General features: G+C 47.3%; 1 protein-coding gene across 4 annotated transcripts; it reads left to right on the top strand.

Annotated features, from left to right (window-relative positions):
• The first annotated feature begins 5,359 nt into the window (after positions 1-5,359).
• SLC47A1 (solute carrier family 47 member 1) lies at positions 5,360-47,236 on the top strand. 4 transcript variants are annotated; one of them, XM_012472101.3, is made up of 17 exons: positions 5,360-5,553; positions 13,538-13,639; positions 16,566-16,634; positions 18,584-18,732; positions 19,819-19,861; positions 22,299-22,343; positions 26,657-26,754; positions 27,040-27,137; positions 27,239-27,352; positions 27,438-27,505; positions 31,453-31,561; positions 31,682-31,757; positions 36,430-36,499; positions 36,756-36,888; positions 41,139-41,233; positions 42,746-42,824; positions 45,530-47,236. In XM_012472101.3, the coding sequence occupies exons 1-17, from the start codon at positions 5,419-5,421 to the stop codon at positions 45,754-45,756; spliced, it is 1,710 nt and encodes a 569-aa protein (XP_012327524.2). In that variant the 5' UTR covers positions 5,360-5,418; the 3' UTR covers positions 45,757-47,236. The 4 variants fall into 4 exon arrangements, with proteins under 4 accessions (XP_012327524.2, XP_012327526.2, XP_012327527.2 ...); XM_012472102.3 differs by lacking the exon at positions 5,360-5,553 and adding an exon at positions 6,042-6,177; XM_012472103.2 differs by lacking the exon at positions 41,139-41,233 and having other exon boundaries at positions 5,419-5,553; positions 45,530-45,620.
• The last annotated feature ends 23,498 nt before the right edge of the window (positions 47,237-70,734 follow it).

Below are 70,734 nucleotides of genomic sequence, written 5' to 3' on the forward strand. Positions count from 1 at the left end.
ACACCTCACTATCTCTCTATGCACTTATCAGAAAGATCAAAGGCTTTTAGGATTCCTCTATTCCTACTTCTCACGACTTTTAAGAACTTAAACAGAGCATCGGGTGGGAAAGTGGAAAATGAAAGTGGACAAGGCTGGTGACCATTGGAGCACAGCACCACGAAGAGACGTTTAAGCCCCTAGGTGTCTGTGGGCCGGCCTGGCTGATATCAGCTCTTCCTCAAGAACATGTCAGAGCAGAGTGTTCTCTGAACTCCCCCAGTGAAAGGAACAGTCCCCTTCACAGCCTGCTAAGTAACGGGCGCCTTACCAGGCACTGGTGCTACCGCAAGGCTCCTAGTCTCGCCTCCTGATCACTTCTCACAATGTCCCTTCAGTTCCTAGTTATATTTCACCCGATTGTCTATACTATAAGACTAAGATGTTTCTATGCTATAATACTAAAGCAAAGATTAATAATAGAGAATAATGATGTACTAAGATTGATTATATAATTGATTATGTGATTCTAAATATATTTGATATCATTTCCATAACTAAGTAATCAGTAAATATATCATTGCTATAGCTAAATAATCAGTAAATATATTTGGTATCATTGCTGTATCTAAGTAATCAGTTATTTATCATGCTGGGACAGGTTGTGCCTTCAGTCTCTTGCTTTGGCACCTGGGCAACTTTCTTTCCACACTGTGGGTTTTTGTTTGTTTTTTGACTGCTGGTTTTGTTTCTGTTTTACTTTCTAGTTTCTGTCTGATTCTCGGCCAGGTCTGTTTCTGGCTTGGGTTCTGATTTGCATACATGCCCTCTTCCATGAGGTTTTCATGATCTGACCACTAGGTGAGCTCCGCCAGCCAACAGACCGAACAGGAATTTGGATTATTGGGGGTGGATTTTTGTCGTGGTGGTTGTTTCGCTTTGTGTGTTTTCCTTGGAGAGCCCAATGTCTCCCGGCTCCTCAGTTTTGTCTTTATTGTTTATAGACAGTGTGAGCGCAAGTTACTCAATTAGAAAAGGGCTTCTTCTCTCCCTGGAGTGGAAAGCAGCCTTTGATACCTGTAGCTTAACCAACTGGTTAGTTTTGAGTTCTGTGTTTTCCTTTATGATTTGTGGGCAAAGTTAATAAAACTGAAAAAGTTGGCTCTCTTTCTGTGTGTCTAAGTTTATTTATTTTTTTTGAGACAGGGCCTCACTCTGTCACCTAGGGTGGAGTGCAGTGGCACGATCATGGCTCACTGCAGCTTCAACCCCCACCCCCCACGCTCAAATGATCCTCCCACCTCAGCCTCCCAAGTAGCTGGGACTACAGGCACATGCCACCATGTCTGGCTAATTTTTGTATTTTTTTTGCAGAGACGGGGTTTCACCATGTTGCCCATGCTGATATTGAACTCCTGAGCTCAAACAACCCTCCTGTCTCAGCCTCCCAAAGTGCTGGGATTACAGGTGTGAGCCACCACGCCAGCTTGTGTGTCTAAATTTAAAACGCCTTCCCCTTTCTTGCCAATAACAGATATTTGCCTTTTATAATCGTCTGTTTACACTCTCTCTGCCCCCCTCTCTCCCTCTCTGAGTCTTCATTTAATATCTGTGATTCTCTTGGCTTTGCCCTTTGCTAATATTGCCTTTATCCTGGGTGTCGCACTTTCAGGTAGAACATTCAGATACCGCTGGATGTGGTGGCTCACCTGTAATTCCAGCACTTTGGGAGGCCGAGGAGCGTGGATTGCTTGAACTCAGGAGTTCAAGACCAGCTTGGGCAACATGGTGAAAACCCACGTCTACAAAAAGTATAAAAATTAGCCAGTCGTAGTGATATGCTACTGTGGTCCCAGCTATTTGGGAGACTGAGGTGGGAGGATTGCTTGAGCCCAGGAAGCAGAGGTTTCAGTGAGCCAAGATCACACACTGCACTCCAGCCTGGGAGACAGAGTGAGACTCTATCTCAAAAAAATAAAAAATTCGGATATCACATCTGAAGGAGAAAATAGGGGCCTTTTTTCTTGCCTGAATGTTAGAAATAGGAAATCTTTTCCAGAAATGCCATCAGATTTTCACTCAGGTTTCATGGCTAGAATTGAATCATGAGCTTGGGTAACCTAGTGAGACTCTGTCTCTAATATATATATAAATATACTAAATAGAATTGGGTCATGCCTGTCCATGCCTACGTAGGCCCCTGACGAGGAAAATGAGATTCTCATGACTGGCTAAAATGAGCCATTTGGGATGAAAGGAATGTTGGGGAGCTAGCCACAATGACCACCATTAATCCTACAATAAAAAGAGAATTGGGACCGGGCATGGTGGCTCAGGCCTGTAATCTTGGCACTTTGGAAGGCTGAGGCAGGTGGATCATTTGAAGTTAGGAGTTCAAGACCAGCCTGACCAACATGGAGAAACTCCCTTCTCTACTAAAAATATAAAATTAGCTGGGCGTGGTGGCGCATGCCTGTAGTCCTAGCTCCTCAGGAAGCTATGGTAGGAGGATTGCTTGGCCAGGGAGGTTGAAGCTGCTGTGAGCAGAGATCACACCATTGCACTCTAGCCTAGGTGACAGAGAGAGATGCTGTCTCAAAAATTAAAAAAAATATATGATAAAATTTAACTTTAATACATTCTTTTAATAGTATCTTTCGGCAAATTAAGAGCCACATATGAACATAATTATGACTATATATCAAGCGTCAATAACAAATTCACCATATCCCTAGTCCAAACAGTCTCCCATTCCCCTAGATGAGTACTGATTAGACTAGGGATATGATTAAACTGGAAGACAGTGTTTTATTTTATTTTATTTCATTTATGTTTTTGAGACCGAGTTTCGCTCTTGTTGCCCAGGCTGGAGTTCAATGGTACAATCTTGGCTCACCGTAACCTCTGCCTCCCGGGTTCAAGTGATTCTCCTGCCTCAGCCTCCCAAGTAGCTGGGATTACAGGCATGTGCCACCATGCCTGGCTAATTTTTATCTTTTTAGCAGACACGGGGTTTCACCATGTTGGTCAGGCTGGTCTTGAACTCCCGACCTCTGATGATTCACCTGCCTTGGCTTCCCTAGAAGACAGCATTTTAATGAGGTGCATTCTTTCTGAATAAATTTGCAGATATAATGCAATGTCAATCAAAATCCCAACACTTTCCAAGTAACAAGAGTTCTCTTTTTAAAAAATTGTTTTTTGTTTGTTATTGAGATAGGGTCTCACTCTGCTGCCCAGACTGGAGTGCGGTAGTGCAGTCACAGCTCACTGCAACCTCAAACTCCGAGGCTCAGTCAATCCTGTCAACTCAGCCTCCCAAAGTGCTGGGGCCGCAGGTGTGGGCTACCATGCTCAGCCAACCACACATTGTTTTAAAAACTATTTATCAGCTAATAGAACGACTTCTCTTCTCCTTAGTTTCCTTTTTCAGAATTTTTGTTATGTCTTTTCCTGTTTACACTATCAATTACTTTTAGCATCATTCTATTAAATTTTAAAAGAATAGAATAAACAAAAGTGAACTAAAACCTAATATGTTAATTGAAAATTAATTTTCCTGTTCTACTCTTTGGGAGGAAGTCACTGTGTACAATCCACCTTTAAGGAGTGAGGTGTTACGCTTTGCATCACAAGGAGTTTTTTGACTGCTATGACTTGTTGAAGAACTTCTATGTGCAACTTTATTAAACCCCTCTATCAATTCTATTAGCTTTTGTTCACATTTTATTTCTTGGAATTGTCTGGATTTTTTTTTTTTTTTTTTTTTTTAGGAGATGGAATCTCACTATGTTGCCTAGGCTGTTCTCAAAATTCTGGGTTCAAGTGATCCTCCCATCTTGGCCTTCCAAAGTGTTGGGATTACAGGCATGAGCCACTGTGCCTGGCGCAGTCTGGCAATTTCTACTGTGAGTAATCCCTTTGCCTTTTCTTTCCTAATATACATTACATTTCTGTTTCCTGTCTTATTACATCAGTCAGGACTTCCAGAGGACTATCAAAGAACAGCAGTGATCAGAGATCTAGTGAATATCCTCGGATATTTGTTGAGACTCTCAGTTCTTTTGAGAAACTTCTCTACTCCGTACGTGCAGTTCTGGGGGACGAGACTGGTCACAGATAGCACCCAACCCCATAGGTACAAAGCTGGGTGCATGGTCCAGAGCCAGGCAAGCATAAGACCCCATTTTCCCACCCAGGGCGATTGTTTCAGAGGTGGGCAAGAAACCTAAGCAGAGCCAATCAGATATTCTCCCAGTTTTTTGTTTGTTAGTTTGGAGCCAGAAGAGAAGAGGGGAGGGCCTTACTTTCTGGTTTACCAGATGAAAGATAGGAATGAGGGTATCGGAGGCCACTGTCACCTGCACAGGAAGAGAAAGGCTGCCTGCAGAGGAGGAAGAGAAACCATATAAAGAACCCCAAGGGGCTAGGCGAACGGAAGAGAGGGACAGAGATGGGGAGAGGGACACCATGAATAATCTTGTTTTTAAATCCCCGAATCCAAACTTCCTGATTATGTGAGCCAAAAAATTTGTTTTCCGTTTTCTCTACTTACATTGGATCACTTAAAACAGAAGGAATTTGGATTATTACAAAAATCATTCAAGTCCTGGTAACTGACACTTACTAGGCAATGGCCGGTGCCAAGCTGAGGGCAGGTGGCACTGACTCAGGTCCTCTACCCAGGCAACCCCAATCTTCACAGCTGGCGACGAGATGTTATTTCACCTTTGCAGATGAGGAAACTGAGGCTCTGGGAGGCAAGCGTGCTGCCCATGCCCTTCTGAGCCCCAGGCTGTCGTCCTCCCATAGCAGACTGATGGATAAACTTCCAACACGACCAATGGGCGCCAACTGTGCTGCTTGGTAAATGGGAGCATGTTGCTCTATCCTGGTAGGTTCTAAGTTCTCTAATGGAACAACCGATGAGAGGAGAGGAGTATGCAACATCCGAACCAGTATCAAAGAGTGTACTCAACTCAATCTGCACAACAAATGCGCCCAACCCGTATACCCCGCGGGCTGCTACCGAGTCATGGCTGGGGGCCTCTGGGTCCTTCCATGCCAAGGCATTCAGAACCTGAAACTCCCAGGAGAGGCGCAGAGCGGGGGTGAGCCCTGGCGTCCGAGGCTTGGAGGACCCAGCTGCCGGAGCGCCTTCCGTTAGTTTCCAACAGAGCTTTTTCAAACTTTGCCTTCCAAGTACAGGAGTTCCTTGGTCTTTGCAAGACCCGCAGGCGTCCGCAGTGGTGCAGAGAGAGCTGCAAGGGGCGCCCAAGGTAGCAGACTGCCGCCCTGGGGCGCACTCAGTCGGGCCCCAGGGCTCCAGGCGCGGGGCGGGCTCTGGGCGGGCGGCAGGGGCGGGGACTGCAGAGCAGGAGGCGCTACGCGGTCCCCACAGCAGGCCTCCGCGCTCCCCGGCAGCAGCGCGCCTGGCACATGGAGGCTCCCGAGGAGCCCGCGCCCGCGCGCGGAGGCCCGGAGACCACCCTTGAGCTCCGCGGGCCGCGCCGCCTGCGGCTGTCCGACTTCCGAGAGGAGCTGCGGGCGCTCTTGGTCCTAGCGGGCCCAGCGGTGAGTAGGATGGCCTCAGTGGGAGGCCGATCCCGGTGGGCTGGGGGCCTGGTGACTCCTGCTGCCGCGGGTGGCTTGGTAGGTTTGGGGACAGAGTGAGCTGGCAGCGGGCGGGCACCGGGGAGCATCCTGCCGGGAGCCAGTCGGGCACCCCCGCTCCTCCTCCTGCGTCCCGGCCGCCCTCCATTCCGCACCGCACGACTGGGGGCCCCGTGCGGCACTGCGGGCACGGCTGGCACGCGCCCGAGCGCACGTTGGCTCGGAGAGGCCGGCGACTCCCGCCTCCTGCACCTGGAGCCACCGGGGAGCCGGGATATTTGTACCCAACGGGGCTCAGTCAGGTCCAGGCTGCAGTTGCACCCGCGGGTGCCTTCTCTAGGAGCTGATTCCAGCCAACGAAGCGCAATTTGCCTGAACCTCAAAACACGAGGGAACTTGCTTCTTTGAAAAGTAGCGGTAAAAACTTCGGGAGCTCAGCGATCTCAATAATCCCGAGGCACGGAGGAGGGGGTGCGTGGTCTGTCGTGGACTTAGAGCTGCGAAACGATTTCTTCGGAATCCAGTTAACCTCTACGGAGGAGACCAGAGGCGTCCTGTTCCATCCGCTCCCGCCAATTATTATATGTGAGAGAAAAACGAGGTTTTAATGTGGTTCTTTGTGGGGCCGAGGTGTTCTTATCTGTGGGATTCTTTTCTTTTTAATCATTAGGTTAGGGCTGTTTCTGCCTTGTCTCCTAAAAGTAATGTGGTTTTAAAAACCACAAAAATGTAATCTTATCCACGTTCCCCTGCCAGCTTAGGTGGTTTAGAAACCGAAGGGTAGGACAAGCAGCAGCCGATGCGCACTTAAGGTGTGAATAAGCTTTTGGCTTTGAGGCTGAGATTCTGCACCTGTGCGGGCTGAGGCGCTGCTGCGCCCCTGGAGTGGGCTCAGTGGTGTGTGGGATATTGTGACACCCGCTGTGGTGCGCAGGACAGCAAGAGAAATGCGGAGGTCAAAGCCATAGAATGAAGATCCATCAGCGATGCTTTCTCACAGACCGCAAAGAACTCGATGTGGGACCAGGTGCAGTGGCTAAGCCTGTAATCCCAGCACTTTGGGAGGCACAGGCGAGTGGATCACATGAAGTCAGGAGTTCAAGACCATCCTGGCCAACATGGTGAAACCCCATCTCTACTAAAAATACGAAAATCAGCTGAATGTGGTGGCAGGCACCTGTAATCCCAGCTACTCCAGAGGCTGAGGCTTGAAAATCGCTTGTACCTGGGAGGTGGAGGTTGCAGTGAACTGAGATCATGCCACTGCACTCCAGCCTGGATGACAGAGGAAGACTTGGTCGTAAACCAAAACAAAACAACCTCGTGATTTGGAATCTCAAGACCTGGGGCTGCATGCCCCGCTTTGACCTCGAAGGTTAAGTCAGGAAGCAGCTGTGCGGATTGGAACAGCCTCTTAACCTCTTCTGGTCTCTGCATATTCATCTGTAAAATGGGGTTAATAATCGTGTCTTCTCCCAACACTCCCTCACAGAGCTGCTGTGAGAAGTGGCTTTCTAAGGCTATTATTGCTTTATTATTATTATTATTATTATTGAGACAGGGTCTTGCTCTGTCGGCCAGGCTGGAGTGCAGTAGTGCAATCACAGCTCACTGCAGCCTCAACTTTCCAAGTAGCGGAGACTACAGGCACACGCCATCATGCCTGGCTAATTTTTGTATTTGGTGTTAGAGATAGGGGCTGCCTATGTCGCCCAGGCTGATCTTGAATTCCTGGGCTCAAGCGATCCTCCTGCCTCTGCCTCCCAAGAGTTGGGATTATAAGCATAAGCCACCTTGCCCAGCCTGTTATTGCTTTAATAGTACAGCAATAATAATAATAATAATAAATAATAGGGCGGCTTTCTGAAACCCCTTCCAGTAGCCTGATTTCCTTGATGTGGGGGACCTCTCCAGGTCTCCAGGGATGACAAGACTGACCTGCCAGGGACCTCGCCTTTTCTGTTTGTGTGTACACATACGTATATATGATTGTGTTGATTACAAATGTCATGCCTATTCGCTGTAGAAAAAATATAGAAAACCAAGACCAACAAAAGAAAAAAAACCCTCTGAAATCTCACCACTGAGAGGTAATTTCGGAACTTTCCTTCCAGTCCTTTGTGTGTGTGTCTCTGCTTTGTGAAAACGTGGAGAGCTTTGCCACTTGTTTAGTCTCTCATGAAGTGTATGTGGACTCCCCTGGGTCTGTCTCCCATCTCCAATCCCATCTGCAGTAAAGTTTTGTTTCCCAAGGGACACGGGATAAGGAGAGACCACCTCCTTCTTTTCCCATGCTCATTGTCCAATACTTTCTTCTCCAAGTCTCCAACATAACATAAGGAACATGCCCTGTCTGGCTCTCCCCGCTGTAATTTTCTCTCTCATTCGCCCTCTCCCTTCCAGATCTCTCAAGTTAACCCTGACCCTTGAGGTCTCCCACTGGGCTTTAAAAGAGGCCTTTGTTGTTGTTTTTGAGATGGAGTCTCACTCTGTTGTCCAGGCTGCAGTGCAGTGGTGCAATCTCCACTCACTGCAACCTCTGCCTCCCGGGTTCAAGCAATTCTCCTGCCTCAGCCTCTGGAGTAGCTGGGATTACAGGTGCTCACCACCACGCCCGGCTAATTTTTGTAGTTTTAGTAGAGACGGGGTTTCACCATGTTGGTCAGGCTGGTTTCAAACTCCTGACCTCGTGATCTGCCCGCCTAGGGCTCCCAAAGTGCTGGAATTACAGGTGTGAGCCACCCTGCCCCACCCTAAATGAGGCCTTTGTAAAGAGAATAACCCATAGCACAAAGGAAAGTGTGAGCTGAATGGTGCTTACTTCTCAAAAGCTGCATCGGTTTTATCCTGGAGAAAGCTTGAGGAAGACTGGATTGGCAAGGAGAGAATGTGCAGATACCTGGCCTCAGGCACTCCAGCTGTGCCTCCTCTTTGTCAACAGCCTCTCATCACCTGGCGGAAACTGGCCACAGTTCTGAAAAATAACCCCAAAGACGGACCCCTAGGCATTGCCCAGGATGTAACAGACGTGGAATAGCCTAGGCTCCAACTCAAAAGATATGTTTCCACTTGTGTGGGAAGGAGCTGGCAGGCTTTCTATGGCTGCGGGGCAGAAATATGAGAGCAGGCAGGCAGGTTGAGGGAGTGAGGTGAGGGATCTGGAGAGACCCGCTTTACCCAGGACGCACGAAGGAGAAAATGCAGGCTGACCTTTTGGATTGTATCCTGCAGGCAATGGGGAAGATATGGATCAGGAAGTAGTTACTAACACCAGATTCAGCAGGAGAAGCCTGGTTGGAGACAGACAGGCCTAGGCCTAAGGAGGGGAAGACCTTCAGGGAAGGTGGCTCCTCCCATTCTTTCAATGGTTGTGAGGAAGTAGTCAAAGATGGCAGGAGCTGGAAAGAGGAAAGCCAGGTGGGTCCAGCCCCCACTGCCTCTACTCCCCATTTCCTCCTCCAATCCGTCCTCGCCAAGGCCTTTGGCTTTAGCTCCTTAAATACCTCTCAGAGGGATCCACTTCTTTATATCTCTGCTGTCATGCACCACATGGAGCCACGAGTTCTTTTCAAATGGTCATCTGAGCTTGTGCCTCCTGCTCAGAACCCTTGGTCCTGTAAGGCCCTCTATGGCCTGGCCCCGGCCAGCCCTCTAGCCTTGTCTCTGGTCCCCATCTCCTGGCCACATCCTCCACCCAGCCTCCTTTTAGTGCCTCCACCTGGGAAGTCCTCCCTGGCAGACAAGTCTCCTGCCCCTGCCTATCTGACATTAACCTGTTCATCATGCAGGTTTCGGCTCCACTTCATTTCCCCCATTTCTCTGACTCCCCTGCCGCACCCCACAGCTCATTACGCACATGTCTTGAGCTGTGTTATTTATTGCATTTTGAATGTCTTTCCCTACTCTACAGATGCTCCTTGGCTTATGATGGGGTTTCGTGCACCGAAAGGATGAGATCATGGATTGTGAAAGTCCTGACTTGCGTGGATGGCCGTGACGGGCTTGCCACCCCCATGCTGGCCAATTATCTTGAGTTCCATCACAAGAGTCATAGTTGCCTTCTTTTCCCCAGAAGCAGGAGACACAAGATGGCCATTTTGTAGTCATGACGGGATGTGTGAAAACACAAAACAAAATACCCCAAAAATACTGGCAACACATTCCACTGCAGAGTGTCAGCTGCCTGCCCTCATGATGGCAGGGCTGATGGGGAGCTGTGGCCCACTGCCCTGACCGGTACTGCAAGTCTGAGACTACATGTCACTAGTCCGGGAAAAGATCAATATTCCAAATTCCAAGTATGGTTTCTAAGGAACGTACATTGCTTTTGCACCATTGCAAAGTGGAAAAATCGTTAAGTCGGGACTGTCTGTACTGTGGGTCCCATGGCACAGGAGTGGAGCAGTGGTGTCTAACTCACACCTGTCCTTCCAGTGCTTGGATGTACTTTGTGTTCCAAAGACAGTGGCCGTAAGTAACCATCTGAGTTGAGATTGAGAGTCACATGGCTGGGCTCGTTGCGAAAACTCCTGGGCTGTGCTTCCTCACATGTAAACAAAAGGTTGGGGGGCTACCCCAGGTGACCTCTCAGCTTCCTTCCGGTGAGTGAACTTTCAGCAGTCATGGGAGGGGGTAGGAGAAGCTGTCTGGAGGTGCCTTGCCCTGGAGAGAACCCTCTAAAGCTACCAGGTGCTGAAGGTTTTTTCTGGCTGCCAAGTTTGCTTATTGTTGTCTGGCCAAAATCTGAGCAGGGTCGCAGTGACGAGAAGGGATGGAAGCACAGTCAGTCTGGCAGGGTCTCACTGCGTCACCCAGGCTGGAATGCAGTGGTGTGGACTGCTCACTGCAGCCTCAGACTCCTGAGCTCAAGTGATCCTTCCTGCCTCAGCCTCCTGAGTGGCTGGGATGGCAGGTGCGTGCCACCACACATGCTATTTTTGGTATTTTTTTGTAGAGATGGGGTCACTACAAAATGTTGCCTGGGCTGGTCTCGAACTCCGGGGCTCAAGCAGTCCTCCCCCCTCAGCCTCCCAAAGTGCTGCGATTGCAGGCATGAGCCACCGTGCCTGGCCCGCTCTGGCAATTTCTGTCATCCATTCGGCTCTGTCCGAGCCACTGCCAGTTCAGGCTGTTCTTCAGACAGCAGCTGCTGAGACAGCTAGTGGAACAGGCCTTTGTCAGAATTGGTTCATTCCCTGGGCGCAGAAATGCACTCTATGACAGCACAGTCCCAGAGGGTCTGGAGCATGCTCAAGATGTGACCCAGGTCGCCATGCACCTAGCCTGGGTGTGTGTGAGGGAGCATGCGGACATGTTGAAATGAAGATTCCTCAGCCCCACCAAACTCCTGGGTCGTTTGTTTTTTGTTATTTGTTTTCTGTTTTTTTTGACAGAGAGTATCTCTCGGTCACCCAGGCTGGAGTGTAGCGGTGCAATCTCAGCTCACTGCAACTTCTGCCTCCAGGGTTCAAACGATTCTCCTGCCTCAGCCTCCCAAGTAGCTGGGATTATAGCCACGCACTACAGCACCCAGCTAATTTTTTGTATTTTTGGTAGAGGTGGGGCTTTGCCATGTTGGCCAGGCTGGTCTTGAACTTTTGACCTCAGGTGATCCACCTGCCTCTACCTCCCAAAGTGCTGGGATTACACCTGTGAGCCACTGAGCCCGGCCTAGCCTCCTGGGTCTTGTGATGGGCCAGGGCACAGGCTCCCAGATGACCCTTATGTTACGTGATTCACAGTCTGTGGCCAAGCATTTACCCAAAGGGCTTGAAACCAGGATCTGAGAAGAGCTTAGCAAATCTGGACTCAAGCCGAGATCCCAGGCACGGACGTTCAGGATGGGCTGGCTGCATGAGGCTGCCTGACTCAGGCAGTCGGAGCACACAGTTGTTGCCGCAACCCTGGCAGAGCCACAGCGGCTCTCAAAAAAACGTTTTTGCTGGCATTGACATTGAAGGTGCATCTCACCTGGATTAGTTTAGCTCAGCTCGACTTCCTGGTCTTTTGTATCCAAGACATCTAATGATTCTCACCCTTGGACCGGCCCCCACCCAAGTGAGAAAGATGTTCAGGGCAATGCAGTTTGTGATGGCAAAATCTGGGTGGGACTCCAAAGGCTGGGAAGTAGGGGAAACTGAGGACGTTTCCATACGAAGCCATGAGAAACAGCTCACAGGTGGCCCGCAGGGAGGCAGGGAACCATGGAGTGGAAACGCGATGTTCCATGGGGAAGGAGAAGACAGATTCTGTGAACACAACCGCTTGTGACAGATGATGTGCAAAGGCTTAAAGTGCAGTAAGCTGAAAAGATTTGGAAGTGATGCCGAGTTCACACATAGAAAGGACCCTGTGGCCTTTAAAGGTATATGAATTCACAATTGAAACAGACACCAACCTCCACCTAATGAAACCACAGGGGACATCTGTAAGGGTGGTGACAACGCCTAAATCATGTGTCACTGTTGCTGGTACAGGCCTACGGGACGTCCACTGGCTCTAGCTTTAGATTCTACAGCATCTGGTTCTTCATGTCAGCCTTTTTGATTGACACCTCCACCCCACCCCCTTTTTATTCCCATCTTCAGTCTTATTTTGGATTACTCACGCAAGACATTGCAAAAGTGCTCCTCCTGCTCAGTAGCCGGGGGACTGTTGGAGATTACATTCACACTTGGCTTCTGTGGTAGTGAGAGAGGTGCCTGGGTCATGTAGAAGTTGATAAAAGAAAGATACATCCGCTACCACACACACATACACGGTTAAGAACAGGCTTTGCATGCTTTGAAGGTCTGGGCCCATCACAGGAGTTGAAAATGGACTCTCCCTAGGTGTGGATTCTGGGGAAGAAAAGAGAGAGATGATCGGAACCATCATGGCTCAGGGGCCTGAATTCGGGGGTGGTTGCAGAGCTGGCAGATGGGCTGTATGTGAGCCTGGTGGAGGTCAGCTCTAGAAGCTAAGTCACTGGAGCCCTAGGAAGAGGGACTTTTCTGTGGGCTCAGCACAGCAGAGTCTGTACTCCTTGAGGGTGGTGAGAGGCGGCCTTGCAGCTGGACCAGCAGCAAGCGTCGGCAACTCTGGGGCATCAGCTTCAGTGAGGGCCCCGTAGGGTAGATGTCGTCAGCAGTGGCAGCAAGTGCTTAGGCACCCATTCTCTCCTCCTAGGGAGCAGGGGTCATGTGAACCCCCCGTTTTGGGCCATGTAGCCTGCCAGGGGAGAGGGGCTTCCCCAAGAGAGATACTGGACTGCCTGTGTCTGGTGGGTGGGGGGCAGGAGGTGATTTTAAGTTAATTTCCAGAAATAAGCTCGTTATCCAATTGTGCCCTGAAAGCGCTGTGGAGCAATTCATAGAATTGCCTGCTGGAATTTCGAGGAAGAAATGGCTCAATATTCCAGAACTTGCCTTCACATCTGAGGCTTCCTAGAATGCAAAGTGCTCAGTGGGCCTCTTCTGTTTCCCCCTGAGAATCCCGACTCCACTGGCACCCCAGACGGACGATCTCATCGCTACCTCCAGCTCCTCCTGTCTGCGGACTTCCTGGCTGCAGTGGGTTCTTGTGTTGGAGCCTGTGTTCTCTCCAGTCTACACTAGGAATCTTGGACAACAAGGGGGTTATCCCAGAAGGCAGCCTCTGCAGATTTCAGAGGAAACTTAATGTGCTCTGTGGCTTGAGAAACTGAAGTGAAAAACCGAAAAGGCTGGGAGGTTCTCAAAAAAGTGATTCTGACCCCGTGGTTGCAAATAAATGTTTTGAGATTTCAAGAGGCCCCCACCCCCAGCCCCAGAAATTGTACATTTGCCTATGAAAGGCGGCAGAGGCTCACTGAAGCTGGGTTTCTTTACTTCTGACTGGAGTTGTTGGGTCAGGGTCACCCCTGGGGCCCCAGGCTTTCCCGCGATGGTGGGCACTCACCTCCCTTCCCATTCCCCTCTCTTCCCAGTTCTTGGTTCAGCTGATGGTGTTCCTGATCAGCTTCATAAGCTCCGTGTTCTGCGGCCACCTGGGCAAGCTGGAGCTGGACGCGGTCACGCTGGCGATCGCGGTACGTGGTGGGCTTTCTGGCAGGTTTACCAACGCTGTCTGTGTTGGTCTCCTGCTGCTGCTATAACAAATCACCAAAACGTCGTGGCTGAAACCTTTACAGACTTATTCTCTTACGGCGCTGGAGGGCAGAAGTCTGGAGTGGGTTTCATGGGCTAAAATCAAGGTGCTGCAGCCTTAATTCCCCTTTGCCGTGTAACCTCGCAGATTCCTAGGTTCTGGGGATTAGGATGGGAACATCTTAGGGGGCATTATTCTGTCTACCACATCATCTCATTTCTGTTTTTTATTTTACTTTGTTTTTTTTGAGATGAACTCTTGCTCTGTCATCAGGCTGGAGTGCAGTGGCGTGATAGCTCACTGCAACCTCTGTCTCCCGGTTCAAACGATTCTCTTGCCTCAGCCTCCCAAGTAGCTGGGGTTACAGGTGTGCACCACCACACTTGGCTAATTTTTGTATTTTTAGTAGAGTTGGGGTTTCACCATGTCGCCCAGGCTGGTCTTAAATGCCTGAGTTCAAACAATCCACCTGCCTTGGCCTCCCAAAGTGCTAGGATTACAGGCGTGAGCCACCGTGCCCAGCCATCATCTTATTTCTGATTCATGGTGCTCTGATTCCCACTCTTGGTCCCACAGTTCAGGGAAGGGAACAGTAAAAGGGGAGTTCAAGTCTGACTTCCTCAGGAGGAAGTGACTCCCCCCATGCCCCCCCTCAGTTGTCTGTCTCACTGAGAGTCGTAATCCAGAAATAGGTCTGGAAGGCGAAAGTCTAGATCTTTGTGTCCAAATTTAAAATTGAGAGGAACTCCAAATCCTCTCCGTATTGTAGATGCAAACCCCCAAAACCAGAGACATATCATCCATCTCAGCCAGGAATTGTCAACCGGCCATGCGAGGCCGAAGGGTTTGGTTTGTCTAGTTTGGGTGTTTCTACAAAAGTGGATTCAGTGACTCTTTGGTGGATGCGTGTTCCCCTTTGCTCCGGCTCTGATGGAGACACACTTTCACTTATCTGCCTGGTCTCACCAGGCATTTACATTTGCTACCTGTGAACTATGCAAGACTGCTGGGAATTAGTCACCAAATGTGTGTAGAACTAGCTATGAGTACATATGGCTTATTTTATTTTGGCTTTAGGGGGAGACACGGACAACCCCAGGCTTAATTATCCATTGTTGTTTTTTCAAGACAGGGTCTTGCTCTGTCACCCAGGCTGGAGCACAGTGGCATGATCTCAGCTCACTGCAACCTCCGCCTCTTGGGGTCAAGCAATTCTCCCTGCCTCAGCCTCCTGAGTAGCTGGGATTACGGGTGACTGCCACCTCGCCCGGGTAATTTTTGTGTCTATATATATATATGATTTCACCTTGTGGCCAGGCTGTTCTAGAACTCCTGACCTCAAGTGATTTTTGGAAGACCTCGGCCTTCCAAAGTGCTGGGATTACAAGGGTGAGCCACCGCACCCAGCGCCCCATTTTGTTTTTAAGTATTGTATTTGCAATAGAAGGGAAGACAGAAGTGCACTTAGCAAGCCTCAGCAGGTTCTCTTTGGCCAAGGAATTGCAGGATGTGGCCAAAGACTTATCAAAGTCAGTGCTTCCAGGCTGGGTGCAGTTTGGACTGTTGCCCATGGGTTCCCTGCTGTAGAATCAGGTGGAGGTACCAGGTTCCAGATGGGGTATGCATCAGACATCCTGTGATACCACTCCCTGGTTTGGGGGCACTGCCCTGGGCTCCCCGAAGCTTCAGGGTTTGCTGCTGACCCTGGTGAAGGTGAGCACATCTGGAAAGGCTCTGGCACTAACCTGGACTTCAGATTGCCTCTGCACTCCCAGTGCCTCCACGGTGCGGACGCAGGCCATGCTAGGTCTCCAGTAGGTGGACTCTTCTGGGCTACTGTGTCATTGCATTCTGGTAAGAAGTGTCCCTGATCCCTGAAATTGGAGAGCAAAATGACTTTTAAAAGAGAAAGTCTGGGTAATCACCTCTGGCCTAGACTTTTCTTCCCCTTCCAAGCTTGTGCGTGTCCTTTAACCTAGCCAAATCTTATAGCCATAATAGGTTTGTTGCCTTGCTCATGGCAAGTCAATACGCCAAGATGCCAGGTTGCAACAGTGAAAGAGGTTTAATTGTAAGGACACTGAATGAGGAAGCCTCAAATCTGTCTGTCTCCCTCGAAGAGTTTGGGGCTAGGGTTTTTAAGGGTTTTCGAAGGGGCTGAAGTGTGATTGTTGATTGGTTGAAGAGTGCAGCGTGAAGTCATGCGACAGGGAGATGAAGAAACTGTTCTCATGCTGATTCAGTTCCTTTATGGGGTCTTGAAACTGGTTGGTGTACAGTGGTGTAATCTCGGTTCACTGTAACCTCTGCTTCTTGGGTTCAAGTGATCCTCCTACCTCAGCCTCCAAAAATAGCTGGGACTACAGGAGCGTGCCACCATGCCTGCTAGTTTTTGTACTTTTTGTAGAGATGAGGTTTCATCATGCTGCCTAGGCTGGTCTTGAACTCCTGGGCTCAAGCGATCCTTCCACCTTGGCCTCCCAAAGTGCAGGGATTACAGGCATGAACCACCACCCTGGGCCAACAATTCTTAAACAATAGCCTTATGATTGTAATATCAGAAATCCCATCTGTAGGAACAACGGGGATGTACATGGTCAGTGTCTGATGCCACGTGACTTTCAGTTATATAAGGAAGTGGGTCAAAGTGCAGCCTGAGGAATACTCTAGTTCCGTCCAGAATTTTTGCTAAACCTGTGAGAATGGCTTCAGTCTGACTGCGGGGCCCAGGCAGCTAACAGAGTTGATAAAATTGCCTTGTGAATGCTAAAGGAGGAGCTTTGCAGACTCTGATCAACACGCGCAGGGATGTAGTCTTCCCTTCCTCCTCTAACTCTGCAGGTACTCATCTCTGGGTTTGTTTACAGGTTATCAATGTCACTGGTGTCTCGGTGGGATTTGGCTTATCTTCTGCTTGTGATACTCTCATCTCCCAGGTAAATGGAAGTGGCCACATGCTCACAGTGACCTCAGGCACCTTTTCTCCAGTGTAGATGGCAGAGCCGAGCCCCACTGGCAACAAGAGCCCAGCAGCAGCAGCTGGGGTGTCTGTCGACCGGCAACTCCGCTTCTCCTGGCCTGCTTTCTTTGAAATATCACTGGGTTTCTTTCAGCCTTGTGAACTAGTGTTTGTCTGCACGACTGTCTTACACTACATTTTTAACAAATAGGGGGCATTTTGTAAAATTCCCCTCTATCGCTCCCCACGTGTTTGGTTTGAATTTGGTATAGTTCTGTGGTTCTCTAAATTGAGTGTGCATCAGAATCACTTGGAGGACTTGTTAAAAGCCAGCTTGCCTGTCCCCACCCAGTGGCAGGCTGGTAAATGTTCGGCAACCAAGTCTTGGGGGAAAGGGGGAGGAGGGAAACACGTGACTGGCAGTGTTTGCCAATTCCAGGTGTGTAAGTATTTCCTCGGGTTAATTTCAACCTACCAGAGATGTCACTGACCATGGAACTGGGGGAGATGCGCACCTGAAAAGATGTGCAAAATTTGGCTTGTTTTGTTTGGAGACAGTCTTGCTCTGTCACCCAGGCTAGGCTGCAGTGGCACACCCACAGCTCACTGCAGCCTCGAACTCCTGAGCTCTAGCCGTCCTCTTGCCTCAGCCTCTCAAGTAGCTGGGACTACAGGCATGCAACACTACACCCAACTAATTTTTTGTTGAGATGAGGTTTTACCATGTTGCATAGGCTGGTCTCAAACTCCCGGGCTCAAGCAATCCTCCTGCCTCGGCCTCCCAAAATGCTGGGATTACAGGCATGACACAATGCTCAGCTTGGCTTCTGTTCTTAATTTGAAAAAAAATTTTTTTAGTCTCTGAAAACAAATGAAGTGTGAATTTCAGATTGTTTACCTCTGAAAAAAGAAAAATTGTTTTAAATAGAATTTTTTTTTTTTAAAAGGTACACATCTCTGAATCGTCCTGGATGAATTAAGTCCAGAATGTCATTAGGGAGACCCTGGCGTCAGGGTTTTGAAAATGTTCCCCCGGCGATGCTACTGGAAGCTGAGTTTGAGAAGAATATTTCACATCATCTTTCTCTGACCTAAACACTGGGGCAAAGCCTCTAGGGGCATGGCTCATTCTCAGTTCACTGCAACCTCTGCCTCCCAGGGTTCAAACGATTCTCTTTCCTCAGACTCCCAAGTAGCTGGGATTACAGGTGTGCGCCACCATGCCCAGTTAGTTTTTGTGTTTTTAGTGGAGACAGGGTTTCGCCATGTTGGCCAGGCTTGTCTTAAACTCCTGGCCTCAAGTGATCCTCTCGCCTCAGTCTCCCAAAGTGCTGGGATTACAGGCCTGAGCCACTTGCCCTGCCAACCTGCTGCTTCTTTTCTTTTCTTTTTCTCTTTTTATGTTTTTTTTTGAGTCTTGCTGGAGTGCAGTGGCTCACTGCAGCCTCTGACTCCTGGGTACAAGCGATTCCCCTGCCTCAGCCTCCTGAGTAGCTGTAATTACAGGCGCTCGCCACCGCGCCCAGCTAATTTTTTTTTTTTCGAGATAAGAGTCTCACTCCGTCACCAGACGCCAGGCTGGAGTGCAGTGGCCACCTCGGCTCACTGCAACCTCCGCCTCCCGGGTTCAAGCAATTCTCCTGCCTCAGCTTCCTGAGTAGCTGGGACTACAGGCGCGCGCCACCACGCCCAGCTAATTTTTTTGTATTTTTAGTAGAGACCGGGTTTCACCATATTGTCCAAGATGGGCTCCATCTCCTGACCTCATGATCTGCCCGCCTTGCCTCCCAGAGTGCTGGGATTTCAGGCATGAGCCACTGTGCTCAGCCCAAGTTGCTTCTTTATGAGGCACGACTGAAGGCTTCTGGGGGACGGCTGGGTGCTGGGTCTGTGCTAATGGGCTCATTTTGGCTGTGCGCACCCCAGACATACGGGAGCCAGAACCTGAAGCACGTGGGCGTGATCCTGCAGCGAAGCGCGCTCATCCTGCTCCTCTGCTGCTTCCCCTGCTGGGCGCTCTTTCTCAACACCCAACACATCCTGCTGCTCTTCAGGCAGGACCCAGGCGTGTCCAGGTAAGATGGGACCTGTCGTGGCGGGACTGGGCGTCTGTCCCACAGAAAGTTCATCCCGTCTGGGTGCAGCCAAGGCCAGGGACAAGGCTGCACACCAGAGTGGTGCTAATCTCTCCTTGGCTGACGTCTCCTAGGTCTTAGTACTTTTCACACCTGGCACCCGAGATGTACCCACTCCCCTCCTGGGTGACCTGCATGCTGAGAGTTTTGAATGAAAATAGATTCGTAAGCACCCTCCATGTGGGATGGTAGTTTGTGGCATTTGATCAAAGTTACTATATCTTGACCTTGGTTGATATTAAAATCAGCTGAGTGCTTTCAAACCCACCTGTGCCCTGGTCCCCACCTCCCAGGATTCTTTTTTTTTTTTTTTTTTTAAATGGAGTCTCACTCTGTCTCCTAGGCTGGAGTGCAGTGGTGTGATCTCGGCTCACTGCAACCTCCGCCTCCCGGGTTCAAGCAATTCTCCTGCCTTAGCTTCCCGTGTAGCCGGGGCTACAGGCGCCGGCCACCATGCCCAGCTCATTTTTGTATTTTTAGTAGAGACGGGGTTTCACCATGTTGACCAGGCTGGTCCCGAACTCCTGATCTTGTGATCCATCCACCTTGGCCTCCCAAAGTGCTTGGATTACAGGTGTGAGCCACCGTGCCTGGCCAGGTAAGAGCTTTCAAAGCTCTTATCTAGATCAGCGGCTCTGAACCGAGGAGACATTTGGCAATGTCTGTAGATGTTTCTGGTTATCATAGCTGGCAGTAGGGGGTGCTCCTGGTAGAATCCAGGAGGCTGTGGGACATCTTGCCGAGCTCGGGACAGCACCCCGCAACAGGTGGAAAATTACCTGGTGATGGTGCTGAAATTGAAAAACCCTTCCTAAACATAAAGACACAAAAGAACCAAGAAAGGTTATCTGGGTTTTAAGATGACAAGCTTTATATGTAAATTTTCACATTTACTCCAGCAATTTAATCCCATTAATTTCGAAAGAGCCAAGAATGCAAATGGCGGTTTTAATTATTTTCTTCTGCCTACTTTTCCCTTGAAACCGAGGCCTCCGTCACAGTTTTTGTTTTCTTTTCGTTACTTAGGCTTACTCAGACCTATGTCACGATCTTCATTCCAGCTCTTCCTGTAAGTGCTCAAGGGCTAAGAGGTTCCCTTCTTGGGGTCTGTGGGTGCAAGGCAGCTGCCGTATCTGTGAGCCCAATGTATTGGCTCAGTCTTAGATGATTCTCTTCTGTGGCGTTGGTGCCTTCAAGGAAGCCTGTTTTTGTTTATGCCTGTTAAGGGCAAAACAGATGTTTGTCTCGAAGAACACCAGGATTGAGGCTACTCCAGGAGGCCTGGAGTAGAGCTGGAGAGACTTCCAGAATCATCCATGGAGAAAAATGCAGTTTTATTTTAAACAAGAGCAAAGTTTCACCCATTTCACAACCCCTGAGGGTGTCACTTAGAACCTTTAGACTTTTTCTGGTCTGCTGAGTTTGACCACACAGAACCATAAGCATGGGTTAATGTTTGACACAGCAGTGTATGGTCAATGAACAATGATAGCTAAGTGTTTTTTTCTTTTCTTTTCTTTCTTTCTTTTCTTTTCTTTTTTTTTTTTTTTTGAGACAAAGACTTGCTTTTTCACCAGGCCAGAGTGCAGTGATGTGATCTTGGCTCACTGCAACCTCCACCTCCCAGGTTCAGACGATTCTCCTGCCTCAGCCTCCCGATTCTCCTGCCTCAGCCTCCCGAGTAGCTGGAACTACAGGTGTGTGCCACCACAGCCAGCTAATTTTTTTTTTGTATTTTTAGTAGAGACGGGGTTTCACCATGTTGGCCAGGATGGTCTTGATCTCTTGACCTCATGATCTGCCTGCCTTGGCCTCCCAAAGTACTGGGATTACAGGTGTGAGCCACCATGCCTGGCCTTTTATTTTTTATTTTTTATTTTTTTGGTGTTTTTAAGACAGGATCTCATTCTGTCACCCAGGATGGAGTGTAGTGGTATCATCATAGCTCACTGCAGCCTTGACCTCCTGGGCTGAAGCCATCATCCTGCCTCAGCCCCCTGAGTAGCTGAAACTACAGGCATATGCCACCACACTTGGCTAAGTTTTTAGTTTTTGTAGAGACAAAGTCTTGCTATTTTTTTTTTTCTCAGCCATGTAAGGTTTTGTGTATATATATATATATATTTAAAGATAGGATGTCACTCTGTCACCCAGACTGAAGTGCAGTGGCACAGTCTTCACTCACTACAACCTCTGCCTCCCGGGCTCAAGTGATCCTCCCACCTCAACCTCCTCATTAGCTGGTACTACAGGTGCACACCACCACGCCCAGCTAATTTTTGTATTTTTTTGTAGAGACAGCATTTTACTATGTTTCCCAGGCTGGTCTCTAACTCCTGGGCTTAAGGAATCCGTCTGCCTTGGCCTCCTGAAGTGTTGGGTTGCAGGTGTGAGCCACCACACCTGGCCTAAGAGCCAAGTGTTTGTCATTTAGTTGGAGACTGTAGCTGCATGAGTCTTTGGGGGCTTCCATCATATAATACCACACACTAGGGGGCTTAAACAACAGAACTTTGTTTTCTTTCTTTTCTTTCTTTTTTTTTTTTTGAGACAGAGTCTTGCTCTGTCTCCCAGGCTGGAGTGCAGTGGCATGATCTCAGCTCACTACAATCTCTGCCTCCTGGGTTCAAATGATTCTCCTGCCTCAGCCTCCCGAGTAGCTGGGACTACAGGTGGCGCCACCACGCCCAGCTAAATTTTGTATTTTTAGTAGAGAGGAGATTTCACTATGTAAGCCAGGAGGGTCTTGATCTCTTGACCAGGTGATCCGCCCACCTCGGCCTCCCAAAGTGCTGGGATTACAGGCGTGAGCCACCGTGCCCAGCCAGAACTTTATTTTCTTACAGTTCCGGAAGCTGGAAGTCCAAGGTCAAGGTGCAGCAGGGTTGGTGTCCTCTGTGGCCTCTCTCCTTGGCTGCAGCAGCCCCGCTCTGCAGGCTGTCCCCATGCATTCATCCCCCAGTCCTACTGGATTAGGGCCCCGCCCTAAAACCTAATTTTAATTTAATCTCCCTTTGAAGACCTCCAAATACTCGCATTGGAGACTGTAGGGCTTCAACGTATGGATCTAGGGACACCATTTGCCCTCAGAATTGGCATTGTGCTCGCTCATTTATCCTGAAACCTTGTCAGTGTGACAGTCTTTCATGATTCCACCACATAAGACCAGACTCTATGGAGGTGCCCACCTGGAGTCTGCCCAGGGGCCCCTTTCCATGCCAATGTCCCCAGAAGAGTCCTGGCCATGTACCCAGGGAAACTGCACCCCCTTTTGCCAGATGGAGGGACTATGCTTGGGGCATATTCACCCATAAAGGAGAAGTGGGAAGTCCCCGGGCCATAATCCCCTGGCCTTAGCCCCATCCTGAAATGCCAGTCTCTGTGGCTCCGTGCAGGAGCAGAGGGCAGCCAAGCCTTGGCTGTGGCTCCCAGCTCCCTGCCATGTGACCTCACTGCTGTGTGGCAAGGCCGAAACACTAACATTCATCTCTCTCATTCTCTTGTAGGCAACCTTTCTTTATTTGTTACAAGTTAAATATTTGCTCAACCAGGTAATGCTGAGTGTTCTCTTCCTTTGGGTGGTTAATGGGAGTTTGTACCTTTCTGGGAATGGGGGCCCTGAAGATACTCCGGGACCAGGGGCTCCAGGGTGGAGGGAGTTCACTGTGGGAGCCACTGAAAGGTATTTTCTCAGTGTTGTGCACACAGGACTTGGATGTCGAGAGATTTGTTAAGTGATATCAAGGAAAGAACACGTTATATTTGGCTCTGGAAAACTCATATCCAATTCCCACTTGGAAATATTGTCATTGGCAGGGTGGGATCAGAGCCGCAGTGTTCTTTGGCTCTGCATTTAACCAGTGTCCTGGAAAGAAGGGTGCATGCCTGTTTGCTCCTGGGACAGAGTGCAGGCTGGGGACGCCTCATCGGGCAGTGAGGGAACCCGCTTGTCTACTCTGTTCTGTCTGAATGGCCCCACTCTTCTCAGCGAGGATCTGACAGCTCAAACTCCAGTGACACCTAACGTCAGCCACAACTCTTCCTATGTGACGAAACAGTCGTGGCCAAGGGCCCCAGCGTGTTGCCCTGGCTTGGTAGCAGTAGATTGATGAAGCCAGTATATGTGGGACTCTCCACATTCTTCCAGATAAGTCCAGGTAAACAGGGGTACCTGGCAATAGATCCCGGCCACACTGGTAGGCTCCCCAGGCACATGAAACAGAGGCCAGTGGGGAGGAGGAAGGGAGGAGGTTTCCCACCGTTGCAGCGTTCTTAAAGTTAAGATATTACCCTAGTAAAAAAAACATTTTTAGGCCGGGTGCGGTGTCTCACGCCTGTAATCCCAGCACTTTGGGAGGCTGAGGTAGGCAGATCACGAGGTCAGGAGATCGATACCATCTTGGCCAACATGGTGAAACACTGTCTTTACTAAAAATACAAAAATTAGCTGGGCTTGGTGGTGTGTGCCTGTAGTCTCAGCTATTCGGGGGAGGCTGAGGCAGGAGAATCACTTGAACCCAGGAGGCGAGGTTGCATTGAGCCAAGATCACGCCACTGCACTCCAGCCTGGTGACAGAGCGAGACTCTGTCTCAAAAAAAAATAATAATGGTTTTAAAGTAGATATGGGGTAGTATGTTGTAGATATAAAGTAGCTATGTTGTCCACGCTGGTTTCAAACTCCTGAACTCAAGCAATCTTCCTGCCTCAGTCTCCCAAATTGCTGGGATTATAGGTATGAGCCACTGCACCCAGGCAGGATATTACTCTATCAACAAAACAAGAACATTTGGAATCCCTATTAGTGTTAGAATGACATATCAGAAACAGGTGCAGACTAGAAAGAAGGAAACCTGCGCATCTCCTCCGGCTCTGGGCGGTCTCCTTTTCTTCTAGATGCTTGTCGAAGGCAGGGGATGCCTTCGCAAGGCAGGGCCTCCTCCCAGACTCAGTCCTCCAACAACTGCAATGGCCCTAACCTCAGGGTCTGATGTGGCCTACTGAGGGCAGTGCGTGTGAAAGTCTTCTCTCCGGTTCTCCGAGGCACAGGGAAAGGCCCGAAAGTAGGAGCCACAAGCTGAGCGGGGTTGGGAGCTTGGTTACAGAGGACACGTGGGGTTTCCAAGGTCAGGAAGGAAGGCAGGGCATCCCAGACAGAGGGGCAGCGAGCTTGTTCCTAGGGGCTGGGATGGCAGAGTCTCATTAGGCCACGGCGGTGGTAGGGGACACAGTGAGACGATGGCATCGAGAGGTAGGCTGGCCCTGGGTCAGCATGCGCCGGGCCTTGTGTCCTCTGCTGGGCATTTAGTTCTGGGAAATTAACTAATATTGGCAGAGGAAGAGGTGAGCGTTACAGACATGATCCAAACAAATGGTGGTGAGGGTCTATGATGAAGAAGGACTTTGCCCTGTGGGAGCAGTGGGAGATAGGATGGTGGCTGGGTTCTGTAGAAATGGCAGGGGCTGTCCGGCCCCAGGGTGGAAGGATTTTCTGCCCCAGGCCCTTCCCTAGGAAGACAGGTTGACCATTAGCTGAGCGTAGAACCAAAGAGAAGCAGCTGGGAGTCTGGAGAAAGTGAATGCCCCTGGGAAAGGCAGAGGGTGGGAAGAGAGCCAGATGGTAGCTGCGGGAGGAGGAGAAGGTCACTCCACTGGGCATGGAGACACATGCATGTTGCAGGCTTGACCTCCTCCTCTTGTCCTCCCACAGGCCTGCTCCTCTGCCTTCTCGCATTCCGTGGCAATGGGTGGAATTGTGTGGCCTCGGCCATTTTCACTCCCAGTAACCTGTCCTCCCTGTCACCCTCAACTCCATCTTTCCCTCCCACACCTGGTCAGTCACCTGGTCCTATAGCTTCTGCCTGCTCTTCCCAATCCTCCATGCCACCACCTGAATTCTTTCCTTCCTTCCTTTTTTCCTTCCTTCCTTCCTTCCTTCTTTCCTTCCCTTCTTTCAAGATGGAATCTCACTCGTCACCCAGGCTGGTGTGCAGTGACACGATCTCAGCTCACTGCAACCTCCGCCTCCTGGGTTCAAGCGATTCTCCTGCCTCAGCCCTCCCGAGTATCTGGGACTACAGGTGTGTGCCACCATGCCTGGCTAGTTTTTGTATTTTTAGTAGAGATGGGTTTTCACCACATTGGCCAGGCTGATCTCAACCTCCTGACCTCAGGTGATCCACCTGCTTTGTCCTCCCAAAGTCCTGGGATTACAGGTGTGAGCCACCACGCTCGGCCCTGAATTCATTTCTTGTCGTTTGTCCTCTGTGTCATTTCAGAGGACTTTAACCCGTCTCCATCCACTGCCATCTGCCTGAAGAGTAAATATGATCACTAATTCCCTTGCTAAAAACTAACCAGGGTCTCCCCATAAATATGTGGCCCACACAAGTCCAGGCCCCATCAGCTTGAGACCACCAGAGACAGACCTGCGGGCCAGTGGGTTTGCAGTTGGGTTTACCAACCTGTCACACTGAGAGAGACCAGAGGGGCCGTGGGATGCCTCACCAAAGGAAGAAGAGTTATTTTCAAGGGCTGAAGAAGGGTGAGGTTCAAGTGACATTTAAACGAAACCATGGTTTCATAGGTGCTGAGCAGATCTGTGAGGGAGGGGCCCAGCATAGGTCTGGGCTATGACATGGACCTGGTGCTCCTCCTTCAGAAACCCAAGGTTAGAAGGATCTCGAAGGTGGACAGATGTAGAATACCACATCCAGGAACTCCCATGAAGCTCTGGGCCTGGGTTGGAAATTGAGGCTACTTTTTATATTAAAGTGATACTGAGCCTCCAGGCAAGAGTGGGATGTTTTCTTTTTCCTGATATGATTTCAAACAGCAATGTTTTCTGAACAGTCTTGATTTCAGGGATTTTATTTTATTTTATTTTGAGGTGGAGTGTTGCTCTGTCACCCAGGCTGGAGTGCTGTGGCACAATCTCAGCTCACTGTAAACTCCGCCTCCTGAGTTCAAGCGATTCTCCTGCCTCAGCCTCCCGAGTAGCTGAGATCAGAGCGCCACCACGCCTGGCTAATTTTTTGTATTTTTAGTAGAGATGGGGTTTCACCATGTTATCGAGGATGGTCTCGATTTCCTGGTCTCATGATCCACCTGCCTTGGCCTCCCAAAGTGCTGGGATTACAGGCGTGAGCCACCAGGCCCGGCTGATCTCAGCGATTTTAGAGAACAAAGTTTCTCCATGAGTCAGAAAGCACTTGTCATTCCAATAGGGGAGTAATGTCACTTTGTGGGGATAGCGTGGCCTTGGGAGAAAGGATGCTTCCTCTTCCCTTTGCACTGACTTTGTCCGTCTCTGTTATTCTATCCTGATGCGTGGCAGGACAGAGTTTTACTTCCTTGGTCTGATGTAATTTTATTTTCACGCCTCACCTTACTCTGAGACACCAAATAGTCTGGATGCTTCTCCTGTCGCTGTACTTTTGAGAATTAGATATGTTGGAATCCCTTCCATACTCTAGAGTGAAACTCTGGTTTCTTCAAGATCTTAGGTCAACTTTCTGAATTTCTATTTTGGTCAAGAAAATTTTTGTTTTCTCCTATAGTCCAGTGTCAAAGATGGCTTGTTGACCCTTGGAGGCCCTGCCTGTCCTTGCCCTGTTGGAAACAAGCCATTTCTCCGCTTCCATCCCTGTTATTATACATAGCTTGCCTGTGTCTCTCTGTGGCCAGAACTCCACACTTTATGCCTCAAAGAGACGAGGAAGAGAAAGGGCCTTCCCAGTCCAGCCCCCCTGCTATGCCTGTGACACCTGCTGAGCAGGCCGGCTGGGGCCTGGTGTGTGCTTGGCTGGCAGAAAGGCAGTCCTGTTCTGTGGATCTCAAGGGTGGCATGCGGTGTCCTTGTTCCAGGAAATTGTACTGCCCCAGATCGTAACTGGAGTTGCAGCCAACCTTGTCAATGCCCTCGCCAACTATCTGTTTCTCCATCAGCTGCATCTTGGGGTGATGTGAGTCCAACACACTCTTGGGACAGGGAGAAGGGATGGCTTGCATGTGGTTTTTCCAGGAGGGAGAAGAGTGGGCCCTTCAGCTGGTTCTTGTGTCCATGCGTGGCTTTTTCTTGCGCCACTGTGGAAAGCGCTGTCAGGGATGGAGGGTGATGCTGCTCTGGGAGGAAGACCTCAGGGCCTGCTGAGGACAGCACAGCAAGGGCTGAATCTCCCCACCTCACTGAGTGGGGCAGAGAGAGGCGCAGGAGGGTACCTCCCTCTCACTGGGACTGCTCTTTCCAGAGGCTCCGCACTGGCGAATTTGATTTCCCAGTACACCCTGGCTCTACTCCTCTTTCTCTACATCCTTGGGAAAAAACTGCATCAAGCGACATGGGGAGGTAACGCCTGCCTTTTGTCTTCCAACTGGGACGTGGGTTTTGCCTCGGGTTGAGTTCCGGCTGATGGCCAGATCTACTGGAAATGTGTGTCCCGCCCACAGGCTGGTCGCTCGAGTGCCTGCAGGACTGGGCCTCCTTCCTCCGCCTGGCCGTCCCCAGCATGCTGATGCTGTGCATGGAGTGGTGGGCCTATGAGGTCGGGAGCTTCCTCAGCGGTCCGTATGAGGATGGATGGCGGTGACTGGTGGGAACCCGGGGGCCCTGTCTGAGTGCAAGGCGACAGCTGTCTCTCTTCACCAGGCATCCTCGGCATGGTGGAGCTGGGCGCTCAGTCCATCGTGTATGAACTGGCCATCATTGTGTACATGGTAAGCAGCGGGGGCCAATCGTGGGGAGGTGCCAGGCGTTTCCTTGCTCGGTGTCTGAAAGAGTCGATGGGTGAGCACAGGCATTCGTATGTGAATCATGGGTAAAATGATGGACAAAAGTCCAGTCCCATCCTTGAACATTGGAGGGTACCTCTGCTTTGGCTGGATCTTCCCTGGGAACTGAAGGGGGCTGGACAGAAACTGCACGTGATCTGCTGCTTCTCCCTGTCCTAACGCAGCTCCCAGCCGAATCTTCCCTTAGTTTCCACACTTTTAGAATCTTTTTCAGTTGCCACAACACAAATACCTTGAGGGGCCAGGTGGGTGGCTTAGCAGAGGGATGAGACTGGGTATACGACCATAAATACCACTCTGCCTGTGCCACTGTGTCTGCTCCTGCCTGGTTCTGAAGCCTCTGAAAACACAGTGTGGCCACTCCTAGGTAGATCCCCAAAAGAACTGAAAGCAGGGTCTTAAAGGGACTTTTTTTTTTTTTTTGAGATGGAGTCTTACTCTTGTTGCTCAGGCTGAAGTAAAATGCCATGATCTCAGCTCACTGCAACCTCCGCCTCCCGAGTTCAAGTGTTTCTCCTGCCTCAGCCTCCCGAGTAGCTGGGATTATAGGCGCACGCCACTACATCCTGCTAATTTTGTATTTTTAGTAGAGACAGAGTTTCACCATGTTGGTCAGGCTGGTCTCGAACTCCTGACCTCAGGTGATCTGCCCCCTTGGCCTCCCAAAGTGTTGGGATTGCAGGCATGAGACACCGCACCTGGCTTAAAAGGATGTTTGTTAACTATGTTCACAGGAGCATAACAGGAGACAAAAGGTGGAAGCAACGTATGTGTCCATGGGTGGATGGAGAGAGAAAGAGAGAGAAACAAAATGGGTTCTGTGCATACAGTGGAGTGTGAGTCAGACTTTTTTGATCATAGGGAACACCAGTCATTAGGAAGCTTTCCTTTGACTTTGTTTTCCTGAAAACATCAACTGGAGATTCTGAAGGAATAGTACCATTTTCGAAACATAAAATTAAAAACAGAAAAGGGAGATTGTAATGTGGGGAGAAACTCAACCCAGAAAATGCGCTTGGCATTTTTTGCAGTAGTAACGCTTAGGGTTTTTCCCTCTGATACTGGTTGTGTTTTAAAAGTACAGAGAGTACACATTTCCTGGTTTTTTTTAAAGAATTATTCTCTTGCAGACCTATGGTTGTTTCTGTTTTCCTATCCTTGGCGGAGTTTTTTAACATGGATGTTTTACTTCACTTTTAATATTTTATTGACATTTTATATTTGAGTAAATTCATTAACTGTATCTAAGTCAAAATGCTTAATGGTATATAGAATTCCACTATATGTGGTATACTTTTAAAATCAATTTCCTATGGTTGAAGAGTTTATTTCCGATGTTTCAATATTAACAGCTCTTCAAGGAACATCCTAGGACAAATATCTTTCTTTATAAACTTATCTGATTATTTCTTTAAGATTCATAAAAGTGAAACAAAGGTATGACTTTGTGTCTTTTGCATATGTTTCCATACACTTTCCAATAGGCTTGTAAGAATTTACACTTATATTTCTTCTTAATCAATGGAAAGATGCTGATTTCCTCAGATTCACCAGTTGTTCACGTTTTGCCCCGTTCATTCTGTCTGGTCTATCTACACAATCCATGTCCAGATACAATACCAATACAGTCAGTACAAAGCAATACCAGTTGCTCTGGTGATGTCCTTTATCACTAAGTTTCCCTAATGTCAGGTCTCTTTAGTGTCCTTTAATCTGGAACAGATCTTCATTATTCCTTCATCTTTCCTGACCTTGGCATTTTTGAAGAACATAGGCCATTATCTGTAGAAGTTCACTCTATGTGGTACAGCCAATGTTACCTTATAAATAGATTTAGATTGTCCGTTTTGGGCAAGAAAGCTACAGAAGTGATGCTGTGACCTTCTTAGTGCACCGTATCAGGAGGCACGTGATGTTGATCTGTCTCAGCGTTGGTGATAGGACCTGTTTAGTTGTTGGTGGTGGTGGTTTTGTTTTTGTTTTCTTTGAGACAGCATCTTGCTCTGTCACTCAGGCTGTTAACAGTGGCATGATCTTGGCTTACTATAGTCTCGACCTCCTGGGCTCAAGCAGTCCTCCCACCTTAGCCTTCCAACGTGCTGGGATTGCAGGCACAAGCCACTGCACCCTGCCAGCATTAACTTTGATTTCTTGGTTAAGGTGGTGCCTGCCAGGTGTCTCCTGTTAAGTTACTGCCTTTCCCTTTGTAATAAATAAATAATCTGTCAGGTGATCTCTATGTTTGTCCCTACTTGTGAATTTCTAGGCAGAGACTCAGTCTTTTATTACTTTTTTATTCCCCAACCTATGTCAGATTTTCTTTAAGCTGGTCCTTAGTCGTACTGATCCTAAGGCAATGTTCGTGTTTCAACAAGTGAGGACTCATTTTTCCTTGTTAATATTAATTTTTCAAGTGGTAACTATAAATAATAATGGTAAATCCTTTTTTTTTTTTTTTGAGACGGAGTTTCACTCTTGTTACCCAGGCTGGAGTGCAATGCGCGATCTCTGCTCACCGCAACCTCCGTCTCCTGGGTTCAGGCAATTCTCCTGCCTCAGCCTCCTGAGTAGCTGGGATTACAGGCACGCACCACCATGCCCAGCTAATTTTTTGTATTTTTAGTAGAGACGGGGTTTCACTATGTTGACCAGGATGGTCTCGATCTCTTGACCTCATGATCCACCCGCCTCAGCCTCCCAAAGTGCTGGGATTACAGGCGTGAGCCACCGCGCCTGGCCAGTAAATCTTTATTGAGCAATTCTTACATGCTTCATCTAAGCAGTTAGCATGTACAGACTTATTAAATTTCCACAATAACCCAATGATATAGGTTCTATGATTCAATCCCTTTTATAGATAAAACAAAACTCTGGAGGTTTAGAGAGGGTAAGTAAGTTGCTCAGGGTGATATAGCTGGTAAGTGGCGTGCTGGGATTTGAACCTAAGCAATCTGGCTTCACAATCCTGATCCCTAACCACAAGGCAGGGTTGCTTCCCCGCAGTTCCTTTAGTACCACTCCTGTCTTCTAAACTGAATCCCTGGATGGTCTTTCAGGACAGACACTATGCCACATGTGGTGGCGCATGCCTGTGATCCCAGCTACTTGAGAGGCTGAGGTTGCAGGATCGTTTGAGCTCTGGAGGTTGAGGTGGTAGTGAGCTATGATTGTGCCACTGCACTCCAGCCTGAGGGACAGAGACCCTGTCCCTACTTATTTTATTTTATTTATTTCATTTATTTTGAGATGGAGTTTCACTCTGTTGCCCGGGCTGCAGTGTAGTGGTACTATCCCGGCTCATTGCAACCTCCGCCTCCCAGGTTCAAGCAATTCTCCTGCCTCAGCCTGCTGAGTAGCTGGGATTACAGGTGTGTGCCACCGTGCCCAGCTGATTCTTGCATTTTTTAGTAGAGATGGGGTTTCACCATGTTAGCCAGCCTTGTCTCAAACTCCTGACCTCAAGTGATTTGCCTGCCTCAGCCCCCGAAAGTTCTGGGATTATAGGAGTGAGCCACCGCACCTGGAGTCTGTCCCTATTTAAAACAAACAAACAAACAAACCAGACACAAGCCTGGGCTCCTGGTGAGTCAGTGCATCCATCCCCCTACTCCCAGAGGAAGAATGTGCAGCATCCCCATGTAGCAGAGGACGGAAGCTCTGCAGAAAAGCCCCATCTGTGCTAAGCATCATCACCTGGGTTGAGTTTCCACAGTAGCCTGGGGGCTTCCAGCTAGACAAAGGGGATGTTGCAGATTGGTCTTTTCAAAACTTTGAGGACCAAGCGTTCCCAGCAGGTGTGAGGCGCGAGGCCGCTGCTCCGCATGTGTTCTCACACTGCAGTTGCGTCGTTGCAGGTTTCCTTTTCGTTTTAGGTTCCTGCAGGCTTCAGCGTGGCTGCCAGTGTCCGCGTGGGAACTGCTCTGGGGGCTGGAAACATGGAGCAGGCACGGAAGTCCTCCACGGTTTCCCTGCTCATCACAGGTGCGGAGACCCCTTCACCTGAGGCTCCCGGTGCAGTCTCTGCATGCAAACCCCAGGCTCCCCCACTTCCCGTGGATCTCTCTCTCACCGTGTTGTTTCTTCTGCCGTTTTCACCTTCAGTGCTCTTTGCTGTAGGCTTCAGTGTCCTGCTGTTAAGCTGTAAGGATCACGTGGGGTACATTTTCACTACCGACCGGTGAGTGCTGGGGTTTTCTTGAAAAATGAAATCTGGGGTAAAGAAATGGTTCCAGCGGGGCACAGTGGCTCTTGCCTGTAATCCCGGCATTTTGGGAGGCCGAGAAGGGCAGATCGCCTGAGGTCAGGAGTTCAAGACCAGCCTGGCCAACATGGCAAAATCCCATCTCTACTAAAAATACAGAACTTAGCCGGGTGTGGTGGCGGGTGCCTGTAATCCCAGCTACTCAGGAGGCTGAGGCTGGAGAATCGCTTGAACCCAGGAGGCAGAGGTTGCAGTGAGGTGAGATCATGCCACTGCACTCCAGCCTGGGTGATGAGAGTGAGACTCTGTCTCAAAAAAAGAAAAAGAAAATGGTTAAGTTAGATAGATGCTATCACAGGGGTCTGCCTGTGGTTGTTGCAGCAGGGGTGTCTGATCATTTGCAAGATCAGCGGCTCCACTGATGTTACTTGGGAAAAGCATATTCGATGTAGGAACTGGTTTACATAGTCTACCATGGCAGCTAATGGGCATTGGTGATGACTTTATGCTTCTGGTGGTCATGTATTTTCAAGGTGAAAACTCCTTTTCAGTCCAGTTAATTACATTTTCAGTTAATTATTTTGTTTCCAATGATAAGAATCCTCTTAGTTTCTTAGTATCTGCCAAACTGCCTGGTTTGTAGTAGTTGCATAATATGTTTGGCAAACTGAATCGAAGCTAAAATCTCACCAATGAGCTGTCTCAAAAGTCACATTCTCAGATTGGTGACTGAGGAATTGGATAAGTCCCCTCTGCTCTGCAGAATTTTTTTCCTTCATCAGTGATGCTAGTGTGTACATTCTGACTATAGAGAAACTTTGTGGGGATACTTCTTATTTGGGACACCTTTATCAGCAGTTACAAAATGCAAATTGACTTTGCCTTCATGGATTCGGGAAGCTGGCGGAGTGGACAGAACTAACTTCATGGCTTATCCTTCACACATTTGTCTCTTGACTTCAGATGGTAGATTTTCATTTTTCAGCTTCAGCTGTTTTGTTATGGGGAAATAGATGTTTAGGTCAGGAGTGGTGGCTCACGCCTATAATGCCAGCATTTTGGGAGGCTGAGGCGGTTGGATCACTTGAGTTCAGGAGTTCAAGACCAGCTGGTCAACATGGGGAAACCCTGTCTCTACTAAAAATACAAAAAAATTAGCCAGGCATGGTGAGACACATCTGCAATGCCAGCTACTTGGGAGGCTGAGGGAGGAGAGTCATTTGAACCCGGGAGACGGAGGGTGCAGTGAGCTGAGATCGTGCCACTGCACTCCAGCCTGGGCAACAGAGTGAGATTCCATCTCAAAAAAAAAAGATGTTTGTAGATCCCTCACTCAGAATGAGTGGGGAAGGTGACGGTAAATAGTTGGCTTTTCTCACAAAGGAAATCAGGATGAACTTTATGAGGACCAGGACAGACAGATGGTTTCAGTAGCAATATGGTAGAAGTGGGACACTGAATCTGTCCACAGCAGGTAAAGAATGAAAAACAAGAGCCCACAAACCATAGAGCTGATGAGACAGGGAAACATTGGAAACTCAAAAATCAAATTACTTGTAAGGTGGCCAGGATCAACCCAACCTCGTAGAATCGCTGAAACGGAGGCGACTCTACCTAACTTAGTCATGGGGCCGGGAAAAGGCCCCTCTAACAAAGGAAGGGGACGGTACTGCTAAACACAATCATTTAAAAAATCCTAAGAGACTACTTTGCACAACTTTTTTCAAGGAAGTCTAAAGACCTGGAATAAACAGATCATTTTCTAGGAAAATAATTGATCAGTATGTACCCTAGAAAATGTAGAAGGTCTAAGTAAACTGATTTGCTGGTGAGAAATAAGAGAAAGCGATTTTAAAATGCCAAAAACATAATCCCAGAGGGTTCCAAAGGATAATTTTATAAAATCTTCAAAACATAGGGAATTGCGAACATAGATAAATCATAGAAAATTTCAGAGCACAGGAAAATGAAAACTTTGTATTCTGTTTATGAAGCAAATATAACATTGGTACCAAAATCTGACAAAGTTTGCACCTAAAAAAGAAAGAAAATCGCAGATCACTCTTATGTATTAATATCAATTTAAAAATTGATAAGAATTGAGCACATTGAAAAGAATATACTTTGGTGAAATGTAAAAGTGAACATAGGCCAGGCGCGGTGGCTCAGTCTCCCAGCACTTTGGAGACTGAGGCAAAAGGATCACTTGAGCCCAGGAGTTTGAGACCAGCCTGGGCAATATGGCGAAAACCCATCTCTACAAAAAATAAAATTTAGCTGGGCATGGTGGCACACACCTGTAGTCCTAGCTACTCAAGAGGCTGAGGTGGGAGGATCACTTGAGCTCGAGAGATTGAGGCTGCCGTGAGCCATGATTTCACCACTCCACTCCAGCCTGGGCGACAGTGAAACCCTATCTCAAAAAAACAAAGTGAATATAATATCTCAGGTGGAAAAAGCAAAGTGCAGAACATCATACAGAGAATGCTGCATGTGAAATGATAGAATATAAAAAGGAAAATTAAGAATATACGTTTGTATTTGCTTATATTTTCATAGACTCTAGACAAACATGGAAAGTGCTAAGAATTGTCACCTGGAGGAGCAGGGCTGGTACTAGGCAGCCTGGAAGGGCATTGCAGTAAGACTTTGCTCACTATCTTGTTCATATTGTTCTGTTTTTTGACCATGTGCATGTTACCTATTCAAAAAATAGAATTTTAATAAAATAACTATATTTCTGTTCTTTTTAGTGAGGAGGAAGTGATCATGTTGTTCAGTGCCGGATTTCTTTCTTTCTTTTTTTTTTTGAGACGGAGTTTTGCTCTTGCTGCCCAGGCTGGAGTGCAATGGTGCGATCTTGGCTCACCACAACCTCCACCTCCTGGGTTCAAGCGATCCTCCTGCCTCAGTCTCCTGAGTAGCTGGGATAATAGGCATGTGCCACCATGCCTGGCTGATTTTGTATTTTTAGTAGAGACGGGGTTTCTCCATGTTGGTCAGGCTGGTCTTGAACTCCCAAACTCAGGTGATCTGCCCTCCTCAGCCTCCCAAAGTACTGGGATTACAGGCATGAGCCACCATGCCTGGCCCAGTGCTGGATTTCTTATTTAGTAATTAAACACGTATTTATTTCCAGACAGTGTTCTAGGTTCTAGTTTGGAGTGACCAAACTCATTTGAAGGGTGTTGTGAATTTCTTGCTCCCCCAGGTGAGGGGCAGCATTTTTCTGTCTCCCTTCATGTGCAGGCATTAGAATCCAAGTCTCTAGCTTTAGGGGTTGTATTTCTAGGAACCAAGGATGTTTCTGCAGAATATATCTATGGCTTTTACCAACCTTGGTTCCATAGAGGGAACTTAATTCTTACTCTGTAGCGCTTCACTCAGGCTCACTGAGAGGCACAGTCAGCCTTGGCCTGTGGCATCATCTTAAAAGAAGGATATACATAGCATCCAAACTTGCCGGGATGATAGGAGCGTGCCATTGTGCCCAGCCAAACTCTTTTTTTTTTTTGCTGGTGGGGCACGGGGGAGGGGTGTCACCAAATTGCTCGATTTGTCGACGCTGACTCAGTGGTCTGTGCAGCAACTCCTTCTTATCTTTGGTTTTGCTTTCTAGGGTTTAGTCACCTGCAGTCAATTTTGGTCTGAAAATCTTAAGTGGAAAATTCCAGAAATAAACAATTCACAAGTTTTCGATTGCATGCTGTTATGAGTATTAGGAGGAAATCTCACATCCCACCTGGGACGTGAAATCATCCCTCTGTCCAGCGTCTCCATGCTGTGTGTGCTTCCGCCCGCTAGTTATTTCAGGTTGACTGCACTGGTATCACAGTGCTGGTAATAGCCCCAAAGCACAAGAGTAGCGATGCCGGCGTGTGGTTATGAGCTACTTTATTCCTGCTGCTGTTACTTTCTTACTGTGCCTAATTTATAAACTAACTTTAGCATAGGTATGAGTGTATAGGAAAAACACGGTGTATTTAGGGTTCAGTCCTGCTATTTCAGGTATCCACCGGGGGTCTTGGAACATATTTCCTGAAGTCAAGTGTGTGGTGCTTTGTATTTTTCCTAAAAGTTGTGAGATACGACATGCAGTTAGTTTCCTCTATGGACCCAGCAACAGGAGAACTGTCCCTGACTAGGCTGCTGGCTGCAATCCATGCACATGTGTGTCACATGCAGAAAGCTATATGCTTTTTAAAATATATATATTAAATATATATATTTATTAATATAGATTATATAAAATATAATATATATATTAAATATATATACTTTAAAATATATATATATTTTTAAAAAGTATATAGTCTTACTCTATCACCCAGGCTGGAGTACAGTGGTGCAATCTCTGCTCACTGCAACCTCTGCCTCCCAGGTTCAAGCAATTCTCCTGCCGCCACCTCCTGAGTAGCTGGGATTACAGGTGCTCACCACCAGGCCTAGTTCCCTTTATATTTTAGTAGAGATGGGATTTTGCTGTATTGGCCAGGCTGCTCTCAGACTCCTGACCTCAGGTGATCCGCCTGCCTCAACTTCCCAGAGTGCTGAGATTATAGGCATGAGCCACTGCACCTGCCAGAAAGCTATATACTTCTTTCTCCACTTTGGCTCCTAATCACCATGTGCTTTATTTTCCTAACAGAGACATCATTAATCTGGTGGCTCAGGTGGTTCCAATTTATGCTGTTTCCCACCTCTTTGAAGCGCTTGCTGTAAGTATTATGTAATAGTCCCCTGAGCACTGTTATGATCTATGAATTTCTTCTGATGGTGGTAAATTTCAGCTGCGAGGAGGGGCCAGGGTAGGTAGGAAGATTGAATATTGTTATCACATTAGTTTAGAAGGATGCTGTCATCTTATCATGGATTTTAGAGTCAGAGTCCCACAGAATATGAAGTGCTCAGGAGATGGGCGTGTTTCAGGAGCCCTGGCTTCGTTGGCACTGATGGGATGCTCTCTGCCTGCAGTGCACGAGCGGTGGCGTTCTGAGGGGGAGTGGAAATCAGAAGGTGGGAGCCGTCGTGAATGCCGTTGGGTACTATGTGGTGGGCCTCCCCGTCGGGATCGCGCTGATGTTTGCAACCAAACTTGGAGTGATGGGTAAGCTCTAACCTGTGCAGGCAGGGCTTAGCTGCTCACCAGCCCAGGAAATGACCATCAGAGCACACAGGCCTTTTACTGAGGCTCACCTCTGAAATTTGGGAGCTCGCTCACGTCTATTCTGTGTCTTGTCAGAGAGCGTAGGGGATGTTCAGGAGGTAGCCTCCAGCTCTAGCCAGGGCCCCAAGGCTCTGTGGTCCTCCCCTCCTACCCCTGAAGGCAGTCTTCCACGCAGACACACTTGAGCGCAGATGCCCTTTCTACTCACCTCCTGTCCTGAGTCATCCAGGCCTCACTTCTCCAAAGGAGGTGACAGGAGGGACCGCTGAAGCATTTGGAAGCGTCCCTTTTGCATGTTCCATGCTGTTCTTTAGACAGCGTGTGAGCCCCTGAGGGTGAGTCTGCAGGGCAGAGGCCGTCGTAGGTGGTCTGTCCTGCGTGCGTGGGGTGCTGCAGGGTCAGCACTCACAGTGGCACTGTGCATCCTAAAGCAGCGGCGCCTGAGTTCACCAGGCAGCGTGGCTGGATCCTTGGAGGGCAGCGGGTGGCCAGTGCCTTCCTCATCACCCCCATCACACTCTGCAGCCTCCACCTCCCTCCCTGTGCAGCCTCAGCTGTGTGTCTGCGGGTCTCCCCACAAGGGCATGCACATGGTTGACGTGAACAGCACAGAAGGAAGGCAGTGGACGCGAGCACCTTCCCACATTTGGAAGAAAAAACTTAAGCCACAGCATCTGAAATTACCAGAGCTAATCATTTACAAAAGTGCCGAAATAAATGACCGCCCAGCTTTGATTTCTAAAATAATAATTCCGAATATATTGGCAGTTAATAAATGATGTTATGAAAAGTTGGACATTATCTTTGGGGTGAGTAGTGACTGATGTAAAGCGGGGCTTGTTTTGATCCATCCGTACTTGGCAGGTTCTGAGGTGGTGAGAAGTCAACTGATACCTCCAGGGAACTTACGGTTCAGTATGTTCCTTTAGGTGGCACATTTTTCTCAAGTTCAATAATATTTTAATTAAAAATACAGGAGTTGTTCAAAGAATAGAATTGCCAGTGCAGAGTTCACTGGGCTTGCGTGATAGTGCAGAAAATTATTTAGCTGAGTTTCTGGTATGATTCATACTCTGGATTTGCCAATTGGATAGCTAATGCAAATATTATAAGAATCTTTTTGTTTTTAAAGCAATGTATTTCATGTAACACAATATAGACAAAATATTATCATTGTAACATGCAATCAGTATAAAATATTAAGGAAATACTTTAAATTCTCTTTTATGTCTTTTAAATTTTAAATTGACAAATTGTATGCATTTATGGGGTACAGTGTGGTGTTTTGATATATGTATAAATGAGGAATGATTAGATCAAGCTAATTAACGTACTTATCACCTCACTTATTTTTGATGGTAAGACATTTGAAATTAGTTGATTCAAAATGTACATTGACTGTGGTCACCCTGCTGTGCAATTGACCTCAAAACTTATTCTTCCTATCAGAAACTTTGTGTCTTTAACAACTCCCCGTTCCCACACCCTCCCCTCCCTGCCACCAGTCTCTGGTAACCATCATGCTACTTGCTACGTCTATGACTTCAGTTTTTTTAGAAGAGGAATCTACTTTATTCTCTTGTTCATTTTTACAGATGGGGTCTTGCTGTGTTGCCCAGGCGGGTCTCAAATTCCTTACCTCAAGTGATCCTCCCACTTTGGCCTCCCAAGTATTCGGGATTACACGCATGAGGAATCTGCTTTTAAATATAAATCTATCCATATCCCGAGTGCTGTCCTTGGCTCACCTATTCACTTAACAAAATGAGCTCATGCCTCAGTATATTTTGTTAAGTGAATATATTTGGGATTACAGGCAGAGCACAGTGGCTCATGCCTGTAATCCCAGCACTTTGGAAGGCTGAGTTGGCAGATTACTTGAGGTCAGGAGTTTGAGACCAACCTGGCTAACATGGCAAAACCCCATCTCTACTAAAAATACAAAAATTAGCCAGATGTGGTGGTGTGCACCTGTAGTCCCAGCTACTCGGGAGGCTGAGATATGAGAATCACTTGAACGCGGGAGGCAGAGGTTGCAGTGAGCCAAGATGGCACCACTGTATTTTAGCCTGGGTGACACAGTGAGACTCTGTCTCAAAAACAAAAAACAAAAAAACAAAATGTGCAAAGTAGAAGTTGAGAATCACTGAAAAGAAATGGTGGGGGCCCTGGGGATGTGAGGCCTCTATGAGAAGACTGTAGTCAATCCTTCCACCCACCTGTTAGAAGAAAGTGTGGTACGAATTGGATTTTAATCTTGTGTTTCCTGTAGTATGGTATGCAGTATACCTATACAGGGTGTAGGAGAGCATCAGAATTCTGCAGATTCTCAGAAGCAACCCCAGGAAATCATAATGACCCTCAGAATCCCTGGGAGACTTTTTTTAAATTTGTAAATTCCTGGGCCTTCCTCATGGGATTCTAATAATCATCCTACTTTGGGTTCCTAGGTTGCGTCAAATAGAAATCTTTAAATGATCTATGCTAAACTACTAGAAATCTAATTCATAACTTCCAAATTATAGCTGGAGGTAGCTAGTTATTTTCTGTTTAAGATGGTTTGGGTGAGCTTGTAGTTTCTATGCACTGAGAACACTGGATTTGAAAGAGGAAGCCAGTAGCTTCCTTTTGCTAATTTTTTATAGGAATAGCAGGTGGCACCAACTATACTATTCTAAGAGCAGGCTATGCTGGGTGCAGAGACTCATACCTATAATCCTAGTGCTTTGGGAGGCCAAGGCGGGAGGATCACTTCAGTCTAGGAGTTTGAGGCTGCAGTGAGCTGTAGTCACGCCACTGCTCTCCAGCCTGGGCAACAGAGCAAGACCCTGCCTCTAAAAAGCAAACAAACAAAAGGGCAAGCTAGTCATACCTGAAAAAATGTGACTGGTACCAAGAAACAGAGCTGTCAACCTTGTACCTGATCTGTAAACCAGGAACCCAGACTAGCCACCTTAAACCTTACATAGATCTGGACAGCTGTGGAAATAAAGCAGGACCAACCAAGCAAGACAAGCAAAGGCGTATTCTCAGCAAGGGTGTTGGCCGCCACCACTTGCATTTGGGCAGAGACTGAAAGACAGGCAAAGGAGGGGGGGGAAGCATCCCAGTGGATAAAAGGGGAGGCTGCAGGTGTGCCCTGAGACTGTTGATCTGGTGATGCTGGAGGAGGCTGACTAGAAATAGGCCTCCGTGTGATTGGTTAGGGGGATGTATTTTACTTTCTCTGGTTGGTTCTAAGTTGGAAATGCAGACCAAAGTTAGGGAAGCTGTCAGTTGCTAATCAAGTCCTGACCATTTGGGGCCAGTCGTTACAGAAGTTACTGGTTAGCTTCCCGGATTGTCACCAGAGGCAGCCATCTTGCTTCCTGCAAGTCTGATTTAGGGCAGGCTGGCTTCCTGGCTTTATTGTAGAGAGAGGTGGTTTCTTGGGCTGCCAGTTGTGGGGCAGAACCCAAAGTAGGTCTGTTTTTATTACGGTGAGGCCCTTGGCTCTTGGTTATTGTTGGAGTTTTTGGTTCTGCCATGAGTTTACTGTTGACCAAAAACCCTCCTCACCTGGGGTCTCCCTCTGTGTCCTGTGTGGTGCTTTGAGATCCACAGGGCTTTTCCCACCACCTGTGCCCACCGGGCCTGCCTTTGCTGTTCTCTAGTCATCTCTGGGTGCACAGCCCTCCTCTGGGGGCTTCCAGCAAAGTCTGTCAGAAGCAAGTTAAGGTCCAAGGTCTGGCAGGAACTCTGAGGCAGGGAACATTATTAATTTATATAGCTAGTGATTTCTGCTTTTTTTTTTTTTTAATGTTAGTCCCCTTTTTTGAGGAAAATAGGGCAGAAGTAGTTGGTCCTGGGAAATTTTAATTTTCTTATAACTGGCATTTTTCTTAATACTCAAGCATTATAGTCAGTAAGGCCAAAAATATCCTCTGAATATTTGTTCTGAAATCCTGAACCACAAGAGATGGCCCTTTTGGAGGAGGCCTCAGGGAGTACTGGGGTTTCTAGAACCTTCTGGAACCTTCTAGAAGCCCAAGAAGGAGCAGGGTAGAGGTCTCTGGTCCACTGTGGGCTCTACCTCAGCCATGAAAGCAGATGTTCAGTATGGCTGACAGAAGTGAGATAGGCAAAACATACTCCCCAGGGGCAGCTGGTTTTCTGTGGAATTAACCTCTATTAAATATTTCTATTTCTAGGTCTGTGGTCAGGGATCATCATCTGTACAGTCTTTCAAGCTGTGTGTTTTCTAGGCTTTATTATTCAGCTAAATTGGGAAAAAGCCTGTCAGCAGGTAACTATGTTCATTCTGTCCTGGTTCCTTTCCTAGAAAAACAGGCTCTGATCCAGCTCTCCCTTTTTCATTTTGGAAAGTTCTTTTCTCATTTTCTTTATTTTTATATCATGAATACTATTTTTCATGTTGTTTTAACTAGACAATTCAGATGCGAAGGGCCAGATGACCCCAGCTTTATCCACTCCCAGAAAAACAGGGGGTTCCTTTCTTGCTTGTCTCCCATGCCAGGCTGTTCCCCTTGTGCAGGAAAATCCAATGTCAGGACAAGAATTAGAACTGAAGAGAAAGGTGGGATGCATCAGAATCATCCTGATGTTGTTTTTATGATCCCCAGATGTTTTGTGAAGATACTTGGTGCATCCTTCCTTCAGCTTCTAGGGTCAATGTGAGGTCTAGAAAGAGGTGATAGAAAAATGAGATGAGTCGAGGTATGGGTGGCTTATGCCTGTAGTTCCCGCTATTCAGGAGGCTGAGGCGGGAAGATTGCTTAAGCCCAGGAGTTCGAGGCTGCAGGGAGCTGTGACTGCACCACTCACTGCACTCCAGCCTGGGTGATGGAGTGAGACCCTGTCTCTACAAATAAAAAATTTTTAAAACAAAAAAGAGAGCCGGGCGCGGTGGCTTACACCTGTAATCCCAGCACTCTGGGAGGCTGAGGCAGGTGGATCACGAGGTCAAGAGATCAAGACCAGCCTGGCCAACATCATGAAACCCCGTCTCTACTAAAAATACAAAAATTAGCTGGGTGTGGTGGCTCGCGCCTGTAGTCTCAGCTACTTGGGAGGCTGAGGCAGGAGAATCGCTTGAACCCGAGAAGCGGAGGTTGCAGTGAGCCAAGATCGTGCCATTGCACTCTAGCCTATCTGGCAACAGAGTGAGATTCTGTCAAAAAAAAAAAAAAAAAAAAAAGGAAGAAAAAAGAGATAAAGTAAAAAGAAAGGAGAGCTCTAAGTGATCTTGGTCCCTCTCTTGTCTTGCCCCTGTCTCTTTCACTCTGTACTATTCCCATCCCACCTTCCCTCTCATGGACCCCATTTCAATCTTAAGAGACAGTGTCTCACTCTGTCACCCAGACTGGACTATAGTGGCAGGATCACAGCTTGCTGGAGTCTCAACCTTCTGGGCTCAAGTCATCCTCCCGTCTCAGCCTCCCAAGTAGTTGGGAATCAGACATGCACCACCATGCCTGGCTTTTGTTTGTTTGTTTGTTTGTTTTTGAGTTCTTTAGTTGAGATGGGGTCTTGCTGTGTTGCACAGGCTGGCCTTGAGTTCCTGAGCTCAAGCAATCCTCCCTCCTCAGCCTCCCAAAGGGCTGGGATTACAAGTGTGAGCCACTGAGCCTGGCCCCATTTCAATCTTTATGAAAGATAACCGGTGAATGAGAGGCGCTTCAGCTATACGTGCCAATTAGGGAAAGTGGCTTGGCTTTTCCTAAACCAGGTGGTCAAGTAAAATACCTTATTAACACTATCGTGAAGCCTGACGAACTGACTGAGTTTCATTTTTCAGGCTCAGGTACATGCCAATTTGAAAGTGAACGTGGCTCCGAGTGGGAATTCCGCTCTCCCGCAGGCTCTGCTTCACCCAGGTATGATATGACTCCCTCAGCCCTTGGACAGGCCCGTCTAGGTGGGACTGGAGGGGCTGGTAGTGAGACACAGCTAGATTTGCTGCTATGAGCTCCCATTTAAATAGGGCAAATTATTGCCCTATTTCAGAAACACGTGATGAAGTCAAGTAACACCCAATTCAAGGTAAACTGACTTAAAGTTTATTTGCTTTAATTCCACACATTCGTATACTGCAGTATACTAACTGGGACCTATACAGATGAAAATGTCCCCAGTTCCTCCCCTAATTTGTGGTACTTCTGCAAGCACTTTGCAGGCATTTCCAATACTTGGAGGTACTGTGCTTCTATCCTAGCTTGGAAACTGACGTTTGTTTTAATGCGGTTCCTGCTGCTCATCAGGCAGACACTTGTGGGCTTTAAAACAGGTTGTTGCTCTGACCTTTGCTTCTGCTGCACATCATGCAATTGTGGTTATGGTTTTTGTCAGTCAATTGAGTAATTCCCCCCTCCCCCATTCCTGGTCCCTTAGGCAGTTAGCCACCCACTCACAGTAATCCTTGCTCCTTTATAATTTAAACACTGATATAACAGAATGGCTAATTTGCAGTCAGTGGTCAATTGTGTCTCAGCATGTTGTCTAGGCTCCCGTGCTGTGTATCTGGTTATCTTTGATTTTAATCAATTTTTTAAAAGTTTCAATTAAAGAAAAAAAATTTTTTTTAAATAGAGAGAGGGTCTCACCCTGTTGCCCAGGCTGGTGTGCAGAGGTACGATGATAGCTCACTGCAGCCTCCAACTCTTGGGCTCAAGCAATCCTCCTGCCTTGGCCTCCCAAAGCAGTGGGATTACAGGCATGAGCCACCACACCTGGCCTGGTTATCTTTGATTATGTTGCAGACTTTATATTTGAAAATTTTTTGTAGAAGTAACTTGAGCCTGAAAGAATGTTGTCGATCTTCAGAGAGGATTCTCTTTTGTTGGACACTGGGGGTGACCAGCAGTCTAGGGCGGTCTTGGAAATGGGAGTTTTCTGGAGCACCCAGCTGACCTGAGGTGTGCTGCAGCCAGTATGAGGCCTGGTTTACTTTTTCTGGTTCATCCTTTTTCTTTCTGAGGAGTTTCGCATTGTCCCAGGCTGCAGTGCAGTGGTGCAATCTCAGCTAACTGCAACCTCCACCTCCCGGGTTCAAGCGATTCTCCTGCCGCCTCAGCCTCCTGAGTAGCTGGAAGTGCAGTAGGATGATTCCGGCTCACTGCAACCTCAGCCCCCTGGGTTCAAGTGATTCTCGTGCCTCAGCCTCCCAAGTAGCTGGGATTACAGGTGTGTGCCACCACACCTGGCTACTTTTTGTATTTTTAGTAAAGACAGCGTTTCACCATGTTGGCCAGGCTGGTCTCAAACTCCTGACCTCAAGTGATCCGCCCTCCTTGGCCTCCCAAAGTGCTGGGATTACAGGCACCAGCCACTGCGCCCGGCCTGGTTCATCCTTAATTCTTGGATGTAGCTCTTCGGGGTTCCAACCTCAGGTACAGAGAGGTTTGCCAGGGCCTGATTCTTGGTAGGTACCCAAGTCCCCAAAGCCCTGCTCAGTGTCTCAGTCACGTGGTCTGGGTGCAGATCTATCTGACCTGCATCCTCTGATCTCTCTGATCTGAATGAACTCTCTGATCTGAAGCAGCCCCAGAGGCTGGGCAGTCCCTCTGGGTTCCTTGTCTCCTGGATCTTGCCCTAGTGACTCTTCATTACATTGTTTGCATTCTGATGCCTTCAAGATGATATTTAATTTGTTTTATTCAGATTCGATAATGATCTTCAGGCAAGGGTTGGCCCATGTTTTCCTGGATCAATATCTGTTGCCAGTTTCCCCGATTCGTGAAATCCACATAACAATAGCACTTGTCTCTGTTTTTTTATTGTTGTTGTTTTGTTTTGTTTTGAGACAAGTCTCACTCTGTTGTCCAGGCTGGAGTGCAGTGATGCAGTCTCGGCTCACTGCAAGCTCTGCCTCCCAGGGTTAAATGATTCTCCTGCCTCAGCCTCCCAAACAGCTAGGATTACAGGCGTGCATCACCACGCCTGGCTAATGTTTGTATTTTTAGTAAAGACAGAGTTTCACCACGTTGGCCAGGCCTGTCTTGAACTCCTGACCTCAGTGATCCGCCTACCTCGGCCTCCCAAAGTACTGGGATTACAGATGTGAGCCCCCTCACCCTGCCGAACAATGACACTTACGTCATACAACCGACATTAGGGTTGAGAAGCACCCAAAACTGTCCGACCAAGGCAAGCAATTTGTTAAGTGTGAGCTGGTACAATTCTGTTCAAAATGATTTTCTTTTTCTTTTCTTTCTTTCTTTTTTGAGACAGGGTCTTTCTCTGTCGCCCAGGCTGGAATGCAGTGGTGTGGTCATGATTCACTGCAGGCTCGACTTCCTGGGCTCAAGCAATCTACCCATCTCAGCTTCCCAAAGTGCTGGGATTAGAGGCATGAGCCACTGCACCCTGCCCCAGATGATTTTCTTTTAGAACTCCTAGGATGTTCCTATATTCCTAACATCCATCCACTTATGCTCAGTAGGAAGTGGGATGGCCAATCTTATTCAATCGCTTCCTGAATTAATTTCTCTCAGCTATTAGCAGATATTCCTTTTATGCATAGCCCTTTGTACAAATGAAAAAAAAATCCCTTTTAAGCTACTAAATTACTTTTTCCTCCCAGGGTGCCCTGAAAACCATGAAGGAATTTTAATGAACGATGCTGAAAAGACAGGCGAGAGTCAGTCGGAACAGCAGATGCACCAAGCGCAACGCCTGCCTGTCCATCCACAGGACAGCACTAAGTTGTCCAGGAAACAGCTGGTGCTGCGGCGAGGCCTTCTGCTCCTGGGGGTCTTCTTAATCTTGCTGGTGGGGATTTTAGTGAGATTATATGTCAGAGTTCAGTGACGTGGCAGGAGGCAGTCAGGTCAAGTGATGCTTTTGAGCTTACACACAATTCACAGGCCCGCCAGTGACAATTTCCTTTCAGTTAATGTCATTCAGGTGTGCTCATGGATTTTGAAGGTTTGGAATGAAAAGATACATTTTTCAAAAAAAAAAAAAAAAGCAAGCAACTAAGGTGAAAAGCTATATTCTGGCCCAAGACAGTGTCTGAAAGATACATGAGTAACAATTCATCCACTACTATCTGAAGCAAGGACCACTGTGCTGACTTCATTGGCCTATGGCTTTGATAGACACAAACCCATAAAACTAAGTGCTTAAGAATTCCTACTGCCTGAATTATTTAAAATATATTTTACAATAGATCTTTCCTTGGGCCTTAGATTACTATTCACTGGGCAAATGGCATTTGTTTTGGTTTATTATTCTTTTTTAATAGACAGAGGTCTTGCTCTGCCACGCAGGCTGGTGTGCAGTGGTGTCATCATCGTTCACTGTAGCCTCCACCTCCTGGGCTCCAAGCAGTCCTGCATCAGCCACCAGAGTAACTGAGACTACAGGGGTATGCCACTATGCCCAGCTGGCATTTGTTAATCTTCATTTGAGGTCTAAATCTAGGCCCTGTGGGCACTGAAAAACACTTGAGTAATCTTTGGAGCTGTGGAAATCCAAACAAGGACTAATAATTCCTGGTAGGGGTGTGTGCCTTACCTACTGCAGCCTCAACCTCCTGGGCTCAAGTGATCCTCCCACCTCAGCCTCCTGAGTAGCTGAGACCACAGGCATGTGCCACCATGCCTAGCTAATTTTTTGTTTTTTGTAGAGACGGGATCTACCCTTTATTTCCCAGGCTGGTCTCAAATTCCTGGGATCAAGCAATCCTTCCATCTTGCTCTCCCAAAGTGTTGGGATTATAGGCGTGAGCCACCACACCTAGCCAGAGGACAAAATTTTAATAAAGGCCTTAGCTTAAGTAGTAATCTACTGCCTTAAGGCTTCCTGGGGCGCAGTCCACACTGTTAATTCAGCAAGCCTCAGGACATACTAAGTAAATTCAGTGCTGTGAAAGTGAATTATACCAAACAGTCATTCTTATCACACCCAACTGTAAGTCAAGAAGCCGGGGACAAAAGCACCCCGGGCATATAACATTAATCTAGTAATGTAATTTTCCGCACATCCAGCTGCTGAAACTGCCTGCTGTAAGCTGAGACCAGGTTTATCCATAACCGCTGAGATAACTTGCTAAAGCTCTAGGAGTAATTTTGTCTGTCCGGTTGCTTACCAATTGTAGCTTGCCAGCTCCCAGGACCCTTCCTGGTGCCAATCAACTTTCTCAAAGAGCAATACTAATATTTGTTTTGATGAAACCTCCAGCCTTCTCTGTGTTGCTAGGACATACCGAGGACCACCTGGTCTGCATGGATGCCCTATGGATGCCCTGAACTGCAATTCTTTCTTCCCAAATAAAACATTAAATCGAGATTTGCCTGCACATTTTTCACTTAGTGCTAGGATGGGTATAATGCTCTAGGCACGGCGTTTTCCTGAAATAACAAATCAGAAAAGTTACCTACTTTGAGTAAAAAAACACCCAACTGCTGATTTTGGTTGGGGCCACCTTCAGGTATCTCTACCCTCGGTGCCTTGTTCTTGGGGCCATGTGGCCCATTCTCCAGGGAGGAAGATAAAGGCTTGCACTGTGGCCCTCGGGGCTGGGCCTGGGGCAGGGGGCAGCCACTGCAGAGGGCCACCTGCCTAGCACCCCCTGCCATTCCCCTTGCTAGGTAGAGGAGGGACCCCTGGGGATGAGAGGAGATTCCTTTAACCATCAGCCACAGTAGTCGCTGGCCAGGAGGCCACTCAGGGCGCCAGGAGCAGGGAGGTTGGGGTCCCTGCGAGCCAGGATCCTTCCTCTCCCGGAAATACCTGAACTGGCCTCAAGCCCAGGCCAGGAGAAGCATCTCAGAAAGCGCCAGACCCGAACTCCGCAGGGGAGGATGGAATCACCAGCTCCATCCTGTCTGCCCACCCCCAAGGCATTTTGCTCTTCCAACCAGACTGCAAACAACTCTCCTGATAAAAACTCGTGTCATGCAAAAGCACACAAGGGGTCCTTCCCCGCATGGACCCCTTTCACGAGCCCCCTTCATCAGCCCCCAAGTGCCCTCCTGACCCCCTGCCTCCTCCCGGCCCCCTCCCCCAGGGTTCTGCGGGCAGACAGTGGTACTGAGGGGCCCGGGCGGGATGGGCAGGGCTGGGTGGGGCCAGACCGCCCCCGCTGTCCCCCGCACTGCGGTCCCATACCGGCGCAGCCGCTCCCTGCGGACGCCGCCCGTCCCCGCTGAGTTTCCCACAGCGGCCTCGGGACCCCGGCTGGAGCGACCATCTGCGGGATCTGCGGGGTGCGCTGCCCCAGACCTGCGGCGGGAGGCGGCCGAGCTGGCGGCGCTCGCGGGCCCGTGGTGAGTGCGGCGTCCCCGCGCCCGGCCCGACGCCTCCGGAGCAGCCGCCGCACTGTGGGGCGTCGGGGGTGGGGTAGGGGACGCGGACTTGGGGCGGGAGGGCGGCTGTGAACGCTCCTTGCTTTCCGCGCCTCCGCAGCTTCTTGCACAGTTGGTGATCTTTCTCGTCAGCCTCGTCAGCTCCATCTTCTGTGGCCATGTGGACGAGGTAGAGCTGGACGCTGTCACGCTCGCGGTCACGGTGGGTGCCCAACTTCGCCTCTGTAGGAGATGACGGGCGGCCAAGGTTTAGGATTTGGGCGGGGTCCGCGGGCGCTGTGGCTCAGGACTGTAATCCCAGTGCTTTGGGAGGCTCCAGGCGGGAGGATCTTTTGAGCTCACGAGTTCGAGACCAGCCTGGGCAGCATAGCAAGACCCCCCCGTCTCTACTAAAAATACAAAAATTAATCCAGCGTGGTGGCACCGCCTGTGGTCCCAGCTACTCGGGAGGCTGGGTCGGGAGGATAGCTTGAGCCCAGGAGATCGAGACTGCAGTGAGCTGAGATCGCACCCTGCACTCCAGCCTGGGCTGAACAGAGCAAGATCCTGCCTCAAAAACAAACACACAGGGCCGGACGCAGTGGCTCACGCATCTAATCCCAGCCAGCACTTTGGGAGGCCGAAGTGGGCAGATCACCTGAGGTCAGGAGTTCGAGACCAGCCTGGCCAACATGGTGAAACCCTGTCTCTGCTAAAAATATAAAAATTAGCTGGGCGTGGTGGCGTGCACCTGTAGTCCCAGCTACTCGGGAGGCTGAGGCAGAAGAATCACTTGAACCCGGGAGGCAGAAGTTGCAGTGAGCCAAGATCTCACCACTGCACTCCATCCTGGGTAACAGAGTGAGACTCAGTCTCAAGAAAAAAAAAAAGAGAGAAGTGTTAAGGTTTCATTTTGGGGTCTCTTCTCAACCCTTTATTCCTGGAGCCCGGTCAAGTCAAGTCTCCACGCCCATCCTACCTGCCCTTGATCTCATGGGGGCTCTGCCTGTGACCCCTTCATCTTTCCTTGCTCTTGTAGCTCTGCCTGGCCCTCTCTTTGAGCCCTGGGTGGAGCACTGGGCCCTGACCTCCTCCTACCCACCCTTCCACATGCCGCCCCAGACTTCTTAGCTCTTCCATACTGGCCTTCCACCTGCACTCTGGAACCTTCCTTTCTCCGGCAGCTGCCTCCCCTTTGAGTGTTCCCACTCCATCGTAAACATATCAAGTCTCTCCTTTCTTACAAAATCATCCCATCTACCCATCTCCTCGTCCAGCCCCTCTCTGGCCTCTTTGCATCTGTGCTCTTGGCCAGAAAGTCAACATTGTGTCATTTCCTTTTCTTCCCGTAGCAGTCCGGCCTCTGTTCTACTCTTTTTAATCTGCTCTAGGAAAAGTTGTCAGTGATCCCCTCCTGCTCCCTCCTGGCTGGGGACTGTGCCTCCTGGGTTTCCATCTTGAGCCTTCCTGGGCTCTCCTGCCACCTATCTGGTGGCTGCCTCCCTTCCTTGCTCCCCTACCCCTTCTGTTTTAAATGTCTCCAATTTGTTGGTGTCCCCCAACTCTGAATCTCCATCCTTGACCTGGGATTGCAGCCAGGACTCCTCCAGCTCAGAGCGCTTGAAGGAAGCTACGCCCGCCCGGGAGCCCCCAAGACACTTCCTTCTTTTTATACCCAGAGTGCCATCCTTCAGCAAGCCTTGCTAGCTTCATTTCCTTAAAATTACTCCCTTTTTTCTCTTTCCCACGACCACTCCCCCATCCTTTCTGCTCCCTTGTTCCCACATCCTGTGCCAGCTCATTCTTGGCCCTCGTGGTGCAGTTTCTCTCGCTGACCTACAAGCTCATACTTACTTTTGCTGAGATTGGTCCCTGTGCAGCTGTGGCCCAGCCAGATATTTCTGAGAAACACCTATTCCAGATGTGCTGCTATCCCAGTGAACTCTCACCTGGGTGTCTCCTGATTGTGTCTTTGTCTTTTTTTTTTTTTTTTTTTTTTGAGGCAGAGTTTCGCCCTTTTGCCCAGGCTGGAGTGAAATGGTGCAATCTTGCTCGCTGCAGCCTCCCTCCACCTCCTGGGTTCAAGCGATTCTCCTGCCTCAGCCTCCCAAGTAGCTGAGATTACAGGCGTGTGCCACCACACCTGGTTAATTTTTGTATTTTTAGTAGAGATGGCATTTCGTCATGTTGACCAGGCTGGTCTCAAACTCCTGACCTCAGGTGATCCACCCGCCTCAGCCTCCCAAAGTGCTGGGATTACAGGCGTGAGCCACCGCGCTGGGCCCTTTTTGTTGTTGTTTTTGTTTTTTGAGACAGAGTCTTGCCCTGTCACCCAGGCCGGTGTGCAGTGGCGCAATCTCAGCTCACTGCAGCTTTGACCTCCTGGGTTCAAGCAATCCTCCTGTCTCAGCCTCCCAAGTAGCTGGGACTAGAGGGCGCACCAACACACCAGCTAATTTTTGTATTTTTTATAGAGACGGGGGTCTCCCTATGTTGCTCAGGCTGGTCTTGAACTCCCAAGCTCAAACGATCCATCTGCCTGGGCTCCCCAAAGTACTGGGATTACAAGTGTGAGCGCCTGGCCGATTTTGTCTTTTTCTTCTCTCTCAACCCATTTCTCTCCCCCCTTCCTTCTGTAACACGGTGAGGGGCTAAAACATTATGGTTATGTAATTGTGTAGGGTCCTGTGACTCCTATTCTTTCATTTGTTTCATTAACATTATTTTAAAATACACCTTGGGGGAAGAAACTAACTGAAGATTTTATATGTGGTTTGTGGTTTCTCTCTGTTTCTCCCCCAGATCACTCAATGATAAGAGGGTAGAAAAGATTTCCTCGTTTTCAATGCAAAAATAACAGGACTAGAGTAAATACAAATCCAAACTTATATAGAAAGGCCTGAAGACAGTATGTGGGAAGGCCAGTGTGTTGCAACCCAGGAATTTCTGGAGCCTGTTCCTGATCAGGGGCTCCTGATCTTTGGCCAAGGGTGGTGGTATTTCAGCTAAGTTGTAACTAGCTTCTAGGAAGACAATGGACTGATTTTGAAGGTACTATTTGTGAAAGCAAATACATCAAACATTTTTTACCTTTTGAAAGATTTTCATAGTATAAAAGGATTAACAAAAGTGTGTGTGCGTGTCTTTTTTTTTTTTTTTTGAGACATAGTCTTGCCCTGTCACCCAGGCTGGAGTGCAGTGGCATGATCTCGGCTCACTGCAACCTCCGCCTCCCGGGTTCAAGCAATTCTCTGCCTCAACCTTCCCAGTAGTTGGAATTACAGGCGCCCACCACCACGCCCAGCTAATTTTTGTATTTTTAGTAGAGAAGGGGTTTCACCATCTTGGCCAGGCTGGTCTTGAACTCCTGACCTCGTGATCCACCCGCCTCTGCCTCCCAAAGTGTTGGGATTACAGGCATGAGCCACTGTGCCCAGCCCAAGGGTTTTTTTTGTTTTTTTTTGTTTGTTTTTTTGGAGATGGAGTTTCGCTCTTGTTACCCAGGCTGGAGTGCAATGGCACAATCTCGGCTCACCACAACCTCTGCCTCCTGGGTTCAGGCAATTCTCCTGCCTCAGCCTCCTGAGTAGCTGGGATAACAGGCACACGCCACCATGCCCAGCTAATTTTTTGTATTTTTAGTAGAGACGGGGTTTCACCATGTTGACCAGGATGGTCTCGATCTCTTGACCTCGTGATCCACCCGCCTTGGCCTCCCAAAGTGCTGGGATTACAGCACCCGGCCCCTTTTTTTTTTTTTTTTTTTTTTAAATAAAAGAACATTTATTTATATTCCACCTTGGTCCACAAAGAATTTGAACTAGTTTACAAAAGACTTCCCTAAAAGAAGGATACATAAATAGCTGTTAGAATTGGGTCAAAGGAACATGGGTGGGAAAGCCTGGAGCCGGGGGTGAGGATGGCATCGGATAGGCTGGAAATCGTGCTGAGGTTTTGTGGATGCTTTGATTTGGGGGAAGGGCAGGCCTGGGTGCTGAGGCCTTGACCTTGAGTTCCCTTGACCCTCAGCAGGTAGATATCATGGCATGGAGCATGGTGTTCTGGGCAGCTTGACGCCAGAGACAGAGTAGCAATTTTTGTTCCATCTTTTGTAAAGTTGTGTGTTGTAAGCGAGAGGTCTAATGTCAGAGCTCAGGTTGATAAAAGCTTGGGACAGCGGAAGCGGCAGGTCCCAAGGCCATGGTCCTGCCTACATGGGTAGACTGAGCCTGAGGGGAGAGTAACATATTTCTCATTTCTTTGTGTTGGGAGCATTCAATATCATCTTCTTTTCTTTTTCTTTCTTTTCCTTTCTCTCTCTTTTCTTTCTTTCTTTCCTTCCTTCCTTCCTTCCTTTCTCTCTCTCCCTTCTTTCTTTCCTCCCTTCCTTCCTTCCTTCTCCCCTTCCCTCCCCTTCCCTCCCCTCCCCTCCCCTTCCCTTCTTCAGGATCTTGCTGTGTCACCCAGGCTGGAGTGCAGTGGCACAATCACAGTTCACTGCAGCCTCAAACTCCTGGGTTCAAGCGATCCTCCCGCCTCAGCCTTCCGAGTAGCTAGAACCATAATTGTGCTCCATCATGTCCAGCTAATTTAAAAATTTTTTGTAGAGATGGAGCCTGGTCATGTTGCCCAGGCTTCAGTATCCTCCTTCCAGCTATTTGAAGCTCTCTGTGGTAACTGCAGTCTTCCTGCCGCTAGCTGGAACACAGGAGCCTATTCCTTCTGTTGAACTGTAACTTTTTTTCCTTTAACACATCTCTCCCTCTCCCCCATCCCCTACTCTTCTGTGTGACTTTATTATTATTGTTATTATTTTTTGAGACAGAGTCTTGCTCTGTTGCCCAGTCTGGAGTGCAGGGGCACGATCTCGGCTCACTGCAACTTCTGCCTCCCAGGTTAAAACAATTCTTGTGCCTCATCCTCCTGAGTAGCTGGGATTATAGATGCATACCACCATGCTCGGCTAATTTTTGTATTTTTAGTAGAGAAGGGGTTTCGCCATGTTGACTGGGCTGGTCTTGAACTCCTGGGCTCAAAGTGATCTGCCCACCTCGTCCTCCCAAAGTGCTGGGATTACAGGTGTGAGCCAGTATACACAGCTCTGTGCGACTTTTTAAAACACAAAACTTTTCATAAATTGGAATGCTTAACCTTTCCGTTTTCCTGGCAGTCTGAGGTGTTTGGGAGCTTTAGTCACGCCATCCCCCTGGCTGGAGTTGAGTGTCACTGTGTGGTGTGTCTTCATTGTGCCATAGCCCTCCTGTGGCACGGTTAGATGGAGACCCTGGTGTCATGGGGTCCTGCTGGGCAGTGTGTGTGTGACCTGTTAGTTACGTGGTGGGGGCCGGAGTTTGTGTTCACCAGGCCAGAGCTGTGGTCTCTGGAGAAACTAACTCACCTGGGGCTGCCATCGCCTCCAACTGTGAGACCCAGGACTCAAATGAGGGTCTTTCAGCCCCTCGCCCTGCGTGCCCCTTCGTCTTACCTTCGGGCTACTCTCTATGCCCTTGGTTGTCAGGGACTGGGTGAGGGCTGGTCAAGAGGGTGACATGACTAGTCCTGTTCCTCCCTGGAGGGGTAAAGCCTGGGATCTGGAGCCAGGCTTCCCAGCCTCAGGTCACCATCCGAGTAACCTGGGCAAGGGACATACACTTCCTGTAACTCAGGTTACCCAAAACAAAAAATGAGATTAGTGGTCCTAGCACCGTGTACATGAGGGGCTTAGGGCAGTGCCTAGCACATAGTATATGCTCAATAAAAGTTTGCTGTTATTATTACTAAATGCACATCCTACTGGCAGATCAGGGCATCACCTTTAGATGTTAACCACAACTTAACTTTGTTTATTTTTTATTTTTTTGAGACAGGGTTTCACTCTATCACCCAGACTAGAGTGCAGTGGAATGATCTTGTTTCACTGCAACCTCCACCTCCAGGGTTCAAGCAATTCTCCTGATGAAGCCTCCCAAGTAACTGGGATTACAGGCACCTGCCACCAGGCCTGACGAATTTTGTATTTTTAGTAGAGATGAGGTTTCACCACGTTGGACAGGCTGGTCTCAAACTCATGACCTCAAGTGGTCTACCTGCCTTGGCCTCCCAAAATACTGGGATTACAGGCATGAGCCACCACACCTGCCCAACCCACAACTTAACTTTAAATATAGAAATTATAATGTGCTGTACTGTTTAAGAAAAACTAGTTTTCACATTTCCCCAGTTGACAGAAGGTGGTTATCGTCCTTTAGTTAAAAGGCACATTTTTTTTTTTTTTTAAGACAGAGTCTTGCTGTGTGCCCCAGGCCGGAGTGCAGTGGTGCGATCTCAGCTCACTGCAACCTCCACCTCCTGGGTTCAAGTGATTTTTCTGCCTCAGCCTCCTGAGTAGCTGGGACTACAGGCGCCCACCACCATGCCTGGCTAATTTTTTTTTTTTTTTTTTTTTTGTATTTTTATTAGAGACAGGCGGGGTTTCACCATGTTGGCCAGGCTGGTCTCAAAGTCTTGACTTTGTGATCCACCCACCTTGGCCTCCCAAAATGCTGGGATTACAGGCGTGAGCCACCGCGCCCAGCAAAAGGCACATTTTTTCAATAATCAGGATAGATGTTGCCACCCATTTGATCTAAAATACAGAGCCTTAAGCATACATCTGTGAGTTGCCCTTTAGAGACAAGCTTGTTGAGGTTCCTTCATGAGAAGGGAGCTGTCTGATGTGACCCTGAACGGGCATCGCCCCCTGAATGTCTGCCACACCAGGTCTGTGGTTCTCTTGCAGGTGGTGAACACTACTGGATTGCAGTCGGCTCCAGCTAGCCTCAGCTTGTGACACCCTCATGTCTCAGGTGAGGACCACCCTCCCCCACATACCTTTTTTTTGGCAGTTACCTTTCATAATTGAGACTGTCTAGGGAACCATCCACCCTGTGGGTTTTGTTGCTTTTTATTTGTCAAATACAGATGGTCCCCGACTTAGGTTTTTCAGCTTTGCGGTGGTACAACAGCAACACGAGTTCAGTAGCTGCACTTCCAACCCCCACCCAACCATTCTGCTTTCCACTTTTAGTACCATCCAGTAGATTCCATGAGATAGTCAACACTGTATCACAAAATAGGCTTTATCTGAGATGATTTTACTCAGCGGTCAGCTAATGTAAACGTGCTGAGCAAGTTTAAGGTGGGCCAGGCTAAGCCGTGATGTTTGGTCTGTTAGATGCAATCAATGCATTTTCAACTTAGGATATTTCTAATTTATAGTTGTGAGATAGCTAGGTAGCCCATTCTAAGTCATGGAGCATCTTTTGAAAAAAATTTATTTTTATTTTGGAGGCAAGATCTCTCTATGTGGCCGAGGCTGGACTTGAACTCCTGGGCTCAAGTGATCCTCCTGCCTCAGCCTCCCAAAGTGTTGGGATTATAGGTGTGAGCCACCACGCCCAGCTACCATGCTGTTTTCATTATGATGATAATATAATTTGAAATCAGAATGTATGATGCTTCCAGCTTTTTCAAGATTGCTTTGGCTATTTGAGATCTTTTGTGGTTCTATGCTAATTTTAGAATTGTTTTTCTATTCTGTGAAAAAATCTGTTGGAATTTTGAAAAGCACTGCATTGAATCTGTAGATCATTTTGATAGTGTGAACATTTTGACAGTGTTGATTCTTCTGATTCATAAATATGGGACATCTTTCCATTCATTAGTGTCTTCAGCTTTTCCATCAATGCTTTGTAGTTTTAAATATAATGATCTCTTACCTGCTTGGTTAAATTTTTTCCTAAATATCTTATTCTTTTTGATTCAATTGTAAATGGATTTTTTTTTCTTTTGAGACAGGGTCTCATTGTTGCCCAGGCTGGAGTGCAGTGGTGCTGGAGTGGAGTTGGCTCACTGCAAATCCTACCTCCTAGGCTCAACAGATCCTCCTACCTCAGCCTCCTGAGTAGCTGGGACTACAGGTGCACATCACCATGCCCAGCTAATTTTTGTATTTTTGTAGAGATGGGGTTTCGCCATGTTGCCCAGGCTGGGGAATTGTTTCCTTAATTTTTTTTTCAGACTATTCATTGTTACTATAAAGAAACACATATGAATTTTCTTTCTTTTTTTTTTTGAGACTGAGTCTCACTCTGTTGCCCAGGCTGGCGTGCAGTGGTGTGATCTTGGCTCACTGCAACCTCTGCCATCCGGGTTCAAGTGATTCTCCTGCTTCAGCCTCTGGAGTAGCTGGGATTATAGGTGCCTGCCACCATGCCTGGCTAATTTTTGTAGTTTTTTAGTAGACATGAAGTTTCACCATCTTGGCCAGGCTGGTCTTGAACTGACACCATGACTTCCACCCACCTCGGGCTCCCAAAGTACTGGGATTATAGGTGTGAGCCGCCGTGCCCAGCCACAAATGATTTTTGTATGTTGATTTGTATCCTGAAATGTCAATGAACTTTTTAATTAGTTCTAATAATTTTTTGGTGGAGTCTGTAGGGTTTTCTCTATTTAGGATCATGACATCTGCAAATAGAGAACATTTACTTCTTTCTCTCCAATTTAGATGCCTTGTATTTCTTTTTCTTGACTGACTGCTCGGGCTGGGACTTCCAGCGCTATGGCGAAAAGAAGCAGTGAAAGTGTGCATTCTTGTCTTTTTCCTGATCTTAGGGGAAAAGCCGTTACCTTTTCGCCACTGAGTATGATGTTAGCTTTAGGCTTGTCATATATGGCCTTTATTGTGTTGAGGTACTATACCTAACTTGTTGAGAGAGATTTTCTTTGTTTTTGAGACACAATCTCACTCTTCACCCAGGCTGGAGTGCAGAGGGCTCTAGCGATCCTCCCACCCCAGCCTCCCAAGTAGCTCAGACTACGGGCACATGCTGCCACACCTGGCTAATTTTCTTTTTCTTTAATTTTCTGAAGAGATGGGGTCTCACTTTGTTTTCCAGGCTGGTCCTCCTTCCTCAGCCTCCCAAAGCGGTGAGATTACAGGTGTGAGCCACTGCTCCCACCTGCTCTCTTGAATGTTTCTCTTGAATATTGCTGGGTATCGAAATCTAAGCAGCTCATGTCTGCAATCCCAGCACTTTTGATTATATTTAAAACAATTTATAATTTCAATAATTATATTTTTCATTTCTAAGATTTTACTCAATTCTTTTCTCTGTTTTTTTTTGTTTGTTTGTTTTTGTTTTTTGAGATAGGGCCTCTCTCTGTCACCCAGGCTGGAGTGCAATGGCACAATATTGACTCACTGCAACATCCACCTCACAGGCTCAAGTGATCCTCCCACCTCAGGCTCCAAAGTAGGTGAGACTACAAGTGTGTGCTATCACACCCAGCTAATTTTTTATTTTTTGAGACAGAGTCTTGCTCTGTTGCCTAGGCTGGAGTACAGTGGTGCAATCTCAGCTTAGCAGAACCTCTGCCTCCCGATTTTAAGTGACTCTCCTGCCTCAGCCTCCTGAGTAGCTGGGATTACAGGCATGAGCCCAGCTAACTTGTTGTGTTTTAGTAGAGACAGGGTTTCACCATGTTGGCCAGGCTGGTCTCAAACTCCTGACCTCAGGTGATCCACCCACCTCAGCCTCCCAAAGTATTAGGATTACAAGTGTAAGCCACCCCACCTGGCCCACACCCAGCTAATTTTTGTATTTTTTGTAGAGACAGAGTTTTGCGATGTTGCCCAGGCTGGTTTTGAACTCTTGACCTCAAGCAATCCACCAGCCTTGGCCTTCAAAGTGTAGTGTTGGGATTATAGGCCTTAGCCACTGTGCTCAGCCCCTTGGTTCTTTTTCATAGCTGTGGATTTTTATTTCAAAACCTCCTGTCTTTGAACATTTTAAGAATGCATATTTTAACTTTTTTTTTTTTTCAGATTATCCTATTATTTCTACTTCACGGGGTGTGAAATCTTCCATGTGCTGGTTTTGTGAAGTTTCTTTCCTGGCACCAGATTTAATATCTGTTTATGTCTTGGGTCATATAGAACACACCTATACCTGTATTTTGTTGATTCTAAGACTCATAGTTTTTCTCAATTTAATGTCCTTAAAATCGGAATTCATCTTTCAATTAATATCTTGAGATATGTCACAGTTTAATTGTCAAACTCTTTTTGGCACATAATGACCTCATTGATGTGCTGAAATATAGTACTCAGTTTCACTGAGAAGTGTCTGATGGATGCCTGCCACTTGAGACTGTAGGTTAGGCTGACTTCCTTATTTATTTATTTATTTATTTTATTTTATTTATTTATTTATTTTTTGAGACAGAGTCTCACTCCGTCACCAGGTGCCAGGCTGGAGTGCAGTGGCACTTGGCTCACTGCAACCTCCGCCTCCCAGGTTCAAGCAATTCTCCTGCCTCAGCCTCCTGAGTAGCTGGGACTACAGGCACGTGCCACCATGCCCAGCTAATTTTTTTGTATTTTTAGTAAGACGGGGTTTCACCATGTTGGCCAGGATGGTCTCGATCTCTTGACCTCGTGATCTGCCCGTCTCAGCCTCCCAAAGTGCTGGGATTATAAGCGTGAGCTATTTATTTATTTATTTATTGAGATGGAATCTTGCTGTTGCCAGGCTGGAGTGCAGTGGCAGCATCTTGGTTCACTGCAACCTCCACCTCCCAAGTTCAAGTGATTCTCCTGCCTCAGCCTCCCGAATAGCTGGGATTACAGGCATCCACCACCACGCCCAGCTAATTTTTGCTTTTTTAGTAGAAACGGGGCATCATCATGTTGGCAGGATGGTCTTGATCTTCTGACCTCGTCATCCGCCCCCGTCATCCGCCCCCTTCGGCCTCCCAAAGTGCTGGGATTATAGGCGTGAGCCACCGCGCCTCACCTTGGCTGACTTCCTTATGGCTTTGTCTGTGCCCTTCTCTTTCCAGGGCCTTGTGTTCCTGTGCATCACACGTGTGCCCTGGCTGCTTTTTAAGGGTTGTATCTGCTCGGGTCTTGTGAAATATCCTTGCTCTAGAGCCAGAGTCAGTGTCTTTGTTCAGGGTTTCCTCACTGTGACTGTGCTCTGGCTTCAGGCCCCTCTCCTGTGCACGATGACCCTTTTACTAGTGGCTCAGGATAGGCAGTGCGCTTGCGACATGGCTGCAGGCTAGCAGGCAGGTTTTCTGGTCCTTGTTTACACAGAGATGGTGGACACCGCTCTCCTGGCTCCTAACAGTCCCTGCTCACTGGGGCCTATGCTTCTAGCCTTCTCACCACCCGTCGCCATCACAATGCATGTAGCGCATTCTCTATTGCTCTTCATGTTGTTCTTCACTCAAACCTTCACTTCCAAATTTGCAGTTACAGGGTGAAGTCCTGGCTTTTCTTTATTTTATTTTTTTAATCTTTTATTTATTTATTTTTATTTTTTGCTGTTTTATTAGTCCTGGCTTTTCTTTTTATTTTATTTTTTTAATCTTTTATTTATTTATTTTTATTTTTCGCTGTTTTATTAGTCCTGGCTTTTCTTTCCTGGAGTGGACCATATTGCTTCCCTATAAGGTAAGTTGCAGATTGGCTCTTGGAGCCTTTTTTGCTTTTTTTTTTTGAGATGGAGTCTCGCTCTGTCACGCAGGCTGAAGTGCAATGGCACAATCTCGGCTCACTGCAACCTCCACTTCCCAGGTTCAAGCAATTCTCCTGCCTCAGCCTCCCAAGTAGCTGGAACTACAGGCATGCACCAACACACCCGGGTAATTTTTGTATTTTTAGTAGAGATGAGGTTTCACCATGTCAGCCAGAATGGTCTCCATCTCTTGACCTTGTGATCCGCCCACCCTGGCCTCCCAAAGTGCTGGGATTACAGGTGTGAGGCACCGCACCTGGCCACCCCTGAACTAAAGTCTACCACAGTGAATATTCTACATGTTTTTTTATAGAGGTCCACAGAAATCCCTCTGCCATTTGTACCCAGGAGTAGAATGTGTGAGTGAAAGGGCATAGACTGAGTCTTGCCAGCTTAGTGCCTGCCATCTCTTCTTTCTTTTATTTTTTTTCCTTTTTGGCCTCCCTTAGCTGTCACCTTCAAATGAGTCACCTCTAGTACCTAAAGAATCTTCTCATGACCTCTCAGCCCTCAGCCACCTCCTTCCCTGAGGTGTTCTCTAGTACTTCAGCCACCTCCTTCACTTGGCTGACCTGCTGTCTCAACCAACACTCAAACTTCACCTCAGTGTCCTCTGACTTCAGCCCCCTCCTCTAGTCACGTGGCCTCTGAGACCTCAACCAATACCTCTAAATGCACCACTTGATGTGTTGATTTGAACGGTATAAAGTAATTTGTAAAAAAAAAATTCATCTTTTTTTTTTTTTTGCCAGGAGTTGGGGAATAGAAAATGGGAGGAAATGGGAAGTTTCTGGGTTTCTTTTTTTTTTTTTTTTGAAAGAAAGAAAGAGAAAGAGAAAGGAGGAGAGAGAACATGAGTCTTGCTCTATTGCCCAGGCTGAAATGCAATCTAAAAATAGGTATTAAAAACCTCTTTTATGCCGATAATTGTGCTTAACAGCGGAGACAGGAAGTAATAAGGGAAGAAAATAACAAACAAACAGCCAACCAATATTTCATTTAAGTCTGTGAAATGCTATGCAAATGCTGAAGAGTGATTTACTTCCAATTTTGTGGTCGCTTTCAAAATAAGTGTAATGTGATACTGAGAAAAATGTATGTTCTGTGGACCTGGGGTGAAGAATTCTAAAAATATTCACTGAGTTTACTTGTTCCAGGTCTGAGTTCTAATCATAGATGTCCCTGTTAATTTTCTATCTCATTGATCTGTCGAATATTAACAATATGGTGTCAAAGTCTCCCGCTATTATTGTGCGGGAGTCCAAGTCTCTTTATAAGTCATTAAGAACTTGTCTTATGTATCTGGGTGCTCCTACATTGGGTGCATATATATTTGTGATCATTGACTCCTGTTGTTGCATTGATCCTTTTACCCTTATGTAATGTCCTTCTTTGTCTCTTTTAGTCTTTGTTACTATTAAAGTCTATTTTATCAGAGACGAAAGTTACAACTCCTGTTTTTTTTGTTGTTTTTTTTTTTCTCTCCATTTGATTGGTAAGTCTTCCATCAACCCTTTGTTTTGAGTCTTTGTGTGCCCTTGCTTATGAGATGGATCTGGATACAGCGTACAGATGGGTTTTGACTTTTTATTCAATTTGCCTGCCTGTGTCTTTGATTGGGGCATTTAATCCATTTAAATTTAGGATTAATATTGATATTTGTGAGTTTAATATTGTCATTTAATGCTAGCTGGCTATTTTGCCTATTAGTTGATATAGACTCTTCATTATGGAGATACTCCTTACCTTTTGGTAAGTTTTTGGGATAATTGATACTGGTTGTTCCTTTCTGTGTATAGTGCTTCTTCCAGAAGCTCTTGTAAAGCAGGCCTGGTGGTGATGAAATCTCTGAGTGCTTGCTTGTTTGCGAAAAATTTTATTTTTCCTTCATTTATGAAGCTTAGCTTGGCTGGATATGAGATTCTGGGTTGAAAATTCTTTTCTTTGAGGATATTGAATATTGACCCCCACTCTCTTCTAGTTTGTAGAATTTCTGCTGTGAGTCTGATAGGCTTCCCTTTATGGGTAACCTGACCTTTCTCTCTAGCTTCCCTTAGAATTTTCTCCTTTATTTCAACCCTGGTGAAATAACGATTATGTGTCTTGGGGTTGCTCTACTTGAGGAATATCTTTGTGGTGTTCTCTGTACTACCTGGAGTTGAGTATTGTCCAGCCTTACTAGGTTAGGAAAGTTTTCCTGAATAATATCCTGAAGAATATTTTCCAGCTTCAATTCATTCTCTTCATGACATTCAGGTATACCTATCAATCGTAAATTAGGTCTTTTCACATAGTCCCATATTTTTTGGACACTTTGCTCATTCCTTTTTACTCTTTCTTCTCTATTCTTGTCTTCTCGTTTCATTTCATTAAGTTGGTCTTCGACCTCTGATATCCTTTCTTCTGCTTGATCAATTCGACTGTTAAAACCTGTGCATACTTTGCGGAGTTCTCATATTGTATTCTTCAGTTCCATTAATTCACTTATATTCCTCTCTAAATTGTCTATTCTCATTAGGATTTTGTCAAACCTTTTTTCAAGGTTGTTTCTTTACATTGGGCTAGAACATGTTCTTTTAACTCACAGAAGTTTCTTATTATCCACCTTCTGAAGCCTACTTTTGTTAATGGAACATACTCGTTCTCCATCAGGCCTTGTTCCGTTGCTGATGAGGAACTGTGATCCCCTGTAGAGGGAGAGGCATTCTGATTTTGGGTATTCTCAGCCTTTTTACGCTGGTTTCTTCCCATCATTGTAAATTTATCCACCTGTCATCTTTGTAATTACCGACTTTCAAATTAGGTCTCTGAGTGGACGTCTAACTTGTTGATTCCCAGCGCCAGAATCTGAGCAACCCACTGCGCCAGCTAAAACAGCGGCATTAAGATTCATGGTGCTTTTCTGCCCAGGAATCTCCGGTCTGGCTTCCTTCTTGGGTCCCTTTTTCAATCAGCTGAATAGGCGACTCTGCCTTCCCAGAGCTCCAAACGTCGACCAAAAGGGGACCCAGTCCCGTTTACTCTGCACCAAGAACCGCCGCGCTGAGGTGCCAGCAAAACCGCCATGCCGGCCACAAGAGTCGTGCTGGCGACCCATGGGGCTCCTCTGCTGGGAATCTCCCGGTCCGTGAGCAACAAAAATTCGTCTGAAAGTGTGGCGTCCTCTCGTTCTCTGCACTTTCACTGAGAGCTACAATCCTGAGCTGCTAGTGATCAGCCATCTTGGATCTCTCTCAGTGCCCGCTATCTCAATCCATTTGGCATCTTTATATTTTGCTGGAGAACTGAGATTGCTCCTATTCTCTAGCTGTTTGCAGGGTACAGGTATGTGAAAGAGAATTGTTGGTGCCAGAGACCGTTGAAAAGCAAACGCCTGTTTCCTAGGTTGATGGAGGGAGTGCTTCCAGGAGTGGGGCTCCTACATCTGCCTGGCTATTCCCAGTATGTTCATGGTGTGCATTGAGTGGTGGACTTTTGAGATCGGAAACTTCCTTGCAGGTTTGTCAGCAGTCCAGCTGAAAGCTGTCCACAGCCTGGCCAGTCATGTCTCCAGAGCTTCCCAGGAAGCTGCAGCTTTGCTTCTCTGTCCTGCCTCATTTCATCAGGCTCTTGTGGAGGTTTTCCATACAGGCTTCAGTCCTCATCCCACTGTTAGCAGACTCAGGTTGGGTGGGGTGTCAGCTCTCCTGCAACACATGTCATTTTGTAAGTGATGAAAGGGAAGCTGCTGGTCAGAGGTTTGCCAAAGGTCATGAAATGGAGGAACAAAAGCCCCATCCCAGGCTTCATGACCCTCTTGGACCAGCTCGTGTCTCATGCCTCAGCTGACTTTTTCCAGGCATCAAGCCAAATCTTTTTTTCATTTTAATTAATTTATTTTTTTTGAGACAGAGTCTCGCTCTGTCACCCAGGCTGGGGTGCAGTGGTGCAATCTCGGCTCACTGCAACATCTATCTCCCTGGTTCAAGCGATTCTCCTGCCTCAGCCTCCCAAGTAGCTGAGACTACAGGCATGCACCACCACACCTGGCTAATTTTTATATTTTTAGTAGAGACAGGGTTTCACCATGTTGGCCAGGCTGGTCTCAAACTCCTGACCTCAAGTGATCCACCTGCCTCAGCCTCCCAACGTGCTGTGATTACAGGCGTGAGCCACCGTGGCCAGTCCAAGCCAAATTTCTAAGAGTTGTACATATGCAGGGTGACTGATTTGGCCCTGTTTTAGCCATGGCCTATGTTTCTGTTGGAACTGTAATAATTTTTGTCATAGATATTTACCTTAGCCATCTTATTAGTAAACTAACAAATAGTCGATGCAGAGGGTGACAGTGACAACACTGCCATTTCCACAGACACTTGTATCATCGACAGTCCCATCAGATATGTCAGTAGAGTTCTGCAGCCTCTGTCTCCCCTCCCACCATGTGACCCCATGTCTCTCTAGGGAGTGACTTACAACTCTATCAGCCTCACATTTTTCTGCTTTTTGGGGGTGGTGGGGGTCGGGTCTCAGTCTGTCATCCAGGCTGGAGTGCAGTGGTGCAATCACTGCTCACTACAGCCTTGACCTCAAATAATCCTCCAGTCTCAGTCTCCTGAGTAGCTGGGACTACAGGAGTGTGCCACCATGCCTGTTTTTTTTTTTTTTTTTTGTAGAGATGGGGGTCTCACTATGTTGCACAAGCTGGTCTCAAACTCCTGGGCTCAAGTGATCCTCCCGCCTCAGCCTCCCAAACTACTGGTATTACAGGTATGAGCCACTGTACCTAGCCATTCTTTTTTCTACTTTCAACCTGATGTTTTGTTCCCTGGTGGAGTAGGGAGTTGTAGAATGAGCTTGTGTTCCATCTGAGCTGCCTGAGATCATGTCCATGGTAACTGCTTGGGGAAGGATGTCTGGGGTTCTCAGCACACGTGGTGAATTCTGCCACCAGGTTATGCTTCTTGGGGGCATTCTTGGGTTCTCTGAAAATAAGTTCTAGTTTCATAAGGAAAATGTTTATATACTTTTTGAAATGTGTTTTCTGTGTGCTGACATTTCAGGACTGATTGACACGACAGAGCTCGGTGTCCAGGGCATCACCTATGAGCTGGCCTCAGTGGCCTACGTGGTAAGAAATCGGGTGAGACTCAGGATGAGACCTGGCACCTTCTCTGCTTAAACCTGCTGTGTCACTCTCTTTGTATTCACTCAGCAGATGTGCACCAGGGGAAGGGAGGAACCAGGCAGTACAAGTGAGAGAGGTCAGTGCAGTGGGGCAACATGGACGGGGGTGCAGATACACGGAGCTGAGTCCTGGCCATGTCACTCCCCAACTATGTGATGCGGGCTTGTTACTTAACCTTCCAATCTTTAGTTTCCTCAGATACAAAATGGGGAAAAAAAATACCTACTTTGCAGGTGAAGATTGAATGAGAATGCGTATGCCACATAGCACGACGCCTGGCACATATATTCCGCCCACATGGAGTTGGTGCTAGGATGCAGGGAGGCGCAAGATGGGGTCAGCTCCTGCCCTCTGTGGCTCATGGCCTGATAGACAAGAGATGAACAAGTACACGGATGAGTGAGAGCATTGTAAATGTATGCAATAAGTGCCATTAACAAGCAAAAGCAGGGACAGGCGCGATGATTCACGCCTGTAATCCTAGCACTTAGGGAGACTGAGGCAGGCAGATCACCTAAGGTCAGGAGTGCAAGGCCAGCTGGACCAACGTGGTGAAACCCCATCTCTACTACAAATAAAAAAATTAGCTAGGTGTGGTCGCGGGTGCCTGTAATTCCAGCTACTCAAGAGTCTGAGGCAGAACTGCTTGAACCCGGGAGGTGGAGGTTGCAGTGAGCTGAGATTGCGCCATTGCACTCCAGCATGGGCGACAAAAGTGAAACTGTCTCAAAAAAAAAAAAAAAAAGAAAAGAAAAAGAAAAAGCAGGAGCATGAAAACAGAGATGACACCTTTTTGGCTTGGGTAGTCCGGAACGGCCTTTCTGCTTTGCTGTTTAAGCTGAGACTTGAAGGATGAGAGGAGCCAGCTTGGGAGCCTACGTGCAGGAGCCAACTGCTCAGCCTGGGCCACCACTCTGCAATGGGACCAAGCACCTGGCGTGGCTGAGGTGAAGGATTAGTGAGGAGGGGAGGGCAGAGGGAGGCTGGAGGCAGCATGCGGGGACTGTGGGCTCCAGAAGGAAACAGACATTCTTGCTGCAATGTAGAAGTGGGCTTAGAGGGGCACAGGCGTGGGTGGGAGTCGGGAGGGTGGAAGGAGGCTATTGGAATTCTCTAGGTGAACAATCAGGAGGCTGCTGGTGGGGGAGGAGAGAAGCTGGTAGATCAGTCATGTGTAGAGGCAGAATCAGAGGCAGTGATCAGAGCTTGGTTGTGGAATGCAGGACAATGAAGGAGAAGGGTCATAGACTCAGAGCCTTTTGATACTTCCTGAATGTCCCAACCCAGTGCAGATATTCCCTTTGTTTTGTTTAAAGATCAGCTGAGGCCATCTCAGCAGTGGAATTATGGGCCATTTTTATTTATATATGTATGTGTGTGTGTGTACACACACACATTATATATATATATATATATATATATATTTTTTTTTTTTTAGATGGGAGTCCCGCTCTGTTGCCCAAGCTGGCATGCAGTGGGGTAATCTTGGCTCACTGCAATGTCCACCTCCCGGGTTCAAGAAATTCTTGTGCCTCAGCCTCCCAAGTAGCTGGGAATAAAGGCATAAACCACCATGCCCAGCTAGTTTTTGTATTTTTAGTAGATACAGGGTTTTGCCATGTTGGTCAGGCTAGTCTGGAACTTGTGACCTCAAGTGATCCACCCCCCTTTGGCCTCCCAAAGTGCTGGGATTACAGGCGTAAGCCACCATGCTTGGCTAGTTTTTATATTTTTATTAGAGATGGGGTTTTGCCATGTTGGCCAGGCTGGTCTGGAACTCCTGACCGCAAGTGATCTGCCCACCTCAGCCTCCCAAAGTGCTGGGATTACAGGCATGAACCACTGAGCCCGGCCAATTTCCATATATTTTTAGATTTACCTTATCATTTATTTTAGAGATGGGGGTCTATGCTGTGCAGCCCAGGCTAGACTCAAACTCCTGAGCTCAAGCGATCCTCCCATCTCAGCATCCTGAGTTGCTGGGACTACAGGCATGTGCCATTTTAATCTTAAAAACAAACAAACAAACAAAAAATGTGTACCGAGTAGTTAGCTCCTGTTTCCAAAAAAAAAAAAAAAAAAAAAAGATAAAAAAGTGTTTTTGCTTTTTTCTTTTAAATGTAAAATTTTTTACAGTATTGGCTCCAAGTAAAAAATGAAAAAAAAAGTTTCAAAAGGAATGATGTGATCATCTAGGAATAAAAAGAAGGCATGTCTAGGAGCAAGCTCCAGCATGTGGAAGTCAGGAGTGGAAGGAAACTCAGCCAGAAGACAAGCCATGTGGAAGGGAGAACATCAGGAGGACATGATATGGAGGAAGCAGGAAGGTGGAATGTTTCCGAGGGAGTGAGGAGGACTGGACCGAGGGTCCCAGGGAGGTGGCGTAGGATAAGTTGTTCGTTGGATTTCACATCAGTACAGACCTCCTGGAGTAACGAGGAGTGAGGGCCGGGTTGGAGGGACTAGATTTCAGGGGTGGCGCAGCAGTAGGGGCTGCAGGGCAGACAGTTCCCTCCGGAGGCGTGGTTGTCAGTAGTGGGAGGTGTGAGGTGAAGTGGGGGTGTACTCCTGTTTCTGCAATACTAGAGCATAGGTGTTTGATAAACAGTAGCTATCTTTTTTTTCTTCTTTTTGAGACAAGATCTCACTCTATTGCCTAGGATGGAGTGTAGTGTCAAGATCTCAACTCACTGCAACCTCTGCCTCCCAGGCTCAGGTGATCCTTCCACCTCAGCCTCCCTAGTAGAAGGGACCACAGGCACAGGCCACCATGCCTGGCCAATCTTTGTATTTGTTGTAGAGATGTGCTTTCGCCATGTTGCCAAGGCTGGTCTTGGAACTCCTGAGCTCAAGCGATCCTCCCACTTCAGCCTCCCAAAGTGCTGGGATTACAGGCATGAGCCACTGCACTCGGCTTCCTTAACTTTTTTTTTTTTTTTTGAGATAGAGTCTTGCTCTGTCTCCCAGGGTGGAGTTTATTGGTGTAGCCTCGGCCTGACTGCAGCCTCTGCCTCCCCAGCTCAAGCAATTCTGCATCTCTTCTGCATCAGCCTCCCAAGTAGCTGGGATTATAGCCACCTGCCACCATGCCCAGCTAATTTTTGTATATTTAGTAGAGATAGGGTTTTGCCATGTTGGCCAGGCTGGTCTCAAACTCCTGCCCTCAGGTGATCTGCCTGCCTCAGCTTCCCGAAGTGCTGGGATTAAAGGCATGAGCCACCTCGCCTTGACTCTTTAATGTTTTTTGTTTTGTTTTGTTTTGTTTTGTTTGAGACAGAGTTTCTCTCTTGTTGCCCATGCTGAAGTGCAATGGCTCAGTCTCGGCACACTGCAACCTCTGCCTCCCGGGTTCAAGAGATTCTCCTGCCTCAGCCTCCCTAGTAGCTGGGATTACAGGCATGTGCCATCACGCCTGGCTAATTTTGTGTTTTTAGTAGAGATGGGGTTTCTCCATGTTGGTCAGGCTAGTCTCGAACTCCCAACCTCACGTGATCTGCCCGCCTCGGCCTCCCATAGTGCTGGGATTACAGGCGTGAGCCACCGCGCCCGGTCTCCTCCTTGATCATTTGTAAGTTTACAGTTCAGCAGTGTTACCTGTATTCACATTGTTCTGCAGCCAGTCTCCAGAACTTTTCATCTTGCAAAACTGAAATCCTCCTTCCCCAGCCCCTGGTAACCACCTTCTACTTTCTGTTTCTTGTCACAGGCTCTCTTTTGTTAGAGACAGTGAGGGAACAATTCTTCATTATTCCCACAGCAAAACAAGCCCTGTTAGTGGTGAGCTTACAGTAAAAATTATAAAATATAAAGAAGTAATCTACCATGAACAAGAGTTAACACACACAACTAAAAAGAAAATTAAAGTTCAGAATTCACAATAATGGTATCATAATCAGAAAGAGAATAGAAAATTACATTTTAAATCATTAGACATAAAAGAAGGAATTGAAACCAAAAGGACAATATTGGAAAAAGGACCACAGAGAACTTCCAGAAGTAAAAAATCTATTCATTGACATTTAATACTTTATCCCAAAAGATAAAATAATGAATTTAAAGATAGATTTGTAGAAATTCCCTAGAACAAAAGATATGTCAAGAGATGGAATGTATGAAAGATCTAGGTAATTTTTTTTTTTTGAGACAGAGTCTCGCTCTGTTGCCAGGCTGGAGCGCAGTGGCGCAATCTCAGCTCACTGCAACTTCCGTCTTCCATGATTAAGCAAAAGGCGGATTAAGCACTCCTGCCTCAGCCTCCTGAGTAGCTGGGATTACAGGGGCATGCCACCACTCCCAGCTAATTTTTGTATTTTTAGTAGAGATGAAGTTTCACCATGTTGGCCAGACTGGTCTTGAACTCCTGACCTCAAGTGATCTGCCTGCCTCAGCCTCCCAAAGTGCTGGGATTATAAGCATGAGCCACTATGATGGAAATTCCAAGGAAAAGAGTAGGAAACTGGTGGAGATAGAGCATTCTGACATTTGACAGAAGACACTTGGAAGTAAGACGTGAATCTTAATATTCACAAATCTAATGAGCATTGTACTGGATAGTCTACCCCTGGGTGATTAGACAAGAAAAAGAAAGAAATGGCATCCAGCTTGTAAGGGAAGAAGTAAAACTATCCTATTTGAGTGTGACGTGATCATTTATATAGAAAACCCTAAGGAATCCATACACACATACACAAAACTAAAACTACAGAGCTAATAAATGAGTTCAGCAGAGTTGTAAGATACAAGATCAATACACAAAAATTAGTTAAATTTCTCTCCACTAGCAATAGACAATCTGAAAATGAAATTAAGAAAACAATTCCATTCACAAAAGTGTCAAAAATAAAATACTTAGGAATAAATTCAACCAAAGGAGTGCAAGACTCCTTAGTGTTGAAAGACATTAAAAACTTAAATAAAGATTTCCCATGTTCATGGACTGGAAGCCTTAAAATTGCTAAATACACCCTAAGTTGATCTACAGATTCAGGGCAATCCCTATCAAACTTTAAATAGGCCCTCGTTGCGATTGGAAAACACATCCTCAAATTCATATGGAGATGCGAGGGACCCAAGATAGTCAGAACGATCTTGGGAAAGGAGAAAGTTGGAGGATTCACACATCAACAACAACAATAAAAACCAGAAAACAGTGAAATAACATCATCAAAATGCTCAGAGAATAATGTTACTCCTTATCCAGCTATGCTACTGTTCTCAAAAAGAGGGCAAATTAAAAGACATTTTCCAGCAAATACTGAGAGACAGCACCATTTATTTATAGAGCCTTCATGAGAAAAAAAAAAAAAAAAAACCCACTGATGTCCAAATAATGGCAAATAAATTGGTAAATATGGATATATTGAAACTCATGTTGTATTTAAATTTTAAAAAATAATAGACCAATTCACACAGTACAAAAATAAAATAGAAATAAGATATGTACAGCAATAAAAGGTAAGATTGGAATAAGATTCTCTTAGTTAAAGCCATCTAGATATTATTAGGGAAGAGGGTAGGAGATAGTGATTGACACAGTTTTAAGTCGGGTATGCATTTTGCCATTTTAACGGAATAACCAAAAGGGAAGAAACAGAATATACAATTTCTATTTTTTTGAGAATATATAATTTCTAAACCAGTAGAAATCAAAAGGAAACTAAGAAAACAATCTAACATAAAGCAGTGAAATGCAGATAAAAAGTAAAAAGAAAGCGTTATAATACTACAAAATAAGACAATAGAATTAAATCTCAAATATCTATCATCA

The sequence above is a fragment of the Aotus nancymaae genome, unplaced genomic scaffold (assembly GCF_030222135.1).
Source record: "Aotus nancymaae isolate 86718 unplaced genomic scaffold, 86718_ANA_hifiasm-v0.15.2.pri h1tg000018l, whole genome shotgun sequence".
NCBI lineage: Eukaryota > Metazoa > Chordata > Mammalia > Primates > Aotidae > Aotus > Aotus nancymaae.

Excerpts from the sequence above, each read along its gene's own strand:
- SLC47A1 (XM_012472101.3), top strand. The coding sequence starts at position 5,419 with ATGGAGGCTCCCGAGGAGCCCGCGCCCGCGCGCGGAGGCCCGGAGACC. Across the intron at positions 13,640-16,565 it reads CGGTCACGCTGGCGATCGCG|GTTATCAATGTCACTGGTGT; the intron begins GTACGTGGTGGG and ends GTTTGTTTACAG. Across the intron at positions 27,353-27,437 it reads GGTCGGGAGCTTCCTCAGCG|GCATCCTCGGCATGGTGGAG; the intron begins GTCCGTATGAGG and ends TCTCTTCACCAG.